Source organism: Lathamus discolor, chromosome 4 (genome assembly GCF_037157495.1).
Source record: "Lathamus discolor isolate bLatDis1 chromosome 4, bLatDis1.hap1, whole genome shotgun sequence".
NCBI classification, from domain to species: Eukaryota; Metazoa; Chordata; class Aves; order Psittaciformes; family Psittacidae; genus Lathamus; species Lathamus discolor.
Window position 1 is genome coordinate 112,688,738 of NC_088887.1, and position 72,089 is coordinate 112,760,826.

At 37.9% G+C, this 72,089-nt stretch overlaps 1 long non-coding RNA gene across 2 annotated transcripts; it reads right to left on the reverse strand.

The window, feature by feature from the left end:
* Positions 1-18,322: 18,322 nt before the first annotated feature.
* Positions 18,323-27,871, reverse strand: LOC136012825 (uncharacterized). 2 transcript variants are annotated; one of them, XR_010611981.1, is made up of 3 exons: positions 27,352-27,871; positions 25,300-25,401; positions 18,323-18,912 (listed from the first exon to the last, which is right to left on the reverse strand). It is a non-coding gene; the product is annotated as an uncharacterized LOC136012825 (long non-coding RNA). The 2 variants fall into 2 exon arrangements; XR_010611982.1 differs by lacking the exon at positions 18,323-18,912 and adding an exon at positions 25,061-25,142.
* Positions 27,872-72,089: the final 44,218 nt, after the last annotated feature.

Below are 72,089 nucleotides of genomic sequence, written 5' to 3' on the forward strand. Positions count from 1 at the left end.
TTAGAGTGGAGAAAAAGACAGCTGAATAACACAAACCTTTCTATTTGAAAGACCTGGAAACTGGGTTTTAATTGTACAAAATATTATAATTGTTTGAATTAAATTCTGAGAAGTTCTGATGTTTGGATTTGCAATCTCAAACACATTATTGTGAACATTTTTAAAATTACAGCAGTTGACTTTAAAATTAGAGATGCTGCCTGTACCATAAAATTTATGCATTCATTTAAATCTAGCCTGCAATAATGTAGTGTTGACCTGAGCCCCAAAAATCAGTCTACTCATGGATACCCCACCCCTTTAGAACATTTTATCCAAGTATTTAAATTTGCTAAAATATTTTCTATTTGATAACTTTGCAGGGGTGACATGGGAATGATGTATGAAGGAAAATGAAGGAATCTCTTCTCATAAAATATGATAGAGTTGGGTCTTTTTCCTTCTAAGAAACATGTAGTCTATTAAGTATATGTTTTTAACCTTTAGAAGAGAGCGTAAGCATTTTTTTTTTCCTGCCCTTGACTAATAAATCAAGTGAAAATGTACCATTTACCATAATGGTACCTGATTCTAGTAATGCTTTTGAACTGAATGATTTTGAAATTGAGAGATCAACCTTTTCAAAGACATGCCAAAGTAATTTTTATTGATATTTTTAAATTTTTCTTTTCAGCTACACTGATAATAACACTGCTAGTATATCACCACAAACTGCTTGTAAGTTCCAAAAGGCTTATAAGCAAGGATGTTTCCTGAATAGGGTGGCAAGGCTATTAAGGCAATTTTATCATGTGTGTGGATCATTCTCAAAACTCTGTAAACTGGAAAGATAAAGTTTCATACACATTCTTTGAGAGTTATATGAATGATTTTCAACTACAGTAATGACAAAAGACATTTCTGTAAGTAAATATTCACATTATTGATCTCAAATCCTAGAAGACATCTGTAATTCAGATCATTCATTTTCAAATCTTCATTCTCTATAACTTTAGGACCTTGTACTGTAGATACATGGACGGGCTGAGGGAGAGACATTAGATCTGAGAAACAGATACTCTCATAGAGACCTGACTCACCATAGAGAGCTGAGCCCAAATACTTATCATTCTAGATTTATTGAAGCTCCACTACTAGCAAGCTGGCTGTAGCATTGCATGCCTGCAATCTTTAGCCAAGAAAGATGTACTTCGGTGTCCTGCAATATGCCAGTTATTCTCTTTAGTTTTGAAAAATGGAATGTGCTTCTCCTGAAAAACTTTCCTTTCTTGGGTCCAGGTTCCTACCTTCAGCATCTCAATCACAGCAGCAGGATGAGAAGGAATCTAAAAGCAATCAGAACTCAGATCTGTCCCTATAACTGTAACCAGATGTCTGTGATAGACTCTTTTCCACTCACTGAAGTTGTGTGTTCTTGACAAACTTGTTGATTTCAATCTGCTGATTGACCTCACTTGGTAGAAGAGATCATAAACTGTGAGAACACTCTACTTCTTAAACTTCTCTTTCCATAAACTAAATACACTTATATTTGCGACTTTGTCAATGCAATGAAATTTTCCAGAATTCAAATAAGTGTGAATTTTTGTGGTTATTTCTGATTTTTTTTCATTATGAGAATAATGAATTATGACTATATTATGGTAGGAAAAAAATGAATATTAATCAACCATGTCAGTGGGATAAAAATATGTTCAATGGTTATGAAAATCATGTCCGACTTTGGTGTCCCAAAATCAGCACATTAAAATTTAGCCCATTTCACCTTCAAAACACTGGTGGCATTAGTCATATTATTACCTTCATATTTTAGTTAAAAACAAGTCTGTGTGTTTTACTTTTATACATACCATATATTATAAAGACTTTTGCAAATATATATTATGATTACAGTATGAAAAATGGAGACTCAGCATCTGAGATCAATATTACCTAGGACATAGGACTGCACTGTACCTATCTGTTCTAGCAACAAACCCTTCAATTGATTTTTTAATACTTGGGGAGGGGGTGGAGAAACAGAAATCCTTTCAGTTTCAGCTTCAGCTCAGAATTGCTGGGTCTATGTCTTAAAGACCTTTTGCTGTCCTATAAATCAGTGAAATGAATGCTTCAATGACTATGTGCAAATAAGCCTCTCACTACTCCTTCTACTTATTTGCTGTGCAGCTGCCTAAATTAATCCCCTAAAGGGACAGTTTGGCCCATATTGTTTGTTACAGAAAGGTATTTGTTTATCATCTTAAAATTAACGGGGTTCACAGAATAGAAGTACAATATGCAACATCAAGAACTAGGTCATTTTTCTAAACAGTTATCTCTAACAAAAAAAAAAATAATAAAGACAGCTTTGAACATTTCATCGTAAGAAATCTTTAGAAACTGTCATGAGTTTTAGGAGCATTATCATAATCATTCATATAAGTCAGAGAAAATCAGCTGTTCTAAGACACACAGCTGGGTAAGACATTATCAATTTCAATTTTTCTATCAAATAGATATTACAAGACAATGAGTTGTTCCAGTATCAGTGTTTTTGCTTAAACCTATATAAAAGCCCATCCATACTTAAGATAACTATATATATTTAACTTCTTGAGAAAGAAAAACACCTGCAGATGAGCAGGCCTCCTGAATATAGAAAAACCCTAAAACATCCTTTAAAATAGCATAAATGAGGCACAAAAGACTGTGGGTCACATGAGAAAGAGTCAAATCAGGGCTAATCCTGGAAATCAAGTTGAATGCTAGTTCTCGTAAAAAATTACTGCCAAAGAGCGACCGCCAAGGTACCTTGAAAAACAGTCTTCCTACCAATACTTTAGAAGTAATTATGAAACAGAACTTTCCAGTACACGAAGTGCATGACTCCTGAAATTAAAAAAAAAAAAAAAAAGAAGAAATTGCTTCTTTGATTGTGTATGCCTTTTATTTTCAACCTTTGTGTGGTAGTCGCAGGGTCTCTTTTTACCACTGTAAAATTTTACTGCTATTTCACTCAGAGTTAGTCAATATTTGTTTAATATTTGCTGTGCAAACACGATGAAAAAATGAGGTAATGTTCTAATGAAGATTCTGCAAACCCAACCCTTTGTTAATAACTTTGCTCAAAATTAAAATGCTGTGATTTTATTTTTTTTTAATTACTAGAAACCTTGCGTACATAACCTTAACTGGTAATTTTGTGTTCAATATTATAATTTTGATTACATAACATTGACTTATTCTTTACTTTAGATTAAAGGGCTAAAGTTAAAGCATTCAGCTCTTTCATAGACTGCAGTAAAAGTGATTACAGAGGTACTAATTATCCTTGCTTATGTAAACATTTATGACATTGAATTTGATTTAAGAAGGACAAGCTTCAGAGCTGAAATTCTTGCAAATTCATTCTAAAATGTAAATGCTTCTATTTTTGCAAAGAGAGACAATCTTGATTTCTCTTAAATTTTCCTCATCCCACTTTTTGATTTTTCACATAATATTCTTTCCGTTCTACAAAGAAAACACTATGTCAAACTTACACCAGAAACAGGACTCATTTGTACAACGGCAACTCCCTGATGGCCATATTTATATATTCTATTATTTTGAAATCAGACTTTGTGAGGTATATAGATAATGAATTGCAGCGAGTTTTGTAGAAAAGAGGAAGTATAATAATAGTCGATGAAAGCATGACTGTGGGAAAAGACTGAAAGAGTTTGCTTATTGGGTTCAAACTTAAACAGGGGAAGTTTAGATTAGGTGTTAGGAAGAAGTTCTTTACTGTGATGTGGGACACTAGAATGGGTTGCCCAGGGAAGTTGTGAATGCTCCATCTCTGGTGGTGTTCAAGGCCAGGTTAGACAGAGCCCTGGGAGACATGGTTTAGTGCAAGGTGTCCATGCCCATGGCATAGGGGGTGGAACTAGATGATCTTAAGGTCCTTTCCAACCCTAACTATTCTATGATTCTTTTCTATGATTCTATCTTAGAGAGAATGCAAGAGACATTAAAGAAGTCTTCCAATTTATATAAAAGGTTGTAAAAATAAGACAGTGTTCTCTTGTTCAGAGACAGCATAACTGGAAAACAGCCTAACCTGTGACAAAGGAGATCTGGGTTAAATACTAGGAAAAAAGTTCTAACTTCAGGGATCATGACACGCAAGTTATGATGGAGCCTCTTAAGTAGGTCATTTTAAAGTAAAGTTGAGAAGAAAGTATTTCCAGATCATCTATTTAAAATCCATTCAAAGGATGCACTTAGATAGAAATGAGCTGACAAAAATTCAGAGGAAGCCAGGAGACCACATCACACAGAGGTGAAAAGATGCTAGCCACTTTTTTGAGGACATTTTGTTTCTGCATAAGGCACCTGCTTCTCCTTTGGCAGCTCAGATATAAGCCAGGAAATGGAAAACATCACCTCTCACATGTTTTTCTCTTGCTGAGTTCTGGGGCTTGCTCCGGGCTCTGGGGCATACTGTGCAAAATCTGCTCAGTTGCTATTTTGTGCGCCCAAAATGGAAGGAAGTGACACTTGGAGTGAAAGGTCTCATGAGGTCTCTTGTTTCCCACCACTTCCATAATTCAGTGATTATACTGAACAGAAAAAGGAACAATCACTCTGTTCAGGTATATTAATGCTGCCTTACTTAACTTGCTCCTGAATATAGGCCCTCTAAGCCTAATTCAAGGTTTGAATGTTAGTTTTAAAGAACTCAGTTTATGAGATTGGATGCTAAAGGACCCATCACACCCCTGATACATAAGCTACATTTTATATTTGTATTCTGGAGAACTCGCTACCACTGTCACAGAGCAAACAGAGCTATATGAGCACTAGCTCTGACACTCAAGAACTCCTGATTTTCCATTATAAAGTTATGTTCAAATCTGCCCTTCTATGTGATAGATCATAATCAATTGTCATTTATGAAAAAGGGAAAACAAGGAATATAGATATAATATAGAGTATCATAAATATATATATACATGCAGAATATAAATTGTGCAGATTTACTCCAAAGAGTTCTTAAGTACTCATTGTTGAGTAAAACATGCAGATCTAAATAAACTTGCTTTTCTGAGGTCCTCAGCTAAGAGACCTCTCAATCAGATCATGTCATGTGTGGCTGAAGACTACGTGTTACAGCCAGCAAGTCTGAACAAATGTAGTAAGTATTTTCCAGGACTCTTACTTAGATGCAGTGAATATTCACTGCTGTAAGACTGCCTTATTATTATAATAGCATTAGGAGAATTTTAACAAAACAGTATTTTCTGATGCTATGGCATTTTGATAAAAAATTCCTGTCAAGTTGCATCAGTAGGAGCAACATGTCCTTTGATTCTGGAGTGTTTAACGGATCTAGCTGTACCTATATAGGGACATTTGCATCAACATCGGTTCTGAAAATACAATACACATTGTGGTACTACTTCTAAAATTCTGTTCTTTACGTACCACATTTCATCTTGTTTTGTTACAAAGGATCCATCTAACCTCTACTGTACCAACCTTTTGATGTTTTCTATTGGTTATTGTTCAGCTGAACTTTGTGTAGATGAAGGCAATGATATCTTGACTATAAATTATGGCATGTCCATCTCACAAGGGTATTTGTTTTATTACACTCTTTTAATGCTGTCTTATATCTGGATTTCTTTTCTTTTTACTTCTAACCATTGTTTGCTGCTTAAAGGCATTAAACTGATCTCACCGTGTTGCAGGTTTTTCATTCTGTTAATGTAATGTTCAAATTTACATAAAATGATTTTCCAAATTACTATAGATAAGTTCCAATTGAGAAAAATGGTGATTCCTTTGCAGCTTGAGAATTCCCAGTAGGGCTAAAAATAAGATCCAAAGATTATTTTCTTTTATACTAGTTTTATGAACAAAGGTAGAGCAGAAATTACTCAACAAAATAATATGTCATTTAACAGGACTGGAAATATATAGCAGAAAAACTAAAGATAACCTGGGAAAGATATCTAATTTCTAGTTGCAGTACTTCTGCCTTGATATGTTATATTTTTTAACCTTTCCTGAAACATTTTTTCTGAATCAAAGAGCAACCATTTCTAAACATAAGTGTCGAAAATTTGCATTTCACTTGTACCTTGAAGTCTCAGCTACATACTGGAACCACATTGACAGGTTCTGTACAAATGTAGAATAAAAGGCATTATTAGCCCCCGAGTCTACCAACTAGCCCAGAACTTGAAGAATTATTTAGTCCTGTGGGACCTGGTTTATTTCCACTCTCCAGATCTGGGAGAGCATCATAATCAGTCCACATGGGATGGAAAGGAAAGCACCATTTGTTTTCTCTCCCTCACCTCCATCTCCCAAAAGCTAGGAGAGAGCTTCAGCATATTCTGTCCTGTTCAGGCTTTTCACCTGACAGGGTACTGGGATAGAGGAGAGTCCTAGGGGTGAGCCCATTTTTTGGTCTAGACACAACTGTGCGCAACTCCTTCATCACAGCAGTTTCACTGGAGGTACCTAAACCACAGCTGCAGCAGTAGTTCCAAGTTCAGCCCCATTATTCATACAAAAATTAGCCCAGGTCCACCCAAATCTTGGGGAATGTTTTCAAGTACGGGTAAGTGGGTAAGTTGGCGTATTAAAGAAAATGTATGTGCAAGAACAAGCATGTGCATTGTAAAAGGTATAGCTAGCCATGGGCACTGTAATTGTGACAGATAAAGCTGCAATATCAGATCATTTTCTGTCACTTTTAGGTTTCCAGCCAGGAATTAACTTGAGACCTTTGTCAGATAACAAAAATTTGTTTGATATGGAAAATATTAAGTTATGTTGCCAGGGTCACAGAAAGATATTTTCAGGGACAGCTTCCAGCTAGCATGCATTCCCTTTCCTCTGTTTTCCAGCCTCAATTAACATAACTAAGAAAGCAGAAAAAAGACTGGAGCAAGGGGATATTTGGGGCTTTGGAGATTTGCTTCCACCAATCCAAAGGAGCAATGGAGAGCAAGTAGGGTAATGACAGGAGTAAATGGTGCAAATCAGTTGTGGGCTGGGTCTTCTCTCCCCTTGAGCACCCTTTAGTGCCTGCGGAGAGCTCCTGCTTCAAGCAGGAGGTTCTTCCCTTATTTCAGTAAAGTTTATTGTAATGACATGCAAATTCCTGTGGGATTACTTTGCCTAAGCAGTAACAAATATTTTTGATTTGCTGGGTATACAGACTAATTAGTCAGCTGTAAGAAACAGCTGGTTCACAATGTTCTGATATTAGTGCTTTCCATGATTTTGATTTAATTTCAAAGGCAGACTATAGGGAGCAAAGTTGTAGAAGGAGGAATTTTTTTGTTGTTGTTGCTGTTGTTGGCTCACTTGTTTGTTTTACTTCTTTTTCAAACCTTTATTTGATGCCTATTCATAAATTATACTTCTATATTATGGTATTTCATTATCCTTTATTAGCAGAACATCACTAAATAGAAGTTGGAATTACACATCATGCCCTGCATATGGAACAAAGCAGCATATGGAGACTATGCCTACTGCAGTTTGCAAGAATAAAAAAAAGCAGGAAATTATACAGGAAATTATACATATTTCAAAGACTCTCTGCCAAGTTCTTCTGTGTTGTATCCTGTAATTCAGAGTCATGTTTGTCTTTACTGCGTCATTTAAAATTCATATAGTAGAAACATAGTCAGGTTATAATACATGTAGTAAGGAAAGAAAGGACTTTTTTCCTAAACTTGCTTAAAATAGAACAAGTCCTAGTAGAAGCTGGGCTTAGTATACATCCCCAGTATCGCATCAATGGAGATGGTTTCAAAAGGTATTTTCCAAATACTAAAAGAGATAGTTTATTTAACAGCAAGGTACTCTAGCAAGTTAGCCTGACTGATAAAATAGAAACATGGGAATAATGCATACCCTATACTACCATGAATCTGGTCAGCTATTTTTCCTTTAAAATAGGTGTTCTCTCAGTAAAAACATATGCAATTCTCAAAATGAAAATATTTTAAAATGTTTCTGTGCTAATGATCTTGATTAAAGCATGAAATGAATCATATCCTAAGGATGTTGGAAAGAGGTGGGGTTTTGTTTTGCAAAAAAAAAGAAACATTTCTGTAAAATAACAAAATTCAATTTCCAGCAAAATATTTCAGTTGTTTGGAAATTTCAATTAAATCAATTTTCTCTCAGAATATATTTCTTTTTTTGTAATTTTAATGTCTTACAATTTTGTTTCATTGTGTATCACTGAACAGATGTTGATATCGTACAACTTTCTGTGAAAAAGAGTTTTCTTTGTAACTCACTTCTTTTTACACAGCAAATAAGCTATCTTACTCTAAATGAAAAAAAAAAATCTTACTTTTAAGACAAATATCACCATAATAAACAAGATAACATGAACACTGTTTTCACTATGTTCTGCTTCATCCAAATTCGGTGGCATAGACAGAAAGGTAAAATAAACACACCCAAAGCACCTCAGTAGATTAAAATCAGAAGCACCTTACTGCATAGTTAATATACATATGGAGTACACAGACTCTAAAATGGTTTCTGGGCTATTCTCAAGATCTTGGGAGGTTTAATTTTTCAGGATCCAGCCTTCTCCTTTTCTCATGACAGATATACAGACATTTCTTATTGAAGAGCCTCATACAGGCACCTTAGGAAGAAATGGTCGTCTGAACAATTAGGGTTCCTACCAAACTGACTATGTCTGGATTGGTGTTCACCTTTCACTGTGGGCGAGCCCAAATGCCACACTCATTTTCTTTTAGTCTCAGAAGCCACACTTCCACCTCTTCACCCTCCCACACATAATTTTTGTGTTCATTTTAACTACCTTCCAAGTACATGACTTTAAAAGAGAAGCATATTATGGGCATACCAGGATGGGTGTATTGTTGCCCTTTAATTTGTTTCCTTTTATGTCTGTACAGAGTGAAGGAAAACATGCCCTCCTGATTTGCTCCGCATGATCTGGCAATAGTCTAGTTATGTATAAACAACACTATGAATTGCAAAATAGTGTAGACCCTGTGTCTTTTTATCCATTTATCAGATTACTAAATAATTATCAGGTTATTGATAAATTCAGGGAGGAAGGTCACCAAGGGCTGCAGAGAAGAAACCTTTGAGATTGAATAAAGAAATAGATCATGGGACCACACTGGTAGTTGATTGTGGTTGCTTGAAGCTATCAGAGCATATCATGCAAACATTATCTAGGTGATCATGTGATGATCATGTACACAATAGTCCTGAAATAAGTGTTACCTCCCCTCACTGCAGTCTGCTGCTGCAGCTTCTTTGCAATGACAAGGGCCTCCATTCCAGCACTTTCTCTCATAGAAGTTAAAAGTCATTTGCCTCCATTTCATATTGGAACTGTTTTCTTCTGACAATATAACAAGTATTATTTCTCATATCAGTTATGACTCATTTAAGATTCTGGAAAGTATGGATCATAGAATTGCTGCTGGTCATTGTTTCTGTACTTAATGATTTTCTGTGGCTGGGAAGAGAACCACTTTTTTCACAATGATGAAAGAATTATCAATGTTTTCCTAAGTTTCATCTGTGCCTCCAGGAAAACACCTTGGATGATTTTGCCTGTTATGATGATAGAAAGACAGAGGTATTTTCTTTCAATGGCCGAAGGAATTTGGTGAGAAAACAAAGAGAGAAAGCCAAGGTTTTACAATTTGTACAACATAAAAGGAGCCAAAAATGTCCAGCAACTTAACCTGTTGCACCTTCTGCTCTTGTAAATAGTGTGTGAAGTTTCTATCTTATGCCCTCTTCTTTCTTCCACAAGCCCTTCAGTGCCAGACCTCTTAAAAGAGAGACCACAGAAATACCACCCTCCCAAGTTCAAAAAAAAAAAAGTCTTGCCGATCACACCTCTTGCACAACTTGAACCATTAAAGGTTAGTAGATAAAGTGCAGTGATGCAATATCTGGGGATTAAGATTGTGATATGAGACAGAGGCATGATTGCTAAGCAGTAAAATGGGCTAATAATGATGCAAAGGGACCCAGAAGTCATTGGCATGAGGAGGTGGGGAGACAAACTGAAAGCTGTGCACCTTAAGGCACCTATCTATGTACTGTGTCAAGGGACAGCATGTGCTTTTTCGTTTGCAATAGAAGGTGACAGCTAAGCACTGTGTCCTGGGTTCAACAGTAGCAGTCATTTTTCTCCTTCTTAGTAGCTGGTGCAGTGCTGTGTTTTGACTTTCAGCCTGGGAACAGCGCTGGTAACACAGATGCTTTTAGTTGCTGCTCAGTAATGTTTACTCTGACCAAGGACTTTCTGAGTCTCATGCTCTGCCAGGGAGGAGGGGAAGCCAGAAGGAAACAGAAACAGGACACCTGACCCAAAATAGCCAAAGAGGAATTCCAGACCACAGTGCGTCATGCCCAGTATAGAAACTGGGGGCAGTTACCCGGAAGGGCTAGATCACTGCTCGGGTCAGGCTGGGTATCAGTTGGCGGGTGATGAGCGGTTGTATTCTCTTCCTTTGTTATTTCCCTTATCATTATTATTATTGGTGGTAGCAGTAGTGGTTTGTGTTATGCCTTAGTTACTGGACTGTTCTTATCTCAACCCATGGGAGTTACATTCTTTCGATTCTCCTCCCCATTTCTCCTGGAGATGGGTGGAGGAAGTGGGAGCGAGTGAGCAAGCGGCTGCGTGGTTCCGAGTTACTAGCTGGGCTTAAACCACGACAGTTCTTTGTAGCGCCCAACGTGGAGCATGAAGGGTTGAGATAACAACAGATGTGACCAGAGTGTGTCCAATAATATTTGGGATAATCATTCCTAGTCACTTATGACAGTGCTGATTTATTGGCTCTCAAAGTTGTTGCTCTTGATTTCACAGTTTCTGCATGTCGTACCTTACTTACAGCCGGTATTTGCTGTGTTAGTGTTTATCGGCTGGGGTCCTTGGGCTAAAGTTCCTGTTTCATTATACTTTATGGTAATGACTTGTAATACAGTAGAATCATTGATCATGAAACTGATCTGGCTTGTGCTCCCAGTGTCGTCACCACCTCTATACTTTGGGAGGTATATAATAGAAGTGTATAGCGATTACACATCTTTTTTCCCCTCCCTGGGGAGTCAACCAGTGAAGGAGACACTCCCTTACGTTCTCAGCCCCTTCCCCCACCCAAGACCATTTACAGCATCATTTGAGAGTTCTGAAGGTTTTGAACGGCCTTTAGGTATCCTTTAGACCTGCCTGATGATTGTGATGGGGATCACCATGTTGGCATGCATACAGAGTGTGTTTTACCCACGACCATTTCTTCTCATCTCAAGAGTTAAGCAGAGTCGGGTTTGGGCCTTGTCTAAGGTTAGACAATGATATAGGAGGACCAAGAGATTTTCCTTGAGGCTGGAGAGTCATGAGTGGCAGGGTGTGTGGGATAGTATGGGCAAGTATCTAGGCCAGTGGGCCCCTCCAGTGCTTTGGAATTTCACCACTGAACATGTGCAAAATCCAGAAAAATTAGTAACACACTTGAATAAGGTGTGTTGTCATCCTGGTCATACCAGAGAGGGACAAATCATGGCAACGTGCTGGGGTTTAGCCTATGCTTGCAGAGCCCTGTTCAACACTATCCAGCACCTTCAAAAGGAAAAAAATGTCCCTGGATATGATGGCAAAGCAACAGACAGTGCAGCTACTCCAGCTCCAAGCGCAGCAGCTACACCAGCCCAGCAAGAACTGTCGTGGTTTAAACCCAGCTGGTAACTCAGAACCACGCAGCCACTCGCTCCCTCCCTCCCACTTCTTCCGCCCATCTCCAGGAGGAATGGGGAGGAGAATCGAAAGAATGTGACTCCCGTGGGTTGAGATAAGAACAGTCCAGTAACTAAGGCATAACACAAACCACTACTGCTACCACCAATAATAATAGTGATAAGGGAAATAACAAAGGAAGAGAATACAACCGCTCACCACCCGCCAGCCAATACCTAGCCCGACCCGAGCAGTGATCTAGTCCTTCCGGGTAACTGCCCCCAGTTTCTATACTGGGCATGACGCACTGTAGTCTGGAATTCCTCTTTGGCTATTTTGGGTCAGGTGTCCTGTTTCTGTTTCCTTCTGGCTTCCCCTCCTCCCTGGCAGAGCATGAGACTCAGAAAGTCCTTGGTCAGAGTAAACATTACTGAGCAGCAACTAAAAGCATCTTACCAGCGCTGTTCCCAGGCTGAAAGTCAAAACACAGCACTGCACCAGCTACTTAGAAGGAGAAAAATGACTGCTACTGCTGAACCCAGGACACACTAAATAGACACCAAGTGCAAAATGGAAAGGAAAAAGGAAATTCAAGGAAATTAAAAAAATCAAGAGAATAAAATTATAACACAATCTTTCCCTGAAAAAAAAAACCCTTTTGATTTTCATGAGTACTTCTGTATGTACCAGAAGACTAAGAAGAAAAACTGAAAGCATCTGGATTTTCACATGATTTTTTTCTGAACTAGTTTCCATATCCATTTTGAGAATGAGGAGATTGAGCTATCTTATTCTAGCCAAATCTAATCATGCATCTTTAGTGTAGGTGGCAAGATGACCACTAAAGAAATGAGGTACATTGAACTTTAGAGTCAGTTGAGGAGACTTGACTGTGTGAGATTCATCAACCTTCACCTTCTTACAAGTACAGCGCTTACAATGCGTGGCTTGCATCTGCATATGCTGTTTAGAGCTTTGGCCTTCAGATGTCACTGCTTATCAGCCAGGAACAAGGAGAAAAAATACTGCAGTATGGGAAAAATTGCACAACAGAATCTGCTTGTCAGAGGAGCCAGAAACAGGGATTTCAAGGTCAATGCTTCCATTAATTTTATTCCATTTAATTTTTTATTAATGAGGTCCGGGCAAGCAGTTGCTGAGCTTTTGAGTTTGGATTTATTTTTGGGATGAGGGTTGGGGATGGCTTCCAGTTCATTTTCTCCTGATTAATGGCATCAGATATATTTGGATTTAAATGCAATCTCTGTCCATTCCCACTGTATTCATTAAGACTGAAAGCAACCACAGGCAGTGCTTTGTTGTAGATGCCCAACATCTTTCAGCAGACACTCTGTGTGAGAAAGAATGTCCTCTAAAACAGTTGTCTTGTAATGATTCTGCTATATGTGCTCAGGTCAACAAACAAATATAACCTAACACTCTGCTTCCTCATGCTGGAGTTTAACACAGTGAGAAAAGAGTGCAGTCAGGGACTGGGAGGGTGAGCAGTTTATGAGGCTAGGGAAGGATGAATAGCATTGTGCAGAGTCTTTGGAGGGATGCAATTGAGACAGCATTCAAAAGATGTTTCTGCAGCAGAAGCAGGTTTAATTAATGCTCATTTAGTATTTTGGGAGGTCTAATAACGATATCAAAGATGAGGATGAATGTAATTTCTGGTATTGTCCTTTACAATGTAAGGTTGCCTGGATTCACTGTGGCTGTGTCTCAGAAACTAACAACAGGTTAAGTTTTTCAGATCATGAGGTGTTGGGAGAAGGAAAGCTGGTGAGTAACTGTAAAGGGAAGAAGGAAGATCGGGTAGTAGGTTGTGAAATGAAAGTTACAGGAAAGAACTAGAAGAGGACTGGAATGGCAGGTGGAGGGACACTAAAAAGATGTGGGCTATTGTAGTCATATTGTAGTCATGCAACAAGAATTTGAGAAAAGGACAGAGAGTGGGAAGTTTCAGAGAAGAATAACGATAATCTGAAAAGTGTGATGTCAAATGAAATGACCTGACAGGGATCTGGGAGATCAGTAAGAAAGGCATAGACACAGGGAAATGCGGAGAGCAGGAAAGGGCAGAGGCATATCTACCAGTAAGTAAAGGAAAATTTAAGGAGGATTCCTGAGCAGTTGCAGAACAGAGGCAGCTCAGGGAGAAGGAGGAGTACAAGACTTTGGAAAGAAAATGCTAATGGATTGCTAAATTTACAGGTCAGCCATGTGAAGGTTTATGAAAGTGGTGGTGAAAGTCTGGAGAGCAAAATTTATGTGGGAGAACTGGCACATACAGTAGTATGACAATGTCAAAAAAAGGGATAATGATCTGGTCTGTAGAAGAGACACTGAAGAGACACAAAGACTGTTATCCTTGCACATCTTTATGAGGCCTAATAATTGGAATTTACTCCATGAAAAGCAAATTGAGAGAGCTGAGATATGAATATTTATCAGTGAATTTTAAGTCTGATGTAGTAGGACATAACTGGGGTGTGGTTTCTGCCCCCTTGAAGTTATATCGATCAAAAGCAGTTTAAGATTTCCACATGAATTTACTGTTTATTCAAAACCCCAGGAGTTAAAAACAATTATGTAATTTTTTCCGTTACCTGCAGAGCAAGTGTTAGAGGCTGATGGCCAATGTCATTGTAATCTGTCCTGAAATTCTTCAGTGTATTCCTACTTCTATTTCCATAAATATGAATTTTACTAGATGAAGCTGGGGGTTTCTTTTATGTAACTATTACTATTAGAAAGTTGTGATCGTGGCCTAAACAGATGGAATTAGAAGGAGCTGCAAGAACTCAAGCAATGGATGAAAGAGATTTATATTTAAGTCTTTTTTGTCCCACAGGGTAATTCTTATTGGTAATGTAGTGAAATTACCTCTTCATTAGTAATATACTTGTCCAGAGCATTGGGCATTGGATATTTCTCAGTTGGACCAGATACGGCCATTGGCAGTACTGAGTTTCTAAAATCTGATTTCTTTGTATTATATTTGAGCTTCCATTCAGAAATCGAGAAGAGTCCCTGTATCACATTTTCTTCCTGTTCTTCTGTCTGTGATAAACCTTCATTACAGATGTAATACAAAAGACACTCTGCTTTACATTATTGCAGTGGTGCCAACCTCCAAACCGTAAAACACATCCTGCCAATGAAGAATCAACCAACTCAATGTCTTCATCTGTTTTTCATTTCCTTGGAGAGAGGGAAGCTCTTTATGCACTTGACAGTGCATGTGGCTAATCACGTTTTCTATTTGAATTGGCAATTATTGTTAAAAGCATTTTTGGAGAATGAGGTATTTTTAGCCAGCATACAGTCTTGGCAATATCTTTAAGAAACATACATTTCATCAGGGCTTAGAGGTGAAAACCTGCCTTCACCACTCATTCTGTGTCTTTGTCCAATATTGCAGCTCAGTCATCATATTTTCCAGTTGTTACTAGCATGCCATGAAGTCATGTTTTGTCTATGGGAATGCTATCACTGCTCTTTGTGGCTTAGGCAAAACTGTGAAGCCTGCTTTATTTATTTACATTTTCTTTCTTAAAATACTTCCAATATGGATCCTCTAAGTAATTTGATGTGATGTGGTGGTTATCTGTCCTCCATACTAAAGCTTTTCTCTACAGAGAACAGTGAAAACCCTTTAAAGGAGCTGACGCTCTCTTACAGTGGTCGCATTCTGTAGGAGGTGGAGGGTTTTTAACTTACTATAGTTGCTTTTTTCTATTTTATTTTCTAAATCATATACCACACTATCAGGTCATCAGATTTCATCTGTCATTTTAAGATTCTCTTTCTTATTCTTCTTTGCTTCCTCTGAGTTGATGCCCGTTCAGAAATCTCTGCATTGTTTCATGATGTAGGTCTGTAGTGTTGCTTTGCATTCTGAATCAATAACAAAATATTTGTCCTGTTAATTATCACAAATACTGATGAAACGTCATGTCAGTTGAACACACTTTGTTTCATGTCTCCTTATGTTTACTTCTGTGTAACCTCACAGAAATTAATTTTGTATGTATTTAGTATTCCTTTTTTATCAGCAGATGGCTTTAGGAAATTTTTAGAGATGTGTGCCCAAATTATCTTCAGGATCTAGCAGTGATCATTGCTAGCCTGTTGTCTTTTAGAAAATTTTGAATATTTGTAGACATGTGTGGACATAGTACTATTGCATTATTTTTTACAGATTTAAAAACCAATAATGTTACCTCAAAACCATATGTTTCCAAGTCAGTAGTTATTATCACGCAGTGAGTCAGAATATCTTTACTGGTCTTCCTTTCTGTTATAATGAAAGCAAGCAGGTTCAGGGTACAGGTCCAAGCACTGGCAAACTGTTGTCTGTACTGTTCAACCATTAATACAAGTCCTGACATGGTTTTAGCCTGTGACAAATGCCAGCGTCTCAGCCAAACATCCAGAATCAGTTCAGAAGCTAGCACAGGCCCAAGATTACTCCCCATAGGTAATACGGACAAATTAACCTTCTGGAGCAGAGCCTCAGCCCTGATCCTCTTCTGTTTTCCAATAAAGACACAAATGAAGACTTGGAGAAGACTGTCATGGTTTAAGCCGCAAAGACCCAGCGGCAAGATGACTCACTGGTGGAATAGCAGATTGGGTTTCCATGGAAGCAGTCTTGACCAAAATTTATTTCTGTATCTCCAGCCCTCAAGCCAGTAAAGATCTGTTTAGTGTGATTGTAGAGGATAATACAGTAATCAAGATGGTTTGATGAAAGGACTTCTGAGATGTGTTTATATATTCTTTTCTGAATAGAGCTATACAGAAGTTGGATGAGCCACTTAGCAGCCTAAGTTGTCCTGTCTGTGAATGGGACAACAGTGAGATCTACCCTTCCACTGCTGCTGGGTGATCTTGTGAGTTTAATGCTGATTGTGCTGGAGTTAATCCTAGGGCTCACATTCTCCTTGCACTGAAATTAGGAGCTCTCTGGAGAGGGACACTGGGTGCATGACACCATTACTCTGAGGAGAATGGCACATTTAAATTATATTTTTTTTCATAATTCAGACACAAAAAGGAGTCTTAAGAGAGGAATCTCTTCTCCCATAAACTCACCATATGCCTGTTGCTACAACAGCCTGCTTACCTCAGTCCTTCATGAGCCATGACGACATAGAAGCCTGTTTACTAGATAGTTACTAGTCTCATGTCATTCAGCTTCATCTTATTTGTCATCATAGCACAATGCATTCTAGTGCTTAATGGTCATGTTTCACGAAGATTACAGAGTTACTCCTGCTTCAAAATTTTCTTTGAAATAATTATTTAAAGTTGAATCCTTTATGGTCTATTTTTGAGGAGAAAACAAAGGGTTTTATAAAGCATCCTCTGCAAAGAGACTCTTCCACTTTTGTCTGTTTTCTACCCTTTGTAATTTCTCCATCTTTTCAGTCTGTAAGAAAGATGGCTGGGAATTTCAGCAATTCTAGCTATCTTAAAATTAATTGCAAATGGTTATGAAGTAAGCTTTCAGAAAGATGTCTAATAGCAATTGAAAAGATTTATAATTAAAAATATTTCCCTTCTTTTTAAAAGTTCTGAATATTTTAAATAATTTAAAATATTTTTTTTAATCATCTGAACAGTTTTGAAGTATAATCTACATTAAAAGTATTAACAAAAATAAGTCAATAATATATTCAGAAATGTTAGTCAAATATAGATATATATACACATACCTAAACTATTCCATCATCTCTGTGGATACTAACATCTTTAGCTAAAATTTTGCAGTCTTTGTGGAATTTTAATTCTTTGTGTTCTAGTCTTCTTCTTTTCTTTTTTTTTTTTTCCTTTTTTTGCCAGCATCTTATTTTCTTCATTCTTCTTTTTTTTTTTTTTCTGACTGAAAGTTTGAGCAAAAGTAATTCAGCCATTCATTAGAATCAAAACTAAGAATAAGAGTTTCATATAACTGCCGTGTTCCTCTTTGTAGCTGAGTGTGGCAGGTTGACCCTGTCTGGACACCAGCTGCTTTATTACTCCCTCTTCAGTTGGACAGGGGAGAGAAAATATCATGAAATATTTGTGGATCAAGATAAAAAGATCAAGGGAAGATCACTCAGCAATTACCATTATGGGGAAACAGGCTTGACTTGTGGAAATTAGTTTAGTTTATTACTAATCAAATGAGATAAGAAAATGAGATAGAAAAACAAATCTTAGAAATAACTTTACCTTCCCTTCTTCCTGGGATTAACTTTACTTACAGTTTTCTCTAACTCCTCTGCCCAGCAGCACAGGGTGATAGAAAATAGGGGTTGTGGTCAGTTCATCACACATTGTCTTTGGTGCTCCTTCCTTCCCAAAGAAGTTGTGGCTGCCCCATCCCTGGCAGTGTCCAAGGCCAGGTTGGATGGGGCTTTGAGCAACCCAGTCTGGCAAAGTTGTCCCTGCCCATGGCAGGGGTATTAGATTAGAAAGTCCCTTCCAACCTAAAGCATTTTATAATTGTGTGATAATAAGGAAAAGGCCCAGCAGATTTGCCCCCACACAAAGACCACACAAAGCAGAAGAATCAGACAACGGTTCGGGAATCAGAAAATTTTATTCCAGGTCAGTTTCACACAGGGAGGGTGATTGGTGTGGAATTCCTATTCTCCATGGTTGTTGGGAACTATGGGCTGCCTTTGGGAAGATGACGCAGTGCAGGCTGACACTGTGTTTCTTTGTCCTTAGGTCTTCACTGAAAGCTACAGAAATCTCTTGCTAAGCAGTGTGAAGAAAAGGCAGTGAGCGTGCCATGGTCTGGTCTTGTCCTTGTCTGGGCCTACGTAGTTCAGGTAGTTAACTTTTCAACTGTGTCATGTCACTGTCGATATCCTCATTCTCCTCAACAACATGAAAATCAGCTGCTTATCCAGGCTCTCTGTCTGTGTGGCTAAGGACAGGAGCGCACCATGGTCTGGTCCATTTAGTGTCAGGATCTGCATCTGCAGAAGACAGGAGAACAAACTACACAGCAGCCACACTGGTTCACCATGGCAAACCCCTGCCCAGGGCTCTGCCAGACCCCGTCACTTAACTTTGTGTCCTTATGGAAGGTACCGAATCTCTGCACGAGTGGCTGAGGAGCGGAGTGCACCAAGGTCTGATCCTGCCCCGTTGGGTGCCTGTGGCTGCAAAAGAGAAGATAACTGCAGAGCAGCCACCACTGCCCACCACGCGCAACCCCTGCGCAGGGCCCTGCCACACTCCGAGGCTTAACTTTGTGTCCTTGCAGCAGGAGGCGAGTGTCTGGCTGTGTGGCCGCGGTCAGGAGTGTGCCCTGTTCCGGTCCTGCCCTTGTGTGAGCTTCTGGCTCTGGAAGTGAAAGGAGGAGCGGCCACCATCTGCCACGCATGGGGCAGCCGCTGCCTCCCTGCCCGGGCCCAGCAGCCCGGCCCTCCCCTCCCTGCCTTCCTCCTGCCCTCTCACCTGGGCCCTCACTCACCCATCTGCTCACCTTCAGGCTGGTCTGGCCCTTGTCACCGCACAGCCCTTTATATACCCGCGCTGGTATCCATGCTACCAACCCCTGTGGAACAGAATGGACACCACCAACATTCCATTCGCTGTGACACAGTCACCACCAACATTCTCTCCCCTGGCACATGACCAACACCAAATTTTTTTCTGCTGGGATACAGCCAGCCAACCCAGAGAGCTCGCTGCCACTCCTGTCTGTGCTGGGACGCAGCCTCTTGACCTGGGGCTGTGCTCACCCCACAGGTCCTCGCTGTCCTGTTCCACCCCAGTTCCCCTGGGCCTCCTGCTCGCTGTCAGGGCTGGGGCAGAGCAAGATGGAGCTCAGCATGAGGGTGCACACAACCAAATGTGATCTCTAAACACCAGCAGCAATTCAGGTGTTTGACATTCTGACCTAGTGCCACCTGGGCTGTCTTACATCCCAGCATCCCATGGATATACATGAAACTGGCAGACAGGAGACGGGACCTGGGAAAAATGCATGCCTCTTCAGATCAGGCAGAAGCAATACATGAGGCATCTCTCATTGCACTAAATGCTTATTTTAATTCCAGTTCTAACACCTAGAATTATGCTGTCTCTTTGAGTTGCTCAAGGATATGGATTAGGCCAATCTCCATCATTTTTGCACTTTAAAGTGTATAGCCTTGACTGAAAGTTGACCGAAAGTCTACAGAATGCAGTCTTCTGTGACTCAAAGTATTTAGAGCAACAGCACACAGAAGTGGAGGTTTCTCAAAGCACTTGGTACCTAACTTCTTAAACCCTTACAAATCTGACTGTAACACAGAAAAAAAAAAAAAAAAGACAAGAGCTGAAAATAAGATTTAGAATGGAAGTTCATATCCATTTTTACCTATAACTTAGTGATGACCACATAAAAAGGAATACAAGTTATACTCTCTGATGAGGAGACAAACAGTAAGATCCTGTCCCATGGAACTAGGATTTGCTTCATGCCAATGCCTGGAAATATTAAGAATGGAAAAAAAAAAAAACAAAACCAAACAAACCCAAACAAAACAAAACAAAACAAACAAACAAAAAAAAAAGCCCTAACAAAAATTTACTCCTTCACAGGTTTTTTTCTCCATGTGGAATATCAATGTGCAAGAGGGTTTTATAACAAACAGTTTCCATACTCAGTGATTGGATTGGAGATTGGATATAAGGAGGAAATTCTTTCCTGTTAGGGTGGTGAGGCACTGGAATCGGTTGCCCAGGGAGGTTGTGAGTGCTCCATCCCTGGCGGTGTTCAAGGCCAGGTTGGATGAAGCCTTGTGTGGGATGGTTTAGTGTGAGGTGTCCCTGCCCACGGCAGGGGGCTTAGGACTAGATGATCTTGAGGTCCTTTCCAACCCTAACTGTTCTATGATTCTATGATTCTATGATCTTAAATGCCTGATGTTAAGGACCTTTGAGTCTTGTGGAACTCTACCACAACCACTAAATAAAATAATAATTTTAAATAAATATTTATTATTAAAATAATTTAAAACACTCTGGGAATTCGAACACTTTGCTTACTCACTGCATACTTGCATATGGTAGGCTAATAGTGCCACTGAACTATAAGGGACGGAAATAAACCATCATGCCATTTTGACAGGCCTGTTAAACCACTCTTGGTTCCTTGGGGGTGTAAAGGGAGGAGGGGAAGTAAGGGAAGTTGTAGGCATTTTTGTTTTAATCTATTCATACTTTCCTTTCTGTAATTATGTAAAGAGGGAAATTTCACCTCTGGGATAGCAACCACTACAAAACATGTTAAATAAAGCACTAATTATATACTTAGCTATATCAGAATTAGACTTTAAGAAGGGAACAAGGAGCTGTTACACAGTTAGAACGATTTGTCCTTGGATAGCTGCATTTGAAATGACATTTTGGGAGCTTTGTGGGGGACCACAGACTCTTATTTGTTAACACTTATGGGCCAATCTCTGTTGTCACATAGATCAAGAAGAAGGGGCCATAAGAAGGTACCAAGAGCACTCAAATCCAGTTCTCATATTGCTGTGCAGGCCTTGACCTGCTTAGTCATCATGTCTAACCCTTGGCTTCCCCCAAGTGCCAGACCCTGTGTCAGGATCCCTCAGTGATCACAGGGGATCCTACACCTTGATGCAGAGGTGCTGTGCTCCCTCATGACAGACAAGGGGTGAAAATGCATGCTTCCACAAGCTATCCTAGTTGAAAAAAACACAAACGGCTCATTACAGAATCAAAAAGATAAGGGTAAGTTTCTAAAAGTCCTTTTTCTTCCTGGAGTGGTGTCAGCCTGTATTAGTCCTCTGCTGATTAAACATGCTCAAGGTGAACTTGAATTAGTGCTTTTGTAAATCGGAATAAAAGAAATTAATTTCCCTAGGAAAAAAAAAAACCAACAAACCAAAACCAAAACCCCAACTGCTGCATGGGGCACTCTGCTAAGCAGTTCAAGCTTTTCTCTGAATAAGCTGAACTTACTGAGGTATTAGAATTTTTTCAAAGCCTTTGTCTGAATCAGGCAGAGCAGGGATTACTCCTGGCAACACTGTCTCCCAGAGAAGTTGCCTAACTGCTGCATTGTAGGTTTTCAGAGGTACCACCACTATTACTGAATAATTCTGTGATTCATTCCCAGATATTCTGTGATTCCAAAATCAAAGCATCTTGGAAAAATATGATTACTTTATTTATTTATAGTTTATGGCCTTTTGCAAGACCATAATGTAACCCTCAGCACCCTCTATTAGGTATGACAAGTGAAAAATATATAACCTCAATATGCGATATATATATCCTCAGTAGGCATTGCTGCTGTGCAAGAGGGTTGGCTGCACGTCTATGATAAGCAAATGAACAGAAGGTGGCAGTAACTAATAGGAGTGCCAAAAGCAGGAAATGATGGAAGACCTGGGGAATGGGAAAGAAAGGCAAGTGACAAAAAAGAGGCAGCAGGTAACAGAATATTTTTGTTACTCTTATTTCACTGAAATAACCTCCAAATGAAATTTTAGTTCACAGATAGCTTGGGGTCAAACAGAATTCCTTCTTTTTCTCCCTCTGAATATTTTAAATTCAGCCACCCTCATTGGTATTGGGGGAGGTGGATTTATTTCTTTGTTTGGTTTCCTGAGGCTGAAGCTTTTTCCCAGACAAAAATATCACACTCTGAAACTTCTTCATACTGAAAGTTCTGCTGGAGAAATCCACGTGCTGAAAGACTTATTGATTTTCCAGTTGTACTTTGGGGTTCTCCCAGATTCATTTAGGACTAGTTTAGTGTTATCACTGCTCTTTCATTTGCTCCCTTAGTATGACAAAAAAAATCACTGACATGTTTTGGGTGTTGGTTGTTGTTGTTGTTGTTGTTGTTTGGGGTTTGTTTTGTTTTGTTTTTTAATAAGCAAAGACTGCATTAGACAATTGAGCCCTGTTCATGGACCTAGGGAGAATAATTATGCAGCCAGTTGTTCCTCCCAGTTTCAATATTGCAGAAGGGGTGGGGAGGAACTTTGTTATGATGTTCTTGTTCCAGAAGAGTAAGTCAGTTGCCACAGGCTCAGAGGCCTCTGAGGAAGAGCTGTTGACATCAGTGCTTCTGGCAGTCAGGGCTGCAGGGTTTGGCATATGTTGCTGGCTTTTATTTTCTTGTATTTGCAGCCTGATATCAACCTGACAGTGAAAAAAAGCTGGTGAATGGAATTTGCCTGCGCATAAGTGTCCTTTGTGAATTTCCAGTACCATTTCTGTTCACAAAGGCTATGGATTTCCTTTCATTGCTGGCATAGCAAATATTTCATTCCTCTGATCTGCTTCAACGTCCTTGAAGAGGATATTTTCAAATTCTTCTGCTTCCTCTTTATTTTTCAAGGAATTCAGTGTTTGTTATAGGTATAATACAGCTATACTAAGTCTACAGCACATGAAAGGTTGAAGAAAAAGGTCATGTATCTAGAAATTCCACTTAACAAAGAAAAAAAAAAAAAGAAAATAAAAAGAAAAAGTAAAAGAAAAAATGAAAAAGAAAAAAGAAAAAGAAAAAGAAAGAAAAGAAAAAGAAATAGAAAAAGTAAAGGGAAAAGAAAAAAAGAAAAGAAGAGGAAAAGATAAAGAAAAAAAAGAAAAAGAAAAAAAAAGAAAAGAAAAAAGAAAAGAAAAGGAAAAGAAAAGAAAAAAGAAAAAGAAAGAAAAAAAGAAAAGAAAAAAGAAAAAGAAAGAAAAAAGAAAAGAAAAAAGAAAAAGAACAAGAAAAGGGAAAAAAAGAAAAAGAAAAAGAAAAAGAAAAAGAAAAAGAAAAGAAAAAGAAAAAGGAAAAGAAAAGAAAAAGAAAGAAAAAGAAAGGAAAATAAAAGGCTTCAAATGTATCCATGAAGATATACATGGGTGCTATCATTTAACAGACACAGCTGTGCAGCTGCATTTAGGTTTTAAGTGTTAGAGACTATATATTACCATCCTCTTGTTTCTAGAAGCTGGGTATTCGTTTTCACTGAAATCGTACAGCAGAGCGTGCCTGGTTTTGAATCTCTGACCTTCATTTTGACAAAGCAGAGGAAGACACGTGTCTGAGGAGCTGCGTGATATATGCTGGTGTGGGCAATTTTTTTTTTTGAGAGATGTTAATGACCTGGAATTCCTGTTTATGCCTGCGTTTCTTTGCCCCTAGAATACCTGTTACCAGTTGTCACTGGATTAAAGGGACCAGGTTTTAACTTATACTGAAGCTTTGGAGGTCTAATTATGTTCAAGGTCTACCAGAGCCAGGTATCTAAAAATGGTGAGTCGAATTTAGATCGTAAGAAAGTAAGCTAAAAGGCAGCTTGATAGGCCAGCTGTCCCTCCTAAGATATCATATGATTCGTAAGACTCATAGAGCCGGTAAATTTTTTCTATGATCTTCCCCATCATCAAGTATTTAAATTTATTTACATTTCAAAAGAAAGTACTACAGTCCCTACCATGCAGGAGCCATGTTCCTTGTCTGCTGTAGAAGCAGAGAAATTGTGTAAGGAATTCTGATGAAACAATTAGGAATTACATTCAAAATGCCGTTTCATTAGTTCTTATACTCTTTTATTATCAGTAGTAAGGCTAAGTTGCAAGTACGTGCTGACACAGGACAGCTACACAGTGATCATTACTTTCTTGCATTTTGCTTGACAACTTTGCTATGACCTTGCAAACTGAGGAACCTGTCTGTCACTTATAATTCATGTATCACCGTCAATTTCCAGAGGACTAGGCAGCTTGTCCTATATGTCTAGTTAGGAAGAAATGAAAAATGCAGCAAAATCCCTCTTGATTTTTTTTTATTTTTTATTTTTTATGTATAATTGTTGCTGAAGACAATGGTACAGATGGTTATTTTCTGTAAGCCATTAACCAGACATTCCAAGAATATAATTTTCTCTTCTACTGTTTATTTGAAATCAAAGCAGACTTCTTGTGCTGTTCTAGCAAATAATTTCTTTCTCATGGGATGGGATAGGATGGTTAATATGGTAGAATATTTCAGTGAATATTTGCTTGGCTATGGGAACATGCTATTCTAAGTGAAATTTTCTGAATATACTTTAAAAAATATCAGCATATAAAGCAAAAGGAGTTGTCAGTATTTTTATAAATCTATGATAAATTTTCTAACGAGAACTGCAAAGGTGGTGAGGAGTGCAAAAAGCACTTTGCTATTTATTTCCCTTTCTTTTAAAAGTATTTGTGTGAACTGCAGCTCTGAAGTTAATATTATCCCAAATAAAACAATTCTATGATTAAAATAACTATTAAAGTTGGAAAATAGCTGCTTACCATGAAATCTATCTTTAGTGTTTCACAGATCATTGAGGACCAATCTTGTCTCTGTTTTAAATTTGCTCATTTTTTCCTAGGGGCAGAACTAGTAGAAGAAACAAAGGTATCAAAAGGACACAGCCTAAATCCTCCTCAAGGCTCTTTCAGAGCAGAAGCAATACAGAAGAGGGTAAAAAAAAAAAAAAAAAAAAAAAAAAAAAGAAAAGAAAAAGACTGGAGAAAACAGATTTTCCATTACTCACCAGATCAGTTGCTGATCCAAAAAGGAAATCCAAGCCATTTAGTTCCTAGTGTATTTCTTCACTCAATAGACTAGGTTGTCACCATGAGATAGTCTGTACTTTCTGTTCCAAGAGAAGAAAGTAGAAGTTACTTTGCTAAGACAATATCTGCCCATGAAAACTGTGTGCAACATCCTACCAAGTACCTGTTTCTCATTAACCTATAGCCAATCTATGGCAAACAAATTTATCAAGATCCAGCCAGAAGATATTCAAACAGAGGCTTCTGATTTGACATGAGGATGAAAGGGTTGCCCACTTTCAACACTCTTGCTTTCCATAGTATAAGATTACTTGGTCGTTTGATTTTAGCAGCAAAAGATTACTTGGAGATTGTTCCAGGACTGTAATGGCATCCTTAAGAACACACTTGAGTCTCCTTCCTAACAGATTTAATTCCTTCAAATATTTACTTTTAAAGTTGGATCAAAGGGGAGAACAAATTTAAGCACCAGAGCCACAAGCTCATGAAATATTATCCTCAATGAAAGAATAAAATCATGTCAGATCAGTAAATTTCATAAGCATTTTACCCTTTCTTGAGGTTTCATTTCTGAGATACAAGTTCTATACAAATTCCAAGAAGTGGATGAATCTGCTGAATATTTTATCACTTTCCCACATGCTCTAAAAGAACATTACAACTTCACTGGAAAGTTACATTATGAAAACACATGGATAAAATTACTTGTGCTAGGAAAGAACAGTGCATCTCAGAGAGTCCTCATGCTGAAAAAAAATTGGTTACAGTACATATCTGAGGTAAGTGCATGAATAAGCGACTGAAATCCAACGCATAGGCAAAACCTAAAGAGCAAGCATTGATGTGAGCACCCACTGACTTTCCAAGCAATCCAGTAGAAATCCCCAAGTGCCCAGTGCAGATATATCTCTAGGCACCCACTTGGTGAATGACTACCTTAGAATGCTGTATGTGACAATGTCACAGAGGGCTTTAGGTGCATGCTGCTTGGCGGGCCACCATTAAAGACGCAGGAAGTGCCAGCTGCAGAGCCCAGGCTGCTGGAGATGTTATTGCCAATGAAACACTGAAGCCACTTTACATCAGCAAAGCCATACAAAAATGTTGTGATTATCTCTAGAGTTCTGTAAAACCAACTAGTGCAAGCCAAAAATTCAGACTGTTTAACTGCAAATACAGAAGAATCAAATAAAAGTTTTAATTTCCCTAACCTAATAAGGGGAAAACCCTGGGAGGCAGTGTTTTAATTTTGTAAAACTTATTTAATCTTTCCAATGCTATCCTTCACTTCTAAAAATTAGAATAAAAGATGATTAAAAACTGCTCTTCTCTTTATTCGTCTGAAGTGGGTTGTTGTGTCTATGGCTAGGAAGGAATGTCAGACAAAAAGCCATAATGTGGCTCCAAGTTTTAATTTAATATAGTAGAAATACGTATGGTTTGTTACTTTTTAATTTAATATACATTTTCATTACTAAAATAAGTTTTGGAATTTTTAAAAATGTTCCTGCAAATTCTTCTAGAAATCCACTGGAAATTATTTACAAAGGGAACGCAGTTCAAAGGGAATGTCACTGCTGAGCAACGAAAGCTGGAAAGTGATAAACACTCCATACTGGCTATGTACTTAAAACAGTCACCAAACCAAATATTTCTACATAAATTATATTAAACCCTCCTTGCTTTTAGCTAGTCCATAATTAAAACATGTTTCAACACCTCTGGAAAACTCAGTATAGGAATAGTCTATAGGCTGAAAGATATCTGCATATAAAGTAATTGTAGCAATTGTCAGGGTCTGATTGGACAAAATCCCAGTGCCACACCCTCTTTCATCCCAAGAATGAAACTAAGACACAAATGAGGTCAAATACTGTAACTGGGCTGTTTGTTTATTACAAATTACAGAAAGACAGTTATTATAAACAAGGGAAATTAATCTAATAAAGAGGAAAGTGATAGGACAGATTGGAAGAAAGGTAGAAAATGAAGCAAGCATTCAGGGTGCAGAGAGAGAGAGATATAGTCACCACTGCGGATCCAGCAATGTCCCAGCGATCCGTTATCATCATCATCAGTGGTGGGAGTTCTTCAGGGTTCGTAGTTGGTATTGGAGCAGAGTGTTCCCCAAGAGTCCGCCGGAGTGAGTGTCCTTATGGAATCATCCTTCTGGAGTCACCTTGAAGTTACTCATTTTGGTGATGTCTTACTCCCCCTTTTATAATGATTTGGGGGAAGTACCTATGTTCTTCATGTCACGTATCCTGTTCTTGGTGGACCAGTTTCCCTGGTCTTGCAGCCAGCTCTTCCAACTGCATGTGCCTGCACAAAGGTCTGCAGCAATTCTTGGGATAATGGGCAGCAATTCCTTGCACCAGTCCTCCAGGTAATGGACAAAATAGTCTTATCGCTTTCCCATTCATCCCTTCAGGCAGTGGAGGGTGGAGTCCCATCTCAGCTTCTTCTGCCAGTCTTTGAGACAATGGACAGTGGAGTCTGATTTCAGATCAGTCTCTCACAGCAATATGTGCATGTCTTTTTTTTTTTTGATTGTTTCCAAATGTCTTTGCCAAATTAAAAAAAAAAAAAAAAAGAAAATGAGAAAATGTTCAATATTTATTGCCAAATAAATTTAAAGTGTAAATTCACATAAGCTAAATCCAACTCGCTGTAATATAATTTGTCCAGGACATGCTAATTTGTAAAGAAAAGTCCTTGTTGATAATTATAATTGGTCTAGTTCTAAACTTTATATAGCACATGAAAAATACCATAGAATCATAGAAACAGCTGCATTGAAAAAGAGCTTTAAGATCATCAAGTCCAACCATTACCCCAAGACTGCCAAGACCACCACTAAAGCATATCGCTGAGGGCAAGAATGATCCATCCCAGTATTCTGGAAAACAAGTAGACATATCAGGAAACTGTCATGTCTAAGCAGCGTTTATGGAGCAGCATAAAGAAGGGAGAAGCAGGGACAGGCTACAGAGGAGAAATTTAGAAGCATTGGCTGGACATGGAGAGATTCTCTCAGGAAACTCACCAAGGCTCACCTGAAGGTGATGGTCACAGGGAACAGCAAAACCAATCAGAAGAGCTGTATTATTAGAAAAAGTTTTAACAAAAAAAAAACAGGAAGGAGGACCATGGAAACTACAGGCCTGTCAGCCTGACCTCAGTGCTGAAGAGGATCATGAAGCAGATTACACTGAGTGCAATCACACATCACTTGTGGGAAAAGAGGGGGATCAGGCTCAGTCAGCACAGCCTTATGAAGGGCAAGTTGACCTCCTGCTGTCAACAACTTGACCCAATACAGCATGGCACCATACCATACTCATAGACAAACTGATAAAATTATCAACTAGATCATTGAACAACAAGGGGGACTAAGAACTGGCTGAACTGGAAAGATGAGGGGGTCATTATTAGTGGTGTACACAGAGCATTTGTTCTCTGAGAGGCTTATGGAGATAGGTTTGTTCAGTGTGGAGCAAAGATGACTTTTGGGGGTACCTAAGAGCGGCCCTAGTGCCTAAAAGTAGATTATGCAGGGGACAGGTCTGGACTAATCACAAGGGTGCAAGGCAGGAGGGTGAGAGACAACTGACATAAACAGAAACTAGAGAAGGTCACACTGGATATAAGAAGAAGCTGTTTCCCCATAAGGACAGTAAGGTAGTGCACCAGTTGCCCAAGGAGGTTGTGCAGTCTCTGCCCTTGGACACTTTCAAGATGAAGCCCTGAGCAGCCTGATCCGACCTCAGAGTTGACTCTTCTGCATGCAGGAGGTTGGACCAGAGACCTCCTAAGGTTCCTCCCAGTCTAACCTATCCTTTGATCCTGCAGTAAACAAAAGCTTCTTACCATTAGCATGAGGATAATTGTTTCATACCTTCAGCTGTGGGGTTCAGACATTGGTTCCTGTTAGAGTCATTAGAGTTTCTGACTTTCTACACAGGAATGATGGCTTGAATGACCTAATGAGTTCAACTGACCTATGATTTTAACTCTTTCTACAATAAATTTATTTTTGTTACCAATTAATTTGCCATCTCTCTGAGCTATATACCATATAACCATGTGCTTAATATAATGAAAAGTGTAGCTATTACTTTAGGTGGGACAATTTCTTTTAATTGTTTTAAATGCATTCTTACTGCCCTGCATCATCTCTTTATGGAGTTCTTATTACATAGCTAAAAGTGTCATCTAGTACTGGGTTTTAATTTTGAATATTGAAAAGAGCTGAGAATCTTCCCCTCATCCTAATTGTATCCAGGTACTTACAAAGCTTGCTTCCACAGCCATTGTTTCTGATTGAGTCGAAACATGAAAAATTCATATAACTTCGTCTCCACCTTCCAATACTGCAGTATATGTAGTTTGATAAGTATAAGCTGTTTTCTATGCCTGATTGAAGATATTGATGAAGGAATGAATTTCGTACTTTATTCTGCTCTTGTATGGAAATGACTTACATGCTTAGCCTAAGTTTAACGTCTTCCAAACTTTTGTCAGCTAGAGAGCTTTTCCACACTGATCAGCAGTTAAACTCTTCTCAGTAGTGGAGACAAAGGTTTTCTTGCTGTTGATGCCTGGAGATGGACTTCTGCAGACCACAGTTAAATGATGTCAAAATGGTCTCAAAGAGTCACTACAGAATGCATGAATAGTAACTTTCTAAGCTGTGATAACTTATTGTATGACAAAGCCACTTGCAGACAGCTCACCACTTACTTTTTTTTCTCTGCTCTGCTGAACGTGTTCACTAGGTCCTGCTCATGGAAGCTTTGAAAACATAATTTAGAGTTCTACTTGTTCTATTAGTGTGACATCCGTTTGAATAAATTTGGTTTGACTTGGTTCCTGGCAGTCTGATGGATCACGGTTGTCATTTATACTAACAGTGGCAGTCTGTCTCCTCTATTTCATATGCCTTGTGCTAGAATTTTCATTACTTTGTACAACAGAATCTGACTAGTCACTAGAAATACATACAATCAGTGCACAGAAAAATAATAAATTCATGTACAAATCATTTTCACTAAAAAAATCCTTGTATTTTAAACAGAAAAAAATCAAGTAGCCTTGGAGTAATATGCATGGGACATTTCATAGGTAGGATATGAACAATGTCCTGATAAAGCCTTATTCCTCATACTCCAAACTCAGTAACATGTTTCATTCATTGTTGCTTTTCAGAATTGAAGCAGCTGAAAATAGCACAAGAGTACATTTATGTAATACTATGTCTTCTGAACATTGTCAGCTTGTTCCCCCAATTTCTAAACTTTAATTCCGACATGCACATGTGGATTGTGGGCTCAGTGATTCATCAGCGCAAGAATGAAGAATGAATCATCCCAAAATGATCATGGAGGAGGTGGATACAGTGGTACAGGAGGGCACACCAGAGGCAGCATGCCACACCATCTGAAAAAACAAGTCCAGGAATGATTGAACTGCACTTAGATGCAGTCTTCTCTAAGGATTAAAATAGAGCAGTGTGAGTTCTCTATAAATCTACCTTGTAGAAAAGTGTATTCTACAAGTAAACCCAGATTTTAACTGAAGAAAAGGCATCTGGGATTGAAGTTACATTTCTACTTTCCAAATGAATCTTAGTTCTAAATAACAAGGTAAGGGTTGGAGTGTCATCTGTGATGTCCAGCAGTTTTACCTTGCACCATGTTGAATGCTGTCATCTAACTGCCCTCAGTTGTAACTAAAAATGACTTTATAGTATCATGCCCAGAGCTGCCTGAAGAAGAAGTCTTTTTCTGATATATGCACCTCTTCCTTACACCTATCAAGTTCTAGTATCGATCATATAAGCAGTCTGTTATTATGACCTACTCTTAGTATGGGCCTGTGAGTATTACTGTATATTTGTTTCTTATTTCCATTGTGTCTCTATGTGAAACTGACAGGTATAGTAAATACTAGCACATTTATACAGTCATCCATAAACATATTTCCCATTCCCATCACTTTTGAAGACTCAGGTAAACTTTTGTGATATACAATTAAGATACATATACAAAATGAGGGCACAGTAATAATGTGTATTTTGTATGAGAAACATTGAACATTTTGGGGGGAGGTTATTAAGCAGGTTAATCTATACTTTTTATTCTTTGTTCCATGGCTATTCAAGGTACCGGCATGAAATTTCCCAGAATACCCCACTTGAGAGAAGTTAGAAAATATTACTTGCTCTAGCAATGCAAACAAAACCAGAATCCAGTTAAGTTATAACAACAAATCTTTTTCTAGCATAATGGTTTGATGCTTCCTGAGAGAATTCTTCTTCTGTTTTATGCAGTACTTCACAAAATAAGAAACTTCCCATACAATGCCAGTATTGGCCAACCAGGATTTTACACTCCTCATGGAAACAGCTGTGCCCATTATTGATCCTGCCAATTGTTCTGGGGTGAGATATGAAACAGAAAGTGTAATAGTCAGGAAATAGTTTTGTCTGACATGAAATGATAGCTTATCCTAATAATCAGCACCATGTTATATAGGCAGCAGGGGGTGCATATTGTTCAGGATATCTTTAATGTGTAATCATAGTCCACATAATTAGGAACAACCAAAGGGAATCCATGTTCATATTTCATATAAAGGCTTGAGGCAGCAACTGAAAACTTTTGCTTTATATAAATTATCTCATTGGAGATGAGAGAAAAAACATCTCAGAAATGCAGTTGATAAACCAATGGATAAGCTTCGTTGATTTGGTGAGATTTTTATTTTTTATTTTTTTATTTTTATTTTTCACAAGCCTTAAACTATAGCAGATATTAAAACTCCAGTTGAGTCTATTTTGGCTTCTGTTCATACCCTCCATGACTGAATGTTTTTACCTCCTCCAACTTTCTTCCAGAGCTGCACTACTGCAATGGAAACAACAAATCAAAACATTTTCCAACATAATTTTGTCAGAAAATAGCAATTCATCTATTCTGAAATATTGTTCAGAATTTGCAAGGAATATCTGGAGCTGAGAAAGTTATTGGAGTGTGGCTGATAAGCCATACTCCAATTCTAACTTGCAATAAACACTTAAATTTTTCAGTCCCTAAATTTCTACATATTAAATGTATGCAAGGGTTCTTGAGTAGACATGTCTTTGTCTGAGTTCAGTTTAATTCAGACACAGAAACAAGAGGTAGAAGAAAAAAAAAAAAAAAAGGAAATATTTTAAGAACTGGGCAGCTGTAACATGGAACAGTGAGAGCATCTGGGAGAGTTTGCACAGCCCAGCCTGAGAGCAGCTTTGCAGAGTCTGGCCTAAGCATATTTATCCCCATTGCTCACCTGCCTCATCCTGTCCCACCTACTGCAGGTATGGTTGTCACAGGGCATCCTAGCAATACTTGACAGCAGATCAGTCAAAGAAAAAAAGCACTAATTTTTGAGGAATTAAAACAGTCTGTCATCTATATATTCATAGTTTTGCTTCTTGCCTCAGTGGTGAAGTCCAGGACATACAAGATCAGTAAAATGGGAAAAACAGCAAATTCACCTTTTTTGTTTAAACAAATCAATGTAAAATAACAATGATTATCCTAATAAAGATATTTTAAAGGAAACTGCTTATCTTGATTGAACTTAACCTGACAATTCATCTCCGTTAAAGGACAAACTCAGTGTACTCATAACTACACTGTACAGGGAGAAGGGGATGGGCGAAACAGGGAAATGATACATGCATCTTAGTCATGCATGAGCTTTGCCTTTCAGAATTATTAAAACCATTTTATCTAATATCTCAGATACTTAAAAGAGATTACAAAAACATTGCTTACATACTCACAAAACTCACATTGTTAAAAAAGCACATATATTATTTAGTGAGTGAATGTTATTTATAATAATGCAGCTATCATCACATTTATAGAGATTTCCAGTCCTGAATATATGATATACTGTCTCTCTGCCCAAATACAGTGGATGGAGGAATGGGGACAAAACTAGCGCAAACAAAGTGCCATGATAAATGTTTGGTACCTTAAAGTCAGTGACAAATTGCCAGTTCACTTACTTTGGACAATGATTTACACCAGAAATAACCCCACTGAGCAGAAAATCCACCATATACCAATTGAAAATACACATTTATCACTTCCATTCATGAAAGCAATAGTTTCTGATCCATTTGCTTGTGCATTTCTGCAACATATTGAAATTAATAACTTTTAATATTTCAGAAAGGCAATAAAACAGAGCCAACTTAGTCTGAATCTGATATTTTGAGAACAACTCATTCATCCTACTCCTTGCTTAACTTCACATTCACTTAATAATGGTATGGCTAGACAATCTTCCGTCGTCTCTTTCCCCATCTGCATGTCTGCTGTATTTACCCCATACAGGGCCAGACTGTTGAATACACATAGATTTGCTTAAATAGTGAGAAAATTGTTCCAGTGATTATCCAGCTTCTCAGATGCCACAATTATCCCAAAGTTTCAACAGCTGTTTCATGTTTCTCAGTTACAGTAGCAGACTGGTCAATAAAAGAAAAAAAAATGTATTTTATTTTTAATTTTTTTTATTTGAAGTATAGTACATTATATGCAACTAAAAAGCCAGTCAGAAGTCTTAGGTGAAAAGCTGAAGTCAGGAATCAAAGAAAGAAGAAAGATCTTATCCTCTCACCTGACATCAAAATACAGTACTTGGGGAAAGAAAGAGTGCGAACAATAATATGGGACTCAGTGATTGGTTTTGTAACAAACCTAATTTCCAGAGATGCCCTGACTTGCTCAGCTGTCAACTGAAAAATCAGTTATTGGAATCTGCGCAGATCCAGAGAAGCACAGCTGTCAACATTACGTTGTTCTCCTGCTGCTTTATTTATCTCTTTTCTTGAATTCCTTCCCTCCTTTCTATATTCCTCCTGCACTGGTTTCAAGTTGCTTATTCTTTGCACATCTTATAACTGTCTCCTATATCTTTCTCTTTTTTCTTTTTTTTTTCACCTGTGTTTAGTATCTCTAGTTGTTTCTTTCTCTTCTATGTAAAAATACAGATGTATAAACCTCACCCTCTTAATCCCAATTTGTTAGTCCTCTCTGCCTGCCTCTCCTGCTCCTGGTTTTAAGCCTAGCTTTGTGTCAGTCTGCATAATTTCCCCATGTGCCAAACTGTCAGGAACAAACAGAAGAGTTTTGCTGTGTTCAGACAAACTGAAGAGTCTTGTTTGCTCTGAGCAAAATACATATTGGTTTATGAGTCCCTTTTTTGAAAAAGGAGTAGGCAGATTTTTTTCAAGGGATGAAAATTCCCTAGAAATGTACATCTGAGAACTCGGCGTATGTTTTATATACATTTATTTCTGTACAGAGATTCATGAGCAAATTAAACTAAATGCATTTCCATGCTACCCTCCTGAGAAGCAAAAGGAAGGTGTATGCACACTGAAGCTCAATAATGCCTTCAGGCTTCCTCAGGTGGGGAGTGCTGCATCAACTGATGATGCTATACCTGGCACAACTTATGGAGCTCCAGCCTGCCTATGATTCAGCAGCTTTTCCTGAGCTTCCCATGGACTGCGACAGCTTTGGACACTTTTTTGTGATTTGTGTTTTCATGCCAGCTTATGTTCTATAAGCCTCAGCCTCATGTATTGCACCTTGTGAAGAGGAACAGGTGAGGTGGCTTGTTTGTGTTTACCATTGTACTTACACAGTAGACATCCCGCAGGCTAAATGCAGGGCTCTTAGGGATCAGCAGGTCATTTTATCCTATTGCACTGAATAAATGGGCTGGGGAAGATGTGAGGCCTCGCGCTGTCTTTTAAACTAAGTCTAGAATGGAGATTTGACATGGTGCACTTTCTTGCTTTCGTATCAGCCTTCCAAAACACTAGATGTTGTACATACTACTTCTGCAGTGCAAGACTATCTTATTTATTTTAATTTCTTTTTTAAGAAAAAATATGTAGTGATAATTCATCTTTAGGAATATGAATGTTTTGGTGTCCATGAGCTATTTGTCTAGGCTTCCACAACGGTTATCCAACTGTAGATGATACAGTTGGACTCTGGAAAGTGATACAGCTAACCTTTGAATGGACACCTAGTTGCAGTTGACTGGATGGCTCTAGGCTCCACTGACTGTGTTAATTATATCTCCATGAGCTGTCATGGGAGTTTAGTCACCTAATGTACATGTAGACATGTAAATTTAGTTACCTGTACCTGCAAGCTGATCTCATCCCATTAGGGATGAGTATCAATGGTATCAATGGAGAGAATGGTATCAATGGAGAGAAATGAACTAGTGTGTGATGCATTTAATTTCATCCTGAAATACACATCTAAAATATCCCACACCAGGATTTGTCCAATTTGTTACCAAGTTTGCAGTTTTTATAGCTTGATACTTTCATATCCAATTTAGGGGCTTAACTTCAAACATTTTCTCAGAGCTGGAATTCTTCATAGACAAAGGAAAGTATATATAGGACATCTAGTTCTTTCCCATCCCTGTTAGCTGAAAGCACGGTTTGTTCAGATATAATTTTGAAGGCTAGTTCATTTGTAAGCTTACCTTAACACATCCTGAACCAGTAGAAAGCATATTGCCATTTCATATTTTAATTAGCACAAATAATTGCTAATTTAATTGCCAATCTCATCAGTAAAAAGCCTTTAATAAGAAAATAAAGGCAATTACAAGTTTTTATGCTCTTCCACAGTAAAATTCTCAAGGGTTATTTTCAAATAAATATTCTGTTAACCATTGCCAAGCTTTCTGCATCAAATGATTTTGCTTTTCTGTTCCAAGGTTAGATGTTCGTTCTGCTTCTTCCCACCATTTTCTCTCCCTATAGAAAGCATAACAGTGAAGTAAAAGACTCAATCAAATAAGGTTAATAGATTTTGAAATTAGAAGGAACATTATGATCTTTAATAGCATGACTCCCTAAATAACATAGGCCATAAAAACTCACACAGCAATTCTTGCATTCAAGCTACAATAGTTCTCCAAATTTTAGCACATCCATCGGAAAATTATCAAGACTTTCTGTACAGACTTCTAGAGAGATAAAATGCAGCACGTCCCTGTTTGTTTGATTTGGTAAATTACCCTAGAAGCTTAAACCATGACTGGAAAGCTTTGGTCAGACTTTGATATTGCTTTTCATGATAAACAGTTTATCAGAAGTCCCTTCCCATGTTGTTACTTGTAGATCATGGGCAAATCAGCTCTTAATCCCTTTTTGAACATATTACGTGCATATTTATTGCTATTGTCCTTACTGTAAAAATGCTTTCCAGATATACATAATTAGTAAAGCTTTTCCCTGACATGTCTCAAATTTTTATATTTTTTTCATTGTGGACATCAGAATGGAACCAGGATTTTTACTAACGCATGGAGTGGTGATATTTCCTATTTACTCCTTAATACTCTGCAGTTTATATTTCAAAGATTTCAAAATGTGTTTGTTTCCTAACTAGACAGTTGCCCATAGGTTATCTATCAGTATAAATAAGTTCTCAATAGTGTCATCATATTTCCCTGTTAAGAGTTTATCTTCTTAGACATATGGAGTTTGACTTACTTCTGTTAATTAACATTTTGTCCAATGGAGATCGCCTTGCCAAGTGAACCAGACTGATCTGTAAAAGAGATCTGTCATCATTATTATTTGACAGTCTAGAAAGTTTACTCCATCGACAAACTGTTCCACTGATTTTTTTTTACCATAAATTTGCTAGAAATTTTGAGCTGCTATGAAGAAAACCTGAGATGTCTGTGGCAGGATTGTATCTGGGATATGATGATGAATTGGCAAACTGTTTTCATTTTTACATTTAACTATTCTTATCCACTTTTAATGATCTACTTTTATTTTGTGAAATTCTTTTTTTTTAGCCACTGTGGTACAAAAATTAAATAAAATGTTTTGCCATCATCTATTATGCTTACTGAGCTTTTTTTATCATCCAAAATTTTCATATCATGTTTGGCAGAGTTAAATAAAAATTACATAAACTCTTTTTAATTTTCATTTATTATTTCAACATCCTTTTATTTTTATATGAATACCTTCCATATTAGACATTCAATTGGACTTACTAGGGCTTTAAATGCACTGTGTTTCAATGACTGTGAACTAAAATGGAAGAAGAACTGATTTTAAATATAAGAGAAATAAAAAGAACATTAACTATGAAGAACAGGAAAGCCAGGAATAGCTTCACTATATTTGGGGAATAAATGACAGTTTCAGACAATGCATATGTTAGAAAAATGTGCTTTTATATGAAAATTTGGAAAGTGAAAAAGTAAATGTTTTTTCATATATGGTTTTAACAGCATTAGGCATATATGTGACTGGATCATCTATTACAAGTATTGGGCATTTTCATAAAAATCTACTACTTTAGCCTATCTCTAGATGAAAAGTATGAGTTACGCTATTACTCAGACTTGTTTTCCCGGATGCATGTACAACATCAATGCCAATATAAGTAAAAAATGGGCCATTCTTCATGCATGATTTGTTATACCATTATTTTCAGTATATTTTTCTTCACGAAATTTGGCTGATTACAGATGCCTACGGCCATATTCAATCACTGACCATATTAGAATTTCTTATGGCTTGTTTGGAGATTTGTAAGTGCCTGCAGTTTTTCAAAAGGTAGTGGATTTCATAAATTGTCGACGTTGCAAAGTGTTTGTTTAGATTTGTATTCTACAAAGCAAAACAACATCTCATTCCTTGTGGTAACATCAGTTTTCTTCAAGTTAATACTGAGGAAATTCCTTCAGCTTAAGTAGTAGGGAACTTTGCTTTTTTTTCTCTGCTGAGTTTTTATGACTAGTAACTCTATTCAACAGTGAAGAAAGCCTGTAGGTCACTAAAGATTAAAACTATAAAATACTGAGTTTTTCACCTTAAATTTTTTTAGAAAGCAGTGTTATTTGAGAAAAACATATGCCATCAAGGCAATAAAACACTGTTTCCTTCAGCTTTGTAGTGACTCTTGCTCATTCTCATATAAAGTAAAAAATTGAGTTCTTTTTTACTTACTACATGCCATAGTATGAGCACTACACAATTTCACAATATAAAATTTAGCTTAAGAAAAATATTTCATTTAATTTTGCATTATTTTAACAAAACTATTTCTCCTGGAGTTTTATCAAAATTTGAATTAAAAATATTCAGAACATATGCATAATTAATTTTTTTTTTAAACAGGTTCAAAACCAGAATATATAAAACACTGTTACCATTATTTCAAATACTAAAAATAATCCCACATCCAGGGCTGTCCATAGTGTTTAGAGGTTTCAATTTAAAAGCTATCGTACATTTGGCATTCACCCTTAATTAGTTATTTCTTACTTGAGGATAATTATTCTTTCTCCAGCTGAGGCAGCAACTTCATCATATTGGTGTAATCCAAATATGGAAAAAAATGTGTTTATTATTCTTGCTTGGACAGATAACTTGAGGAGACTCTACGTAGAAAATGTCATGTAAGGTAATAATAGTCTCTTTGAGGCAAATCCATCTGTCACAGTGTTTACTAAGTTCCTTCCTCAAATCAAGCTTTCTTTTGATTTCATTCATCATACAGCTATTTGTGTCCATTAGTTATTCTTACTAAAACCAAAACAACAACAAAAAACCCCAAACAAACCAACAAACCCAAACCAGATCCTAAAGGTACAGTATTTAATATTTTCATTTTTTTCAAAACTAGTAGTTATATTTTAAAGGGAAATGTTGCATTATTACTTAGGGATCATTGATTTAATGCTGAAGTATGAATATTTGACTATCAAATATACCACTGAGACTAGGCAATTGATTAGTATTTGAACTACTTTTGGGGTTTTGTTTGTTTTATTTTCTTTTGGTTTGTTTTTTTCTCAGAATTTCTTTATTACACATTAGTGTCATAGTGTCTAACTCACAAGAGCTTTATTAGCCTTGAGCCATGTCTAAATTCATCAGTTCATCTAATATCCTGTTTCCAGTGATGACAAAAAAAAGCTGTAGTTGGAGAGAGGTATGAAGCTCTGTAGAAGATTCTGCCCACTAGGTAGATCTCCACCCAGTTTCAAGACCCAGAAGAATTTAGCTTTCTGTTCTCCTCCACATGAAGTAGTTTAACAGGAAGTAGTTGTACAATCTCAGTAAATGTCAAATATAATTTTGAATCCCAGCCTCAATGGCTTTGTCTTCACCTTCAGAAAAGATAGGATTTTGGATACATAAACTTTTGGCCACTCTACTAGAAGCTAATGGAAATAAATAATTTGGCTTCCTAGCAGTACCTAATTTCCTTAACTGCAACTTCAAATTTGTGGCATTCCAGCTAATTCACTGACTCTTTTCAAAACTTTTGAGTTTCATAAAAAAAAAAAAAAATCTTGATTTTTTTATACCTTTTGTTACTTATAATAATTTCAGCCATCTTAATTTATAATATCCTGCAGTAATTTATGCTGCTGCCAATTATATTCACTAGAGATATCTTTAGCTATAATAACCTCATTTAAATTGCTGTTAAATCATACCAGTTTTTTTTTTTTTGCCTTCCAGTTCTCTTTATTTGTCACAGGTATGTAGGTTTTACTGTGGTATTTTTTGTTAGATTTATATTCTGTATGCAAGGGTTTTGGGGTTTTTTTTATTTATTTTACTTTTATTGTACATTTTTATTTAACTGCCCTACAATCACTCCCCATGTAGTCACTTGCATTGCACATTTCCTGAAAGATAGTTTACTCCATTTCAGAAGTAGATTAAGCTATCTCACAGAGCCTTAAAAAGAACAAAGTGTACACACAAGACACTACTAATGACTAATTAGTGTCTCGTAAATTTTTTATATTTTAAATTTCCTATGGTAACTCACACTGCATGAATAATGGTCTGCTCCCTTCATCTCCACTATATGGAAATTTGTGAATATTCAGAGGCAAATGGAAATAGATGAGCTATATGATGGTACTTTACAATCATGAAGACTGGGAGACTATGAAGATAATAAAGTGGTTATAAAAGACAAAAATATTTCCATTAGCTCATTAGCATACTTGCTAGTGTTGTGTACAGTTTGACCAGCCATTTTTTATATAATATTTGAATTCTCCCGTCACACTTTTTTTCCTGTGTATTTGAGAAATATGTCTTAACTCTGAATATACCCCATTTTTCCTCCTTATTATTTCTCAGACTATAGCTGTTTGAAGGTCAGTTGGCATAATGACATGATCCTGTGTTTCTTCCCTGATACTTCTTCCTTGTGTCATGGCATTTTTGGATTAGAAGAGGCTCTTTTCTTTCCTGTCTTCTCAGCAGTAAACACTGTTAAATATTTTATGAGAAGCAGGAGTTCCTGCAGGGTTTAAGTAGAATGTTCTGCAAATGCACCTCTGTACATTTACTTTTTTATCTCCTGACGTGTGCAAGAAAACTATTTCCTTGGATTTTTGACAACTTCCACTTTGAACTTCTTCCTTTATGAATCCTGCCTAGTTCAACAGCCTCTGCATATACCACTTCTGCCTACGCTGAGCAGCTTAGCCTTTGTTATGTTTGAAATCATGAAAGGCTTCCCATATCCTTTGGATCTTCTTCATTCTACAAGATTGCATCTAATGTAGGTATACTTAGTAGGAATAATATTTAGCACAAACACCTAGAGCCAACTTCCACCATCCTATTCACATTAATTAACCCTTCCTCTGCCCATGTCCCTGAGACATTGCCAGCTGAACATGAAAATGATAGAGGCATGTCTTCTCTTTTGAAGGTTAATGACAAATCAGTTGGATGCTCTTGATCAGTGCCCTGTAGACAGACACAGAAATACATGCAAACTGTTCAAGAATCTTCATCAGGGAAGGATTTCGTCTGGATACTACAGGTGGGAGGTGGACCTGATCATTTACTATCTGAAAGCCTTGACTCTGTTTTTCCTCCCACACTCCACCTAACTCTGGAAAGTAGCACAAAAAATCAAGTTCTGCTCCCTTCTGTCTGTACAAGCCATTGGCTGCAGCCTTCCACCAAATTGTTTACTTGATGCCTCCGGAAAGAGCGAGAATGTCTTTGCAGTCACTCACAGAGCCAATTTATGATGCAAAGTCCATTAATACCATTGACATACAAGAGTATTTTAGGTAAGTAATATGCAAGTTTAAAAAAATATTTTGTAAAGATTAATGTTTTTTTCTCCTTACTTCATTAATCTAAAATTGATTATATGACCTATTCTCTAATAGAAGGAGTTAAATACTTCTGACAGCTTAGCAAAGTACTTGATGCTGATACCATAGCTTTGTTGGTAAGCCACATCAGCTACAAATGCTTTGAGTGTTCAGCCTTACATGTTTCATGATGTATCCTCATCAGTCTCCAATAACTGTGCCAGGGGTGTCACACACTATCTATGCATTAGCTGGAAAAACATATGCACTGCAGTCCAATTGCACACACTTTTACAAAAGAAACGCATACATGTACATGTCTGTACTCTTGAATAAAAATGGAAAAGACCATTTAAAAAATTAGGTAAACACACAAACATACAGTAGCTCATCATAGGCCACCACAGGTCCTTTGGGTGCAGGATGGAAAAGAACACAGATGAAAATGAGGAAGTGGGGAAGCTGGGAACAAGGAGGATGAAGAAAAGAAGGAAAGTATTTTTTTCTTCTTCCTTTTTAACCCTACAGCAGTATATTAATTTCAAAGTAATTATATAGCACCATTCTGAATAATACATGTAGTTAAAAGTAGAGTAGGACTCTGTTTAAAAATGGCCATTTCCCAGAGGAAACCGAAGTATAACTGAGCAACACATGAAAGTAAGAACTTTGGGATGACTGTTCTTTGGCTGCTGGTAAAAACCACCTTCCCTTCTCAGTATTATAGAGTAGCCATTTTGAATGCAGCACTAATTAGCTTGCTGCAGAGATCTAGTAAAGTGCTTGGAGAAGAGTTCATCCTATTAACAACGAAATAGTTGATAAATAGTTGCCTTACTGAAAATGAAAAAGAGTACCTTTTCTTGAATAAACTTGCAGATGAAATTAACACCTTGATTTTTGCATGCTTTTCATGAGTTACAGATATTCCATGCTTTTAAAAAAATACTATGTTGTAGTAAAAATAAATATTTTTAAAGAAACCTGTAATCCTGACAGTAAGGGGAACAACAGTACCCAGTATATAAACTCACAACTGATACTGAAATCTTTATAGAGCTTTTTTCCCCCAGGGAATTTTCAGTATGTGTCTTTTTAACTGGCATGGACAAAAGCTGGTAATTCTTTTCCTAGAGACCAAAAGTTTTTTTGATCAGTAAGGGAAAGAAATGATGAATTCTCCTGACTCATACTTAATTTATCGCGGACACATCTGGGTTGCTCAAGTGTTGGAAGTATCGGAAGATGGGACAGGCAGTGTGATGTGTGATTCACAGCTAGGTCCAAGGTACAAACAAGGTAAGAGAAGGTTTATGTTGTTTTCTAATATTAAGGTCAACTTTATCCTGATAGTTTGCAGTCCAAAGTAAATACTCTCATCAAACTACAATTTAGGATCTGTAGTAAATATGAAACCTTATGTTTCTGAAGACTAGATCCTTATGAAAAATGATTCAACAGTTTTGCTCAGTTTTTCTGCAATTTTTAAACATTCTGTCAAAGTGTTATTAAGTGACTTAGAATTTCAAGTAAATGAAACAAAGTCCTAGGAACCAGTCCTTGGTTGACAAGGCTAATTACTGATAAATAAATTATACTCAATTTTCAGTGTTATCCATACACCTTAGAAACTGGCGTAACTTGTGTCACTGCACAGCTTCCCCTCAGAAACGGGAATTCAGTGCTTTCCTGTTTTAACTTCTAATCTCAGCAGCTGTTTTTTTAGCAGCTATTAATATGATAGAATATTTTTGCTTTAGCAGACCCCTTTCATTGTCCTCATGAAGCACTTTTGATTTTCTGGTTGACAGGATAGCACAACTGTGCTCATGCATTGCAAACAAGAGTACTTGATTTTAGTACAGAACAGCACAGAGCATAATAAAGCGTAAAGAAAAGTTAGGGAGGTCTTATTGGAACAGAAATGGAAAAATGCAGTGCATCTCTGATTGGTCCTGCAGTGGAATAGTCTGCCAGACAAAGTTCCTCCAGCAGAAAGGCTGTGGTCAGTCAAAGATACAATCAGATGTTATCCTTAGATGGATTATACCATATTTAATGTGCTGAAATGCTATCTCTCTTTTCAAATGTCTCAGGAGCATTTAGGCTCCAATATGGGGAACACAGCTGCAGTGCAACATTATGTGGAATCTAAAATGGGAGGATTGGAAACTTGCACTTTGGTACAGAACTGTCTTCAAGGGAGTCAGAACATTACTGCCAATTAGCATGCTAGAAGAGGAATGCCTTTTTAAACTGCAGGCTTCTGGAGAAAATTCCATAAAAATCTTACTGTTGCTACTGATTGCATAATCCTTCACTGAAGATTTTGGAAAGATCTTTCTTTTGCTGCTTTATGACTGTTAGTTCATTGAAGAAGGACTTTTTTTCTGTATTCTTCTGCTTTCGACAAGCGACTTATGTCCAGAGTATAGACTAACAAAAAAATGCAGGAAACTCTGCATACATTCACGAGAGAAAATCTTGGATAGAATCCTCTAGGAAAAAATGCCAATGTAAAAATAAAACTCACAGCAGTGTAATTAGTCACATCTCTTGCCATGGATCAGAAATTAGGCAGAAATGGATAAATGCATTATATGGAAATGTAGAATATTCTCATTTTGCATTTCCTCAACATTCCGCAACTACAAATAATGCATTCTTGCGCAACTTAGTGCATGTTTCTACAGTTAATTGAAATTGTGGGCTTTTCTTTTTCTTAAATACTAAAGAGAGGACGCAGTCACATAGGAAAAAAAAATAGTTGTTCCATATTTGTGCTGGTTGTGACTGGGTGTCCTGGGTTCAGCAGTAGCAGTCATTTTTTCTCCTTCTTAATAGCTGGTGCAGCCCTGTGTTTTTGATTTTCGGCCTGGGAGCAGCGCTGATAACACCAATGTTTTTGGTTACTTCTCAAATGTTTAAACTGACTATGGACATTGTGAGTCTCATGCTCTGCCAGGGAAGAGGGGAAGCTGGGAGGAAGTAGAGACAGGATACCTGACCCAAACTAGCCAAATACGTATTTCATACCACAGCATGTCATGCCCTGGATGTACCTGGGAAGGACCCGGAAGGACACTCACTTCTTGGTCAAGCTTGTTTCCACGGGTGGTATTGTATTCTCTTCCCTTGTTATTTCTGTTATCATTATTGTTACTGGTGGTAGCAGCAGTGATTTGTGTTATACCTTAGTTACTGGACTGTTCTTACCCCAACCCGTGGGAGTTACATTCTTTCGATTCTCCTCATAGCAGCCTTCTAGTACCTGAAGGGGGCCTATAGGGATGCTGGGGAAGGACTCTTCATTAGGGACTGTAGTGATAGGACAAGAGGTAATGGGTTCAAACTTAAATGAAGGAAGATTAGATTGGATATAAGGAAGAATTTATCTACAGTAAGGGTGGTGAGGCACTGGAATGGGTTGCCCAGGGAAGCTGTGAGTGCTCCACCCCTGGTGGTGTTCAAAGCCAGGTTGGACAGAGCCTTGGGTGACATGGGTTAGTGTGAGGTGTCCTTGCCCATGGCAGGGGGGTTGGAACTAGATGATCTTAAGGTCCTTTCCAACCCTAACTATTCCATGATTCTATGATTCCATAAAGCAGGGGAAAGAAGAAAGGGGGGATGTTCATATGGTTGGCATCTTGTCTACCCTAGTAACTGTTACACAAGGTGGAGCCTTGCTTTCCTGGAGATGGATGAACAGCTGCCTGACAATGGGAAGTGTTGAATGAATTCCTAATTTTGCTTTGCTTCTGTGCATGGTTTTTGCTTTACTCATTAAACTGTCTTTATCTCAACCCATGAGTTTTCATACATTTTACTCTTCCGATACTCTCCCCCATCCCACCAGGAGTGACTGTGTGGTGTTTAGTCACTGTTGGGGCTAAACAACAGTACAAAACATGATGAAACATAAAGAATGCCACATCCTACAAAGTCTTACATGCATCTGCAGTGCAATGACTTCCCTATACATCTTATAAATGGTGCAGCTCATGTAAAAGTTGTGGCTAAAGGTATTAATATATCTCAAAGGTATAAAGCCTTTTAGAATTTGTTAAATTTTTCCTGATCCTATAACCAGTAAGGAGCTTTCCCTGTATCTTCATAGGTTAAGTGATTAAGCAGTTTTCAGCTTGAAAACTTTCATAGTACAGTTTTCACAGAAGACAGCATGCAAATCTTCTCCAATGAAATATTTCATAGTTTTTATGAACTATTGTATTTCATGGGCCTGGAGTCATGCTTAAAAACTAGTAAAGTAAATCTGGCAAATATTTTCACATCTTGAGGTGCAGAATTTTTTAAATAACACCACCCTTGCGATTACAGGTTTTTACATTAAATTAAGTGGAATTTTTCTTTGTGAGCATTTGTCTGCATACAGCAACAGTAAAACTAATCCAAGAATGTAAGTAAAGAGATAAGACAAGAATCAGGTAAAATATTATATTCACTGACATTGTTTTTTTTGTTTGACATCAGATTTGGCTGTTATTTTGAGCTTCATGTTCTGCAGTTGAAGATGAAATTAGACAGCTTTTCTGCTGAGAAATTACAAATGTAATTTTCGACCTAAATATTTTCTCCTTTCCCCTAGCTCTTGATTGTCCTACATCACTTCTAGACATTAAAGAAATCAAGGAAACATATGAAGGAAAGTATTACCTAGCTTAGTTTAAGGTATGGTAGCTTATCACAAACAACTTAAGTTTTTAACACAGGAGTAAATACTTTTGAATAAGAGAATTACTTTACATTTCTGTGGCATTAGTCTATTAATTAGGTTAGCTGCTCAAGTATTTCTAACTTTTGTTGAGGAAGTGTTTCCCTTTTCATACATATTGCACTGCATGTATGCCCACCCTCATGTCCTCTTTCGGTATTGAAAGTTCAGGAACTTGAATACCTGTTTCTGCTCTCCAATATCTTTCCTTTCATCAGTTTCTTTAGCCACTTGTTTTTTACTGTTGCATTCCATCACCTCTTTCAAATTCTGCTACCCAATCACTTTCTCCATTTTTGTCTTCCTTCTGGCAGTTCTCAACACACTTAGAAACTGTTGTCTCTGCTGTTTTCTTCATTTGTTTTTGGTAAAAAAAGGATTTCATTTTGATAACAATTTTCTTTTTCATATCAGGGTGTCTATATTGAACCTATACATTAAAGTATAGCATCCTGAATTCTAGTTCTTGTATTAAAGGGGAGTTATGCCAAGAGACTTGATGTTTTAACAAAACAAAATTTAAAACCCCACCTTGATTGGATCTTACATTGTTTTTAATACCAAGACCTCTAATTTTTTCACTTACCAAAATATTGATGCTATTACATTGTACATAGTTTTTTCCCTTAACTCTTGGAAAACTAAGTTACAGCAGCTTGCCTGAAGTCAGCAAGAAATTTTGCAAAAACCTGTTGCAGATGTGGCAGTGTGGAGGCTTATTAAATTATATTTATGGCTGAAAAAAGACAAATAAAACAATGGGGTTTTTTAAGATTTCTCTTTTTTTTTTTTTTTTTCCAGAGCAATACAAATAAGGATCATTTTCACTTCACTGTGTTTCTTAAACATGCATCTGCTTATAGTTCCTTCACAACTGAAATGATAGGAAAACTCTCCAGAGCGTTATAGATACTGATATAAGCAAGAGTTATTAACAGTCCTAGCCTTTGGGAAAAGTCTGTCTTATCAAGCCATGAAGTTTGAGTTTATTCTGACTACTCCATGTCCATTGGCTCATGAAGGGTTGCTGACCTCCTGTCAGGTTTTCATCTGAACTGTCAGCTTCCAAAAAGCTGTGCTTATGTCCTAATAAAAGCAGTTTGTCAGGTTTTCTTTACTTTCCCTATATAATAGAAACAACAAATAAGTCAGGCCTTAGTCTTGAGGATGTTTTAGAAAGTAAACTTACTAGGGGGGAATTTATTTTAGTTGCTAGGTACTAAGTGGCCATGTGGAAAGCATTAGCATATTGTCTATAACAATTAAAGTATCCCCCAAATGCAGTCTTGCCTGTTTATAATGAACACTACACATTTTGAGAAAAAAATATGGTGTTAGTTTAATAATGTTCTCTAATGTAACTGAGTGGGATGAAAAACTCAAATACAACAGATATTTTTGGCCAGAGGTGGGTACAGTAATGTAATAATCATCTCAGATTAGTCTGTATTGGACAGAGTTTCAAGGACTGAATAGACACAATGGACCATTCTTGAAACCTCCGCCTAAGAGCTTTCCACTTTACTGCTTTCCAAGGTGTGTAGGGAATCCTTGTTCTGGCAATGGTGACCTCATACCTCAAGCACCACAACAGCCTTAGTGCAGTCACACCAGTCTCTACTTGTATCCCTCACTGTTGGTCCTGACAACAGTCAAAACTCATTACTGTAGCTCAGTAAAAAAACATTGTTATCCATTTATTTCAGGATGATCATGTACCTCAGTAGCCAAGGGTTACCCATTAGAAATACACCAATACATTGCACTAAGAAAATTAAGGGCATTATCTGAAACAGCATCATGAAAAGAAACACATGAATGAAAGCTTTCAAATCAAAGTATCTGGCTATGGTTCTGTCATAGTGAGCAATATTTTTCATACTGTTTTTTAGCTCAGGACATGGCTAAGACGACTGCAGTCTTCTTGACTACTTGGCTACTTGACTGTGGATAAATAATGGCTCTTTCTTTCCCTTTGTTTGCAGATGGTTTTGTTTGGTTGGTTGTTGTTGTTTTTTTAGTGCAGCAAGGACGCATTCTTTCCTAAATCTCAAAATAATTAAGCTTTAACCAAAGTATTTAATTATATGGAATCCTATTAGCATCTATTTGGACTGATTTTCAGTGGACTGGCATTTGGAGATATACTGGTTTGTCTTGCTTGAGCTGAATGTGAAGCAGCAGGAGGTGGCCATCCCTTGCATGCTTGGCAGCAAATGGAAAATGAGAAAAGGTGAGGATCTGGGATAAATTCCAGATAAGAGTAAGGAGTGTTCTGTAACAAAGAAGGAGCTTTCAGCTTTACTCATCCTGCCTGCCTCCAACCTAGTCCTGGCACTGGCTCTCAGCCTCAGCTACCTGGTCAATGCTTGTCAATGTTTACATTAGTAATTAAAATAAGGTCCAGACTCAGGTCTAAGCGCTGTCTTGGGACTGCCCGATTAATTGTCAGCATTCTTTCTGGCATGGTTTTAGCCAGGCATCTACCATCGTGGACAACACTCAGGGTTCAGGGAACTGTGGACAGCCCAGGGACTATGGATGAAGCCACTCTGTTTTGAATGAAAAGGTGTTCAGTTATATCATGTCATGCCCTACTGCTTTTCCTGGGACAGAGAATGAACTCTCTGCATCCTTTCAAAGTGCAAAAGGGTGCTCTTCATATTGCTAAATTTAGTCTGGTTTATTTTAGTTGGAGCAGTTTAGGGACCATTCACACAATCAATCATCTATGGATCAGAGGGGACAATAGAATCATAGAATCATAGAATAATTAGGGTTGGAAAGGACCTCAAGATCATCTAGTTCTAACCCCCCTGCCATGGGCAGGGACACCTCACACTAGACCATGTCATCCAAGGCTTCATCCAACCTGGCCTTGAACACTGCCAGGGATGGAGCACTCACAATCTCCCTGGGCAAGCCATTCCAGTGCCTCACCACCCTAACAGGAAAGAATTTCCTCCTTATATCCAATCTAAACTTCCCCTGTTTAAGTTTTAACCCGTTACCCCTTGTCCTGTCACTACAGTCCCTGACGAAGAGTCCCTCCCCAGCATCCCTATAGGCTACCCTTCAGGTACTGGAAGGCTGCTATGAGGTCTCCACGCAGCCTTCTCTTCTCCAGGCTGAACAGCCCCAACTTCCTCAGCCAGTCTTCATACGGGAGGTGCTCCAGTCCCCTGATCATCCTTGTGGCCCTCCTTGGGAATTGTTCCAACAGTTCCATGTCCTTTTTATGTGGACGACACCAGAACTGCACACAATACTCCAGGTGAGGTCTCACAAGAGCAGAGTAGAGGGGCAGGATCACCTCCTTCGACCTGCTGGTCACGCTCCTTTTGATGCAGCCCAGGATACGGTTGGCTTTCTGGGCTGCAAGCGCACACTGCCGGCTCATGTTCATTTTCTCATTGACCAGCACCCCCAAGTCCTTCTCTGCAGGGCTGCTCTGAATCTCTTCTTTGCCCAGTCTGTAGGTGTAGGACCTTGCACTTGGCATGGTTGAACTTCATAATGCTGACATCAGCCCACCTCACAAGCTTGCCAAGGTCCCTCTGGATGGCATCCCTTCCCTCCAGCGTATCAACTGGACCACACAGCTTGGTGTCATCAGCAAACTTGCTGAGGGCGCACTCAATCCCACTGTCCATGTCAGCGACGAAGATGTTGAACAAGACTGGTCCCAACACTGATCCCTGAGTGACACCACTTGTTACTGGTCTCCAGCCGGACATCGAGCCATTGACCACAATTCTTTGTGTGCGGCCATCCAGCCAGTTCTTTATCCACCGAGTGGTCCATCCATCAAATTGATATCTCTCCAATTTAGAGACAAGGATGTTGTGTGGGACAGTGTCAAACGCTTTGCACAAGTCCAGGTAGATGACATCAACTGCTTTACCCTTGTCCATCAGTTCTGTATCCCCTTCATAGAAGGCCACCAAATTGGTCAGGCAGGATTTCCCCTTAGTGAAGCCATGCTGGCTGTCACCAAGCACCTTGTTGTTTTTCATGTGCCTTGGCATGCCTTCCAGGGGAATCTGCTCCAAGATTTTGCCAGGCACAGAGGTGAGACTGACTGGTCTGACTCCCTGGGTCTTCCATTTTCCCCTTCTTGAAAATGGGGGTTATATTTCCCTTGTTCCAGTCGTCAGGAACTTCACCTGACTGCCACGATTTTTCAAATATGATGGCCAGTGGCTTAGTAGTGCCTGGTGTGGGAGTCGTAGTAAAAAGTTAGCAATAACCCAGTTGCTGAGTTGATAGAACTCTTTCTGGCAGAATGACATGATCCCCCCCCAAAAGAACATTTAGGTATGTAGCCTAAATTCCAAGGTGAACCACATGTGCCTAAGGATTTTAGAGCTCTTGGAAACCAGTCCATAAATGGATTATTCAAAAATAAATGAAGTGGTGGATTTTTACCACCTGAATGTCTAACATTGATACTCTGATCACTGTAACATTTACATTAAAGAGAAAATTAAGCAACTTACATTGTCTATTATTCGAAGATTGTCTTTCAGGGAGATTGTCTTTAATGGTGTCCTGTTAAAAGGCCACTTGAGTTTCTTATCAAATATAAAGGTGTCACTTGCCACAAAAACTTGCGTTTTTGGATATTGGCAGATGCGTCTAATGAGGACGGACAAGGTACAGATCTACATTATTATTATTTTAATTTGATTTGCAATCTGTTCAAGCTAGCAATTTGCAAGCATATCTTAATGACTGGCCTTGCAGCATCCCCAGACTTGATGCTTTTGAACATTAATGTAAATATGCAATGCCTTTACTGACCTAGATTCCACCAAATGGATCTTTATGTGCTGAAGAATTCTTCTTTTTGCCCTTAATTTTAAGAGTGTCTCATCCATGAGGGACTTGTTCTCTACTAAAATCTTTAGGAACTGAGAAGTAATATGAGGGGTGGAATATGTTTTTCTTCATGTAATGTGCTCTGTCCGTGTATTTTGCCTTCTGACTGCAAAGAGGCAGATAGTTTTAAGGACCCAAATGGTGTGTGTGTGCACGGGGAAACAAGCATAAGGTAAAGAAATTTTCTGAATGCCAGAAATACAAATGGTGAGTCAAAAAATCCAACGTCAGGCAAAGTTAAATCTGTAAAAAAAAAAATCCCATAAAATTTTACTTCCATTAAAACTTATCATAAGCATAACTGAAGACATTTAACAATCTAGTACAGCAGACATCCAGTCTCCTAAATATGATCTGCTCTACAAATAATTACCACTTGGCTGAACTATTGTTTATGGCTATTAAATAATTGTTCAAGTGTACAGCTTAAGATACTTCAATATTCTGTACCTACCGGAGAAGATCAGGTTAAACGTTAAATATGCACATATATATTCAATTCATTTACCATATTCTGGAACAGTAATAATCATCAAGAGAAATGGTTAGTTTTCTGCTTCTGCTTCATTACCATCTCTTTTATGCAAAGGAAAAATACTACAGTACTAGGTTTAATTTCTTAACTTTATGACTGACATTTCCTTTTTTCTAGGGATAACAGGTGACATATATAATAATAAAATCTGTGTCTGAGCTAATCAAAAGAATTGAAAGGAGAGCTATCAATGAAATAAAGTACTGATTCTTTCTTTTATGGCCATGTTTGTCTCTCAGCACTCCTTGATGGTTATTTTTGACCTTAATAGGGTTTTTTTTCTAAAATACTCTACATCTGGTTAGCAAAAAACGTAGCATTATTCAAAGATTAAGATACTCTTTCTAGATATGAGCATGCTGTTCTTAACTCATCCAGACTGCTGTGTTTCTCATTTTTCAGTGCTATCATCCAGGTGTGACCCTTCTTTACTCTAGAAGCTGGCAGCTAGTGGTCAACTGAATCTCAAAAGGAATTCAGCTTACGTATTGTTTGTTTTGGGTTTCATTAGTACAAAGCAATATGTATTATTATGTCAACCACTTCATGTTTAGGACTCACTATATGACACAGAATTTTTTGCAATGCAAACAAGCCTGGGAGTTTACATCTACATGATTTGTGTGATTTGTATTCCTGCACTTAGATTTTAACTTAGCAGTCCCCAGGGTAATGCAGATTTTTTATCATTTTGGGGGAACAAGAAAGAGAAAACAGCGAATACTTTATACATAATTATAAAGCATAGTTGACCCCTATTTACAACCTCTTGACTTGCTTTTTTTTTAGCTACCCACACACTCAGATGATCACACATCCTTTAATGTAGGAATGGTGAGTCCAGTTGGTCCGTCATTATGCAGATGCTGTTGAGCTACTTCATGGAGTGTTTCTTATGCCTTCAGATATTGTTCTTGCTAAAGACATCCTGTACAATAACTACAATTAAAATCACAAGGTTATAGTTTTTCATTTGTTACAAGCCAAGACTCACCACAAATGTTTTTTATTATATTTAGAACAGAATTACAAACTTCGTGGGAACCAGAAAACTCATAAAAATGGAAATGCAAACATTAGGAGAAATTAGCATGGCTTGTCTTAAAAAATCATATAATTAGCTGTACTTCTCAGCTTCAGGCAAGCCATACTTTATTTACATTGCAACTCAGTGGTTTAGGTTTTTGAAAGGCAGTTGAGATAAAAATTGCATCATTTATTTTCTTGTCTTTCTCCAAATCAGTCAATGGTATGGTATGTTTCAAATCATTCAATATCCAGCAAATCATATTTACCTTATCTTACCATATGGGCTGTAGTATTTTATTATCCTCATACAGAGCTGACACTGAGCATTTTTGACAAAAAGAAAGCAATTTCATCGATTGGAACAATTTTGTCTAAACTAGCATGTACTTTTGAAAGAAATTTCTGTGCTACACTTAAGAGAGAATGGGTGCAACAGCAGTGATCAGAGAACAATAACATATATCTTCCTTCTTTTTTAAATTAAACTCTTCTTCTCATAATCAAACAAAGGTCCCATTGAACACAGTGGAAGCTCTGATTTGAAAAGGGAGGAAAGAAATTTAAGGTCTGGAGGGAGCAATTTGTTCAAAGGGATAAGAGTCAAGTAAAAGATATTTCTGTGAACTTGTAACTGGGCTCTTTCATATGTGGCTTGCATGTGAAGGAAAGCAGGAGTGAATGAGCCATACCCTGGCAAAAGTGTCTGCCACCAGCACTAAAACCAGGGCTGATGGGACTGAAGCTGACAGCATGACAGATCAGGAGCTCATCCTTTCACAGCAGCAGCAATGTTCTCTTCCCCCAGTTATTTCTGGAGGACACGGGGTCTTGCACTCCTTGTCCCCTCTCAGTTCTCACTGCTTGAGGAGCGTGAGAGGAAGAGGAGTAGGAAGGTAAAAGAAAATAAAGGATAACAAAGCTCCTTAAACCCATTATTTTGTTGCACAAATGCTCCTTGTGTGTAAGTACAAATGAACACCCTAAGGGCATGGAGACATTTTTTAGCAGTTGGCTGAGCAGGCCTATGCTTTAGTCTTAGACAACATTATGCCTCATGCCTTAAGGTGATGACATCTACAAATGACATCCAGACCCAGCCTAAGGTCAGATCTTGCACTGTTACCTACAATGATAAGCATCCTGCTCTTCAAGCTGGTAAGCTCAAGCGAGTGTAACACTCTGTGAGGAAAACTACGTATTTTGAGCAAGAGATGGCTTGGCTCTGACTCTCACAAATAATTAATTGTTTAAACTACTAGCTATAAAATTACCACATCTTCAGCTAACCCTTCAATTTTCTGTAAACAATAATTATGCACACATACAGAAAGCCCTAATGACTTACCGCCTTTCCTTTGATAACATGATGCTTTCTTCCACTGTTTTACAGCTGCTACTTTCTCCTCTATTATTTGAGTAGCATAAGTTAAAATTAAAGCAGTTGCTTTCACCTGTCTTGAAGGTTCAAGCTTCTATTACAGATTCATATTGAAAAGTTCATTCATGTTTTCAAGCTATCCTACCTTTTAATGAGAGCAAATTACCTCTTCATACAAACCTCAGTCTGGTCAAAGAAATTGTGGAGGCCTAAGTCTCAGAGTTGACTGGATGGGCATAATGCTGCACTGGCATTGAAAAGTTCGGAGTAATGTCAGATTTTCTGAATAAGAATTGAAAAGTCTTCTTTCCTGTCAACTTGCTTAGAAGTAAATTGGAACCTACATCTCCCAGCGAACATGGAAGAAGGCATCTAATTCGGAAAAGCGGTACCAAGACTCTGCAGCCCACTGAGATGTCCTATTTACAGCCAACTTGATCCATGCCATTTGGGCATGTGAAGAGAAAAGCCCTACAGAAACCTTGTCTTTCTCTTCTACTGCAAGCTGCAGTATAATACTAAAAACATTCATATACTCAAATACCTGTAATATGACTTGTTCTTGGGGCTAATGTTTTGGAAGGGTGTTTTTCCTCGTGGTTTACCCAAGACTTACTCAGATTTTGGTCAGCCATCTGTCAAATAAAAGAATACTGAGCCCTTTCCAAACTACAGGAGTAGTAATTTCAGCATTTAAAAACAAGAGACGGAATAATACATACTGAGCAAGGCTAGCAGAGTAATTATCAGCTTTTAATAAAGCTAAACTAGAGGATAATAGGCAACTTATCTAAGACGAAATTATATATATTTTCTACCAGTGATAACCAGTTTCTGGACAATACCACCACATATGAATCTGAGCACATTTGCCCACATTCTCTTAAATATAAATAATTTCTGGCAATGATACTAACAATACAGTAGGAACATCCTCAATCTGCTTAATGTATGAAATCCAGTTTGTGCAGAGGACCTGAATACGGCTGCAGACAAAATATGACCAATGCAATTTTAGATAATGAAATAACAAGGGATTCAGAATAAACTCGGGGAAAGGAGTCTCAAATTCCTCTTGAATCTGACATATGACTAGTCACACACTTTATTTTTGAAATACAGTTTTCTGAATTTATACTATGGGCATGTAGCCAACACAGCAAAGCAAATTAATTGGTCTACATTACAGTCTTGGAGATGTGAAGACATGGCTGTGTAGCGCAGCACCTTCACAGCAGTTGAAATGCATGGCAGGTTGGGGGAATGTTCAAATGTTTGTAGAAATGGGCTTTTTTAGAAAAATACTAATGACATTTTGTTTAAATAATGTTATCAAGCAGTACTGAAGAAAAAATGCTCCGTTAAATCAAATGTATGATTCCTTTCTGATCTCTGTTATATATAGTGTGTTACATAACTTTTTTCTTTTTTTTTTTTTTTTTAATCTCTTTATTTTCTAGAAAGGAAGGATTACCTTAGTTTTCTCAATACCTGTTTTTCAAGATAGATAGACTAAAAGTTTCAGAAGACTTTCTTTATTTGATTTTTTTGTCATTGAAATTATTATGCTTCTATTATGGAAATTATATAGACAATCAATTTGATATGTAGAAAAGATCTTTGAAATAATTACAGCTGGACACATTTTCAAATATTTTTCCAATGCTGTAAAAACTGGAGATTTGTAAAACAAGATGTTAAAAAAATGTTAATGATCTATTACAATAAAAAATCTAAAGCAGAAATCCTGCTATAATGGAGATTCATATAATATGTGGAGATCTAGAAATTGGAAAATATCCATTTACACACTTGTGGTATGATGGCTTAATTCCCAGCCACTTCAAATTTGGTTTTGATGTATCTTCATCCAGTCAGTGGAATTATACTAATGTAAACTTGGTATAAAGAGCAGTGACTCATGCCCTTAAATTTAAGTGCTGGTATGGATTAACTACTTTAGTCTACCTGCATTGTTTATGATTGAGTTCTAAGGGCATTTGCTTGCTGAAAAATGTTTCAATTCCAACAGTAATGTCAAAAACTTTCTGTGGCATTCAGTCTTTTGAGTTAAAACTATTTTATTCATGGGCTTATATATACACATTAACATTGAATAAAAAGTCTCTATTTCTGCCCTAGGATTGTGTTTTGAGAAGGATCCTAACCACAGCAGAGCTCATGATCAGCAAATGGCTTAAATTTATATATGGATGGGGATACAGGAAGCAGACTGCATGAAAACTGCTTCTCACTTGATGCATAAGCATTGGCTTAAATTCTCACCTTTTTAAGTACTACATACGGTATGTTCGACTAATGTGTCTACCTTTTGTCATAAAGTTTAATCATCTGATACTGAAATGCAGGATCTTTGCCCAAATTGCTGTTATTCTATCCTGAAATATTAGGATTTTGTTTTCTGGTACTACTCAATTCCTATTTAAAGTTTCTGTTTTTCTGACACCTATTGCCTTGTAATTTCAGGCTTCCACTTTATTGGTTTCCAGTCCAAATCAATGTCATTTTTAAAAAATTATTGTTGGGGTTATATATGACTTCCCCAAGCCAGCACATTGTACACTTAAAAGAATAGTTTTACTGTGCATTTTTTTTCCTTCTTTTTTTTTTTTTTCTCTTTCCTTTTGGAAAACTACGTAAATCAAGCTATTTTAGTCCTTATATGAAAAAACCTCTCTTCCCTTGATAATTCTGACAGTTCTCTCATCTAATTCTCCCAATCTGATTTTTGTTTTTTTCTTGAACAGAATGACTCAAATTTCACATGATATTCCTGAAGAAGTACAACCACTGTGATATGAGTGTTCTTGTATCTCAAATACAAATGCCCCAACTGATGCATCCTGTAGTGTCAAAAGAATGGTTCAGTCTCGTGATTGTTAAATAAAAAAGCTATGATTAATAAATATGCTCTTTTTTTTCTGCACAAAATTCACAATTGAATTCTCTATTGAAATCCCAAAGCTTTAGATTTGTGTGGGTGTACATAATACTTATACTTTGAGCTGATATATTTTGTTCTGTTTCCATGATTCCTATACTTAAAGCTAACCCATCTTTTCCTGAATTGTATTACTGTTATTAGTCTCCATTTTGCCTCCCACAGAAGTATCATCAGAACATCACCTTTGCATACTCTATTATTTTTACTGTAGACTTCATTGTGAAATTATATGAGCACTCCACAATTTTGTGGCATTACCTCTCATTCTCCATGCACAGCTTAACACAGCTGAATTAAACTGCTGCCGCTTTAACTGTGTGAAAAAAAACAAAAATGTCTCACACACTGCAAAATTCTTGAGACTCTCTTCAGAAAACCTGCCATGAAGACCAGGAATAACATTTTAAAGCTGTGAGCTATGCAGTATTCCCTGTGCTTACTTCTCTAGTAAACTGTTTAACATATTGTGGTTTATGTAGTTACCTGGATATAGTATCATAAATATATGTGGTAAATGTAACATAGTTATCTTAATGTTCCTATTGGGAACATAATTCTTATGTTTCCTGCTTAGGATTCTGTAATACACTCTGCTACAAGCTTAACTTTATTCATGTAATTATTCCCAGTGAAATCACTGGAAGGACCTTAGACAGAAAGTTATGCACGTGTATAAGTCCTTATGAGATCTGAATGTCTGGATAGTAGAATCATAGAATCATAGGATAGCTAGGTTTGGAAAGGACCTTAAGATCATGTAGTTCCAACCCCCTGCCATGGGCAGGGACACCACACATTATACTATGTTATTTGCTACGAGTCAACCCAGGAATCCATAGCCCGATCCAAAGGTGATGGACAGCTGATGTTATAATTTATTAAACTGAAAGCCATAACACAAAATAACTTCGTATAATATCTTGATGCTTGTACCTTTGCTCCATAGCTAGTTATAACTGATTAGTCAGTCTGGATTTCCAACTGAATTTGCCAACTACAGTTTATAAGACCTTGTGAAATAAGCCATATATGTTCCTTTAATCACCACAAGTTAGCAGAACAGGTTGAGAGCAAACAAAAAAAAGGTGCATTCAATTCATATAATAGGAAAACATGATTCAGAATGTGAAACATTTTTGGTTCTCTGTTCTTACTTGAAAAACATTTATTACTGACAGTTCATTGACATATAAAAACATTATAATAAATTACCAAGTTCTTGCACGGTCTTCAAAGTACTGCATTTTAGTCTATTGTATGCAAGATAGTAGATGAATAACATACTGCCAGAACTCCAGATGTGAACATGAAACTAGGTATGAAAAGCTAAAAAAAGATTTTCAAATGGGATTTAAAAAAGTTATTATGAAGGTGTAGAAATATAACCTTGATGCAATTATACCATCTTGAATGAGATGAGTGAAAAGAATAGTGATTCTGAGTTTCCTCCCTATGCTGCTTTAGAAAAGAGGACAAGACTGGGCACATAGTTCTGCCAGAAGTAGCTCTTGCTGAGATACAGCTTAGTAGTTCCCACCCAGGATATTAGAAATTTTTTTGTGATCTGCTGTACAAAGTAATGAGACATTTTAGGGGTGGAATTGTCTTTCTTGCTTATGGCTCCAATGGTGGGGGCAGACTGGGGTTTTCCAAGGATGCAAAAGCAGTTTCATGGCGTTAGAAGAGGGTTTATCCTTGTTGCTGCTCAGTAGTTGTGTGGGGTGGAGGAGACATCCCCAGCACATCTGAAACTGAAGAAAACTGCAGACAAATTTGCCTGTAAAACAGCAGAGAGATGAGACTATAGGTACTGCTAGTACCACTTCACTGAATGAGGAGGTGCCTCTTTTCTCACCATATAATCTGAGGGGAGGCAAGGAGGACTTGAGGAAAGACATATGTTGGACTAAGGTCACAAACTGACAGGGATGAGGAAGAGAAAAATAAATGTGGTGAGTTTCTGCTAAATAATTCCCAGATAGGCAAAAAAATGCAACAATCTCAATCCCATCTGTCACATCTTGTTGTTTTTGTATGTCTAAGACAAGGAAGCATGATGCCACTGATCAAAACCTTACTGATATTACCCATAAAAAACCTGCCTTGGGAGATTTTGAAGAACAAAAACTAGAAGATCAAAAACACATGAAGATTAACAAAAAAGGTTTTGCTCTTCCAAAATTTATATACTAAAATTTATCTCTGAGAGGCAGTCCAGTTTCTTTATGGCTCGTTTGAAATAGTTGAATCCCAGGAATCATAGATTTTTTCAAATTTTTCACCCTAATTAAAACCTGATTACAACAGATATATTGTCATTTGCACAGTTAAAAAAATCATATGCATCCAAGCTTTGGAGTTGGTCATGGTATTACTTTTGTTCACTCATCTGGGTAGGAAACAGCTTCTTTTTCAGCTCTTCGCCAAGAATGATGAATTATTGGGATGTCCTTATGATGTAATGATCATCATGTTGTACAGGTCTCACCCTTTCTTTCCCCACACCACCCTGGGTCTTGCCTCAGTTCACAACACTGCAGTCTTGATCTACCCTGTAGCAATCAGAATGAAAGTTGACCTTGCATATACCAAGTAGCTACTCCAATGTTCTGAGCTCAAAACAATACTGCCTATACGTACCAAAAAGTAGTTGAAAATAGCATTTGCTTTTGTAAACCACATCTCATGATTTATCTCATATTCTTTTTTGTTATCCATTGCTTTTCCTTTTTGATCTTTCTTATTTCATGACACTGATTCTATTTCAATAGATAGCTTTTTTGTCTCATCCTCAGCTTGGTTAAAGGCCTTAGTAGCCCCACCTGCCTGGTATCAGCAGCAAACAGTATAAATAGAATGTTTTACCATCTTCTCTCACTATGGAAATTATCAACTATAATGGAGCTGTGAAGAGTCTCCTTTGAGCCTTTAAGATGTCTTCTAAGGTTGGCGATAAAGGCATGTTCTCAGTGATATTTCTTCTAGCCAATTGCACACCTACCTGATGATGATTTCGTCATCACCATGCTTCCTCAGCATGCTTCTGAGAGCCACATAATCACAGAACCATTTGAGACAATACAAGAAATTGTACTGAAGTCAAAGGATGTTACATTTATTACCTCTTCCTCACCTTTTGCCCTTTAAGTGACTTGTTTTATATTAACAAAAAGAGGTTTTTCAGCCTGATTTATTCTTAAAGAACTAATGTTGAATAGTTTTTTCACTGTCTTACCTTCTAGATGCTTAAACTGATTGCCTAATGATACGTTGCAGGCATTAAATTTGAGTGCTGTGAGCTATAATTTTCCAAGCCCTCCATACTCTCCCTTTCAAGGATAAATAATATGTTTGTTATTCAGTTCTTCAGAATTCTTAAACATAATTGCTAGTGATTCAGCTATTACATTGTCTAGCCCCTTTAGTGCCCTAAGGTGAATAAGGACTTCCGTACTTGAATACATCTACCTCATCTAAAACTTAATTACCCTACTTTTTAACACATTTTATTTTGTAAATTAATATATTTAAAGACCTGGTTACTGCCACTATTTTGTTTTGAAACTGACACAAAAATATTTAATGTTGAGATTTTCTCTGTCTCATTCATTTCTAGCTCCCCCTTTTTTATTATTAACTGATCTATACTTGTCTTTTTTTTTCTTTTTTTTTTCCTAACCCATAATATGACACTTCGTATCTTGCTCCACATTGTAAGGATATTCAATGAAACATAACACCATATTTCCATTTCTGTGGTTTCACAGGTGTAACTTGTATAAGATAACTATGTTATGAGTTACAGAAGTGCCCTACCATTGCCCTCAAGAATTAATCCATGATATGAAGGAATTGGTAGACTAACTACCTTTTATGCTAGGAATTCCACCATTACCCTGCCTATGAATTTCACGCTTTTCTTTTGTGTGTTACCTCTCCGTAAATTTTAGTGGGATTACATCCATTTACACAAGAAGAAAATTTGGAGTCAAATATCCTCCCAGTGCTATGAATCTGTTATTTACACAACAGAAACAGTTTGATGTGCAGTTATATTGGGGGAACTTTTGCTTATAAGCTTTAAATTTTACTTCTAGACCCTGCCTTTTTCCTTGTGAACGTGTCGCAGAAGTTGTACAGACTGAATGCAGAACAGTTCAAAGCAAGGGTGACCCCCTAACCTAACAACATACCGATTGTGTGCAGTTGCTCAACTTAAAAGGCAGTGAAACAAATTGGTGTTCAGAGTACACACAAAACTCTTGAGTTTTAAAGACCAGACTTTAATCCCCTAAAGGCAAATCCGAACATGACCCATTGCTCCAGCTCCCTGCCTGAACATCTCTTTTGGTTTCCTTTTCTGATCTTTCATACTTGTTCTTTGTGCCAACAGTCTTCTCAGTGGTATCATCATATTTCTCCTGGACCATAGGCAACACTACTGAGATGTTCTATAAAAAAACAAAACAAAACAAAACAAACAAATAAAAAAAACAAACCACCAAAAAGAAACATTCAAGGACACATCCACCAGCTTTGATCTGTGCAGCTACTGGTGGTGGCTGTGATACTGCCTCTATATGATGGCTGCATTGTGTCCGCACAGAGATACCTTGTGCTAGTACTGTAGCTCTCTCTTATGGTCATAACCTGGCAAGGAGGGTGACTTCCTTCCCTTGATCCCTCCTACACACTTTCTTCAAAGCTCATATAAGCCTTGAATACTTTTTATCCTTGGAGTCAACTGCTCAGAAGCAATGACTCTAATGACAAGCCTTGTTTTTTTTTTCCTGAAACATGAGATTATGGCCGACTTGAAGGACTTTGCATAGATTGCTCCCTTTCTCTTTGCAGATGGTAATTACAATTATGCATGAGAATATTAAAGATCTTTTTAATAACCAAAGGTTTAAGCTATAAATATAGCTTAGGTAGTGCTTGAGTGTAAACAAGATAGTGTGCAGCTGCACTGAGGTAGCTGATGAGCTTAAATAAATTGTATAGAATCAGATTAAAAGGAATGAGACCAGGATCTAGAAAAAAAGCATCTCTCACATAGGTAAGAAATTCCTCCTTGAATCACATCTGACCTTCCAAAAGGCTATAACCATTTCTTGTCCAATTGAATTGACAATGGTGGAAGTAAATGTGATAAGTCAAGGTACAGCAGGCACTGTTCATGCTATGCAAACATTACTGATGTAGGTTAAAGCATGACCTACAAAAACGACAAAGGCAGGAAAAACTCAATCACAAACTCAGCAAACTGAAAAGATGCAATAAAAATACTTTTGCTATGTGCACCTACAAAATATACTGAAAACTGCAACATACCTCTAAAATTACTACAGTGAATGTACTGCTCAAGTTCAAGATTTTATCCTAAGCCATGCTATTGCTTCTAATATAAATAAGTGAATTAAGTTATTTTCTCAGATATTACTGTTTTCAGTGTTGCAAAAAAGCCAGACCCAAATATTCAAAATACTGCTTAGGTTTCTTCATCACTGGTAGGCTAGCCACAGACTAAGGAATTCGTTAGATATACAAAGAGCAGTTCTTTTATTATTTATATTTATTTCCTAAATTTTTCAGAAATTTCTCATTTGCATGGTCTATGTCCTGAGGCAGCTTCCTGATGAACTGAATTCCCATGTAGATTATGCATTGGTTAGTACATTGCAGGTTGAAGGGGGCTTTTCAGCTGAAAGACTTGTTTGAGAGAAACTTCATGAGGTTCAGGGAAGGCAAATTAAATTCTTCCACATGGAGCAGAACAACCTCATGCAACACTAAAGTCTGGGTTCCAGCTGGCTAGAAAATACCTTTGCTGAGAATGATCTGTCCATGCAGACAACAGATTGAACATGTACCTGCAGTATGCTTCTGCAGCAAACAAGAGTAGCTGCATAAAACACAGTATTAGAAAATGTGTAGTCAGAAGGTCAAGGAAAGTGACTGATACCATCTATTCGGCATTTGTGATGCCTCATCTGGAATACTGTCCCCAGTTTGGGGCCCTCCAGAACAAGTCAGGGATTAGCCAAAGCAGATGCATCCATCGTGCTGGTCAGGGGGGTGGAGTATCTGACAGGAGAGTCAGAGAGAACTGATTTTGTTTAGCATGAAGAAGAGAATGAGAGGGAGAATCTAGCTACTGCCTTCAACAGCCTAAATGTTCCAGAAGAATAGAGTTCATACTGTTTTTTGTGAGACACTGCAAAAGGAAAAGGGGCAACCATCACAAAAGGCAACCAGGGAAATTTGATTGAAGAAGGAAAAAAAGAATATTCACAGAAAAAACGATTCACAGGGAAAACAATAGAAGAGGGGCCCAGAGAAGATGTGATATCTCTATTCAGCACAAGGCCCAGAACAACCTGACATAACTCTGAAGTTAGCCCTACTTTGAGCAGGAATTTGAACCAAATAATTCCCAGAGGTTTTTCCAGTTACACTTCCCCTACGGTACTGAGTATGAGATCCTATACATAAATCATAAAAACTGAATTTTTTTTTCATACTGTCAATGCAGACATCTCTCTGCTGAGCTGAGTACCCCTTGTAGTTAACAGCTGAGCAGCACTGTCACAGGGACTTCAGTTTCAGCTGTCAAAAATGGCAAACACAGAAAACTTCACCATAAAGAAATTTGATCTGTATATTAAAATTCTTCCTCACAAGGTATCTGAGCATAAACATTATGCAGTTTACTAGTCTCAGTAAGCAATGCTATACCATTAAAAACAACATTGTAAAGAGAGATTGTATTATTTTCTAGACTAGAAAGTGTTGAAAACAATGAAAAACAGCTAAGGCTGACTGGAAAAATTTTAACAGGCACGTTTTCCAGCTAAATCTGAAAATACCTGAAGCAAATGGTGTTTGGTTTTCTACTTTTTTTTCTTGTTAGGTTTTGTTGTTGTTGTTGTTGTTTGTTGTTGTTTTGTTGTTGTGTTTTTGTGTTTGTTTTTTTTTAATTGTGTTTTGGACACAAGATATTGAATTATTCCCATTTGATATTGATAGTTAAGACATCCATATTTCATAAGACTGGAAAATATGATACAAGATTTATTGCAGAATTGTGTCACCCCATAATGGCAGGGAAATCGGAATATATTAAAGAATTTCACATATGTGTAAGAACTGCATCAAATTCTGAGTCTCTAGTATGTCCCATTAAGAGTTATGTTGATACACTCAGCAGTATACAGTTGACACATACTGACTAGTCAGCTAAATTATTCTCTCAGATTTAGTTCCATAGCAACATATGTCAGTTTTTACCAGTCAAACAATATTTCATTGAATTTATTTTGTATTACTTGTCTAAATAATATAACTGCTGTAAAATAAAAATACTGTAATATAAAAATCTTCCACATATAAACAATTTGCAGATGATCATGTTTCATTTAGATCCATCAGCACATCCATTCCATTCAGCAAATTCATGTCTTAAAATTTAAAAACCCTTCAAGAAGTGGGACTTCCTTCTCCTATGCAAATCTAGTAGCAAGCAATTGGCTTTGTTAGAGAGTTAAGTCACCTTGGAAACAAAAACTTACAGAAGGCATCAGAAGAACAAGGAGCTTTGCTTATAGAATTTGCCACTGGCTATAAAATATGGTAACTTCCAGGTGTTGCTGAGCGCTGAGTATGAGCAGAAGACATATTATCCCCACCTTATTTGTGAAGAAAGAATCCAGCCTTTTCTCCATTGTTGTTGTGGTACAAGTATTAGTGTTAACAGGTAATACCTGATAACAGGACAGGCTTTATCAAGTTCTTAGAATTGCACAGTATTAATCAATGACAGTGATCCAAAAGCAGGTGGTACCACATCCCAAGCATGAATGATTACTGTTTTATCATTAATTAATTACTGCAGAAGAACAGGAATCACTGTGTAAAACCCAGGCTTAATGTGGCACTAGGGTTTTTGGGGAGACAGCTATAAGTAGGTACTGCACCAGTATGATGAGTTACTGTAAGGACAAACATGCCATTTTAATTTCATGAGGAATATGGTGACAAGAGGAGACATTCATGCATGATGACAGAGAAAAGAAACCTGTTTGTGCCTAATGTAATGGAAAATTTGAGAACTATTCATGCATGTGAATATGTATGCGAATCTGACCCCAGTGATACTGGCAAGGTCAGTGCGTGGTGATCTGCTGAGTAAGTGCTAATCATTCAGTTGGAAATGTGACTTTATCAGAAATGCGATTTTGTAAAAAATCTCACATCATTCCCCAGTTCTCTTTCTCCTGTGATCTCCATGTCTCGCTTGCTAATTTGTCAAGTTTACATTCAGGACTTTTCTAACTAAAATATCTCTATGTCAATCATACAATGTTTCTGCCTTATGCATTGTTAATGCATCTGAGATGTTAACTTAAAATTATTCAAGCTCTTAATAGGAGAGTGACATTCTCTGTAGGACATCAACAGCTAAATCAACATATGGGACAGAGGTTGAACTTGAAGTGCTACTTAAATTCCAAAACCAATCCCTATACTGAAAATGGGCCACACTATGCTATAATCAAACTGGATAAGAACATTCATTAACTGTTTTGTACATGTAAACTGAAGTTTTACAGAAAAGAAAAGCTCATACAAGATCTGGAGAATACAAATACAGGGAAGGTAATTTCATAATAGAAGAAACTGGAAAGTGTTCCTTAACAACAGTGAAAATGAAGATTTGTTTATTTCTTCAAGAGTCTTAGGAACCTCAGGATACTACAAGGCACATCAAACTTAATAGCCCGCATTTTAGATCCATTGCAAGTATGCTGGCAAAACCAATGGGATATGATTAAATTGCCTTTTCTCTACTGTCTCATTACAGCAGAAACTCACATCATGTCAGCTCCCTTTTTTTTACAAAGTGCATCTGCAAATTAGTCGTTTAGTTGTCACAGCTGTTTCCTTGGCCTACTCCAAAATCATCTTCCAGACAGAACTGCAGAGACAAGAATAGGGTCTCCTTTGTCAAATATCGTTTTCTTTCACACAATAAATGCTTTTGCACCAGTAAAGGATAGAAAAATGTTTAATTTACATATGCACTAATCAGGTAGTTCTGTTGGAAAAAACTGATGTTTGTATTTACTACCTGTGGTATCCAAGGATCTGCAAGCTTGTGAAGCTGGGACGGAACTGGAGTGTAGAATTGCTTCTTTCAAGAATTAGACTAAAAGGACATACAAAACTAGCAGATTAATGTTCTTTACAAATTAAGTGGTGATTGTCCAGATTCTAAGAACATGCTGATTTAGTCTTGATAAACCTGGGCAATTATTCCTATGGAACAGGTGACAAAATTGAAACCACTTTCTCAATGTAAACCCATGAAATTGCAACATTCTGAGCCGCTTCTGTAGGCTGTAGTGTCTGGAAGAACTAGCAGATAGATTAAAAATGGAGATGGAGATTTGAGAAGCTGCAGTCCTAGAATTTTTACCATTAATGTTTACAACTTATCTGTTTAATGAGTTCCAGACAGGACTGAAATTATTGATGTATTAAAGCCAAAGCCTAGAAATTAATTTAGAGTCATTGTGGACTTTAAGGATGTGCTCCCCATCAGAGTACAGCATGTTAAGCACCAGATATATGAGCAGTGCTCAATAGCAACCTCAAAGGTGTCTGCAAAAATTCAAGCTATTTTTAAAAGAGAATTTTTTCTTTTTTTTTTTTTTTTTTTTTTGCCATTATGTGGATTTACAGAAACTGTGTGAGTTAATAAGATTCCCATCTGAACAATAAACAGACCAAAAAAGATGCTCAGCCAAAGCAGTGGGCCTAAAAATTGACGATCTCTTTTTGTAACCCAAGGTATGCTGTCTTTATCTGATTTGATCTTCAGCTGTCAAGTTCTCCTGTTGCAGCAATTACTTTTCTACATTGCTGTGGTCTAGCATGACACATAAGCCAAGTGATAGCAGTAAAGTTTACAAAACCAAAGAAAGGAAAATGTTCAAAATACTTGTGTAACAACTTTTTTTTTTTTTTGCTTGTTTGTTTGTTTGTTTGTTTTAAATTGCCAGCACTCTTCCTGACAGAAACAAATTCTCAGATGTCCAATCTATAGCCTTTGCCCATCTGAAGGATAGCTCAGGCATTCAGGAAACAGAAACAATACGACATGACCTAGAACAGTAGCCATGCAGCCACCGTACAAGATGCATTCCATTTCATTGTTCAGTTTGCCCTTTCACAGCAAGGTCTGAAAAGAGTGTAACATTATTAGAATAGAATACCTTCAGAGTATTTCAACAAAAGACATGCAGAGCATTGGAGCCAAAATATATTTGAGCTGTGTGGCAAGATAATCCATAAACGATATCAGAGTTGTGAGCAATCTGATACAGTTCTTTACAAGAAATCAGTACATAATTATTAATGTACAACATATATAGTGTTAAAGAACAAACCAACAAAACAAACATTACCTTACAGTCAGGTAATGCATATGAATAATGTAACAGTTCTAAAAGATGAATGCTTAAAATAATAAAAAGTAATGGAAAACCTTCTTTAAGACTGTGGTTTCATAAAGGTTTTCAATGGAGAAAATTATCAAAACTCACTTCTGGAAAGAATTTTTTTCAAACCAATTCTAAGAGATTTTTTAAAAAATTATGGTTTTGGATGAAATTTTAAAAATAGAAGAGAAAAAATGGTGGATGTTGTGTTTTGGAAGAACTGGAAAAATACAAGTTACTATCCTAGAGAGAATGACAGAAGTGGGAAAGATCAGAAAGGTACTTACCTCTTTGAAAAACAGACCTACACTCATTCTGCCAGACAATTTTCCCTGTACAAGAGAACATTGAAAAGCAAATGCTTTTTTAATGTGTGGCTCCATTTTCAATTATACAGGAAAAGTGCATTTCCAAAGCCCATTTATCTTGTATATGATATTGTCACCCTGTGCTGTTGGTTGCAGGGATGCAAAGAAAATAGAAATTAGTTTCAAGTTTGATTTTCTTGGTTTAGTAACTCTAGGCAAATAAAACAAAATGAAAAGGGAGAAAAGAACTTGTATGACTATGCTCCATGAAACTGAATAAGTGAAACCTTATCAGACTCACTTAATCAACTCCTCACCCGGTTCTCATTTAATCAGTGCAAAATCAAAATCTTTGTGAGGAAGATCAGATTTTAGATTGGAGATGAGTTGGAGCTGACCCAGAAATCTTAATAGACCAATTTTATCCCTGTTGGAATTGACTCACAACATCATAACTGTCCTTAAAAATGCTAAGGAGAGAGGACATATAGACATTGCATCTCCATTTCACTCAGGATAATGTAAGTCTTAATAATGTGATGGTAGTACTTATATTATACATAGGTGATTTATGTGCTCAAGTGTCATTATCTAGACTCTTAACAATGGTCCAGTTTGTGAACAAGTACTCTAGATATTTCAGCTAATAAACCTTTACATCTTTAAGTTGATAACCCTGATGGATTTCATGTGGGCATGCTAATGCGCTATTTACACCCTAGGAGTTATTTTCTACAGCTAACTGAAAAGAGTAGATACAAATATAACAAGTGTGGGAGCTTCTTACTAAGAAATGAAGAGCCTCTTTATGTGCCTCTAGAGGCGTGAGTCCAGGAAGACAATACAAAATCTTCCTTGTTCAAGCAAGACATTCCTGGATGGAAGTAGCAATGCCCCTGGAGTCCGCCAGTCTGTTAAGAAAATGGAGAAGGAGAGAAAGAATTTGGTGCCTTTCTATGATAGAGCTGCAGCACTGGTGGATAAAGGAATAGTGATTGACATCATCTGCCTGGATTTGTGCAAGGCATTTGACAATACCCCACACAGCATCCTTGTCTCTAAATTGGAGAGCCATGGGTTTGACAGTGGTTAAACGGTTAAGGAATTGGCTGGATGGTTACACTCAAAATCCTGTGGTCAATGGCTCAGTGTTCAAGTGGAGGTCAGTGATGAGTGGCATTCTTCAGGGGATGATATTGGGAACGATCCTGTTCAACATCTTTGTCAGTGACATGGACAGTCAGATTAAGCATATCCTGAACAAGGTTGCCAACAAGACCAAGCTGTGTGGTGTGGTTGAAACACTGGAGGGAAGGCCATCCAGCGGGACCCTGACAGGCTTGAGAGGTGGGACAGTTAAAACATCATGAAGCTCAACAACTCCAAGTGCAAGGTCTTGCACATGGGTTGGGGAAATTCCAAGCACAAATACAGGCTGGGTGGAGAATGGATTGAAAGCAACCCTGGGGAGAAGGACTTGGGGGTGTTGTTTGACAAAAAGCTCAACATGAACTGGCAGTGTGCGCTTGCAGCCCAGAAACCAGCCATGTGCTGGGCTACATTAAAAGAAGCATAACCAGCAGGTTGAAGGAGGTGATCCTGCCCCTCTACTCTGCTCTCATGAGACCCCATCCCAGCCTCATCCAGCTCTGGGGCCTCCAACATGAGAAGGACATGGACCTGCTGGAGCAAGTCCAGAGGTCATGAAGATAATAAGAGGTCTGAGCACCTCTTTTATGAAGACAGGCTGAGAGACCTGGGCTTGTTCAGCATGGAGAAGATGAAGGCTCTGGGGAGATCTTATAGCAGCCTTCCAATACCTAAAGGGGGCCTGCAAGAAAGCCGGAGAGAGATTTATTTACAGGGGCATGTGGTGACAGGAAAAGGTGGGGGAATGGCTTTAAACGGAAAGAAGGGAGATTTAGATTAGATATTAGGAAAAAATCCCTCACTGTGAGGGCAGTGAGACACTGGAACAAGCTGCCCAGGGAACTTGTGGCTTCCCCATTTCTGGAAGAGTTCAAGGCCAGGTTGGATGGAGGCTTGAGAAACCTGGTCTAGTGGAAGGTGTCCCTGCCCATGGCAGGGCGGTTGGAACTAGAAGGTCTCTTCCAACCTAAAACATCCTGTGATTCTATAATTCTATGAAGAATAACAAATTAAAAATATTATGGCTCAGATAACAAGAGGGAGGGAAAAACATTGAAACAGTTAGGAGGTAGAAAATGTCTGCCCTAATTCTTCCTTAATTATTTATATAAAATGAAATACCTTTACTAAGAACACTTTTCTAGTTTAGGTTATCCTGCAATGAATTTGATCTGAATTCTAATATGGATAAAAATCCTTTCCAGAAAAAGACTGAATTCAATCAGTATATCCCATGTCCCACATTAATTTCCTAATTAGTAGGATTATGGGAAAAAAAAAAAGTTTATATCTCCTCTGGGATGTTTGTGAATCTTCTGTTTCCTCCCCTCCTATCTAAAACCATCTGTCCAATTCATGTAATTTACTCACTTTCCGTCTTTATTCCAACAAAGCAAGGAAGAATTTTCCCAGGCCTGCCAGGAGAGTGCACATATGAAAAAAGAAATTTCTGAGACCCTGCTCTGGCCCTCAAAGAGCTATCACTCGGACCTGTTTCTTGGTTTCGGGGTTTGTTTTTTGTTTGTGGGGTTTTGTGGTTTTTTTCCAGGCATTAGAGAAGCTAATTAGAGAAGCCTCGGTCTTCACTGGCAAATGCTCTGACCACACCACCCAAGTCTTGGAAGGCAGATGCAGGAACTGTAAGAATGAAGACCTTGGGCCCACTGTAGGAGAGGATGTGGTTCGAGACCATCTTAAACATCTGAACGCGCACAAGTCCGTGGGACCTGATGGAATCCATCCGCGGGTCCTGAAGGAGCTGGCGAATGAAGTTGCTAAGCCACTGGCCATCATATTTGAAAAATCATGGCAGTCAGGTGAAGTTCCTGACGACTGGAACAAGGGAAATATAACCCCCATTTTCAAGAAGGGGAAAATGGAAGAGCCGGGGAATTACAGAGCAGTCAGTCTCACCTCTGTGCCTGGCAAAATCTTGGAACAGATTCTCCTGGAAGGCATGCTAAGGCACATGAAAAACAACAAGGTGGCTTCACTAAGGGGAAACCCTGCCTGACTAATTTGGTGGCCTTCTACGATGGATGGACCACTCGATGGATAAAGAACTGGCTGGATGGCCGCACGCAAAGAGTTGTGGTCAATGGCTCAATGTCCGGCTGGAGACCGGTAACGAGTGGTGTCCCTCAGGGATCGGTGTTTGGACTGGTCTTGTTTAACATCTTTGTTGGTGACATGGACAGTAGGATTGAGTGCACCCTAAGCAAGTTTGCTGATGACACCAAGCTGTGTGGTTCAGTTGATACACTGGAGGGAAGGGATGCCACCTTGTGAGTTGGGCTGATGACAACTTTATGAAGTTTAACCATGACAAGTGCAAGGTCCTACACGTGGGTCGGAGCAATCCCAGGCACAGCTACAGGTTGGGGAAAGAAGAGATTCAGAGCGGCCCTGCAGAGAAGGGCTTGGGGGTGTTGGTTGATGAGAAAATGAACATGAGCCGGCTTCAGAGTGCGCTCACAGCCCAGAAAGCCAACCGTATCCTGGGCTGCATCAAAAGGAGCGTGACCAGCAGGTCGAAGGAGGTGATCCTGCCCCTCTACTCTGCTCTTGTGAGACCTCACCTGGAGTATTGTGTGCAGTTCTGGTGCCCTCAACATAAAAAGGACACGGAACTGCTGGAACAAGTCCAGAGGAGGACCACAAGGATTATCAGGGGACTGGAGCACCTCCTGTATGAAGATAGGCTGAGGAAGTTGGGGCTGTTCAGCCTGGAGAAGAGAAGGCTGTGTGGAGACCTCATAGCAGCCTTCCAGTATCTGAAGGGAGGCTATAGGGATGCTGGGGAGGGACTCTTCGTCAGGGACTGTATTGACAGGAAAAGGGGTAACGGATTAAAACTTAAACAGGGGAAGTTTAGATTGGATATGAGGAAGAAATTCTTTACTGTGAAGGTGGTGAGGCACCAGAATGGGTTTCCCAAGGAAGCTGTGAATGCTCCATCCCTGGCGGTTTTCAAGGCCAAGTTGGGCAGAGCCTTGGGTGACATGGTTTAATGTGAGGTGTCTGTGCCCATGGCAGCGCGGTTGGAACTAGATGATCTTAAGGTCCTTTCCAACCCTAACTAT